Below are 72,089 nucleotides of genomic sequence, written 5' to 3' on the forward strand. Positions count from 1 at the left end.
GCACACTTTTCCCATTTTGCTGGACAAAATGGAGAAAGTGTGCTTCTTCTGAACCTTTTTGTCCACCATTCAAAGTAGATCAAGAAACAGACATCACAAGAACAACTCTATTGTTATCAGGTATAATAATGGAATCTCTATTGTTATAGAACCTACTCATCTAATCATTGGCAATTATTAATCAAGTGTCAAACACAAAAACAACCCAGTATTCAGTAAATGTTGTTCAGTACCCAAATACAGTACTACGAGCCTTGTATATAACAGGGTTACTTAAAGCAGAAGCTTTTCCAACAGAAATACATTAAGAGACCCTGGACAGGCTGAGAATCTGGCAGAATGTAAATAAGTAGAAAATGAAGTGTAGTTTTTCCTTTAATATTGCAAATATTACTATACAGCTACATTTTATAAGAAAAAACATTTTGGAAACATACAAATAACATTATAATTATCATAATGAATGTATAAGTTATGCAGAGAAGATGGAAAATATGCAAGGTATATACAATAGATTCTATATTCTTTTGTATCTATTGATAGGTTATAAATCTTTGAAGGGTGCTGAAACTTTGCATTGGCTTGCATTATTTTAAAAGAGCAATGATTTCCATTTTTTTTCTTTTTGTTTGTAATTAATTACATTTGTCTGCTTTGCAATGCCAAAGAAGCATAAGGAAATATAAACTTTGAGATGTTTCTGATTTATATGGATATCTGAGCATTTTGCTCCTGCGTAAACATTTCTGGTGACATGAATATGGATAGCTTCAAATCTTAGGCGAGTTCATTACGAAAGGTAGCATATGTTTTTGACTCCTGAACCAGGAGGGAAAATGAGAATACCCAGCTTTGCCAATACCCAATTTGCCAGTAAATTGTAAACAGTTGGTACCCCCGTAAGCAAAAGACTGAAATAATTACTGTAGCTGTGCCTTGAAGTAGCCAGCTCATTTTTATGTTTCCTCTCTGTTTGCTTGCCTTTCATTCTGCTGATTTAATGTTCTGCAAGTTTTGTAGACATAGGCTAAATATATGCTTTAGGCTTGCTTCTTTGCACTTTTCAATGTACTAATGTCACTCTGCTAGATTCCTAAAGCAAATATGGCTATGAAAGAACCATGCATGTAAAAAATACAATTACCCCTTGGTTAGTTTTTAGTCAATCCTTACTTCAATTCCCAAACCATCCACATACACTTAGCTTACTTAACAAAACAAAACCTTACCAAATGGACACTTACTTTCTGTGTTATATGTGTCTGCTTGGGAAGAGATATATCAATCTGATAACTGGATCAAATAAAATAGTTTAAATATATACTAAAATTGGGCAATAATAATGCCTAATGGTAATTCATAAGATACCTTCTGTGAAGTTGAGTTTGAAGGAAATTCTCAGGCATCATCTCAGAAGAAACAACATTGGTAGTAGATATTTTCTTTCCATACAATGAATAATTGGTCTGTCTATCTGTTTCTCTGTCTGTCTTCCTGTCTGTCTCTGTCTCTCTCTCTATCTCTCTCTCACTTTGTGTGTATGTGTGAGATTATATATATATATATATAGTAGGTATGTATATGCGAGTGTGTGTTTTTGTGTGTGCATTTGTCAAGAAAATTGTCAAGATCCAGAAAAGTCAGGTTTCTTCATGTTCTTGTTATACATATAACAAGAAGGAATACACATATGTGTGAGCTACAGAGCACACAGTCCAGATCTAAAGGAAAATAATAAAACTATTGAGGGAATGAAATTACTTTAGATCCTGCTTGTTATCCTACATCATAGGACAAACAAAATATTTCAAAGCTAATAGTGGTATGCTCTCTAAACAAAATATGTGCATGATATTACAGCACTAGAAATACTATGACTGTAATACTGCATGATTATTTATGGATATAATAAGACTATCAGATCACTGCTGTAGAAATCCAGACAGCAAAGAAATATAGAAAACTAAGACTGTGGGTTTTAGCAGTTCAGGTCTAGTAGCCCTAAGATATAAAAGACCAAACACAGAAATACAATACAGTACATATGTGTGTAAATACTCAGCACAAATACTCAGCACATTTAAAGTAAGCAACATAATGCACTGTAGAAAAGATAAAGAAACAGTAAGCCAAATAAATTAAAATCATAAGATTTAAAAAGAAAAAGAAAAGGGAGCATACATAAAACTAGTTTATGCCAATATGATTCACCATACTGAAGGGTACTTGGTACTCTCTGAATTTGCTTGTTTTCTTGCAGACATTTAATTACCCAAACTAGGTAACATCTTCAGTGCTAGTAAAGAGTGTTGTTTCCTGTCACTTTACATTCTGGTGGCTTTCCCTATTAGTGTTGGTAGGGGTGATACAAGAAAACAAGCAAGTTCAAAGACCACCAGGGACCCCTCAATTCAACCCTTAGCTACAAATATTCTCCTTTATTGGTATAACCATTCTTGTCTATAATTTTCTGTCCATATAAATATCCATTGCTTCCACACATCTACATACTACTATATACATTGCTTTTTGTTCTTTAATCTTACCTCTCTCTTGGAAGATCTCATCAGTTGTGTTGAAACACATGTCATTTTTCTTATCCTCTTGATTCATTTACTTTTTCTTCATATATTTATTTTGCAATATTCATTTTCTCTGCCTGATCATACTAATTCAATGTATCTCTTTCATATTTTTGACTTACGTTTATAGTGGTAGTCATCATCCATTATTATTGGCTATATTTGTCATGTGTTCCATTCTCACAAGTTAAATATCATTTTCACATTTTCTTTTTTTTATTTTTGTCTCTATTGAGGTACTCAACTCTCACTTCTTTATCAGAAAATGGGCAGGAACATATACTTATGCATGAAAATATTGTAACTCTTACAATACATATGAAGATTCAAACAAACCAGTTGTTGTCCAACAGCTGGATTGGACCCCTGGCCCATCTAATCCAGGAATCTGTATTCAGAGTGGTCAACCAACTGCACAACAAAGACTATTAGTGTTGTAACAGATGGCAATCACACTGCTATCAAGTCAAATAGCTACAGTATTGATCTCCATGACATCAGTGAACCAGTCCAACCCTTTAAAAACTATAAGTAATTTGTATTCAAAACATAGTTGGAAATGCAGGATCATGTTTTCATACTTGGTAGCAATGTCATAAAGTTCAACGTTTTTGGAAGGTGATTCACATAGAATTTATCAAATCTTAAATATCCAGTTTTCTTTTCTGCCAGTTGTTTTTCTGCTAATAATTCTTTATATTTCTAAACTGCTACATGGAGTTGAGTCTGTAGTTGTGGGTTGTTATAATATTTTGTTATAATAAGGATACATTTTAAAAAGAAATTACAGGAAACTGTATTTATTAAGATTGATTATTTTTATTATATTAAATGTTACTTATTATTACATGTTAATTATTATTGATTTGCTTTCAATTATAATTTAAATGATATTTAATAATCATCTGTTAGCTTTGAAAGTTTTTGCTCAAATTAATACTCTTTTTTTGCTATTTTTTATTTCTTTTTTCTTGACAGAGCTAAATAAATGATGAAATAATAGAATAGAATAAAAATATAAAAAATAGTCTCTGGGTTATTGATTCTAGCATGCATAAAATAACACCAACGTGCTTCAGATAAAACCAGATTGTAGATGTACTTGTAGCATATTGTCAAAATATGTCCAAACTGATCAGTACTACTTTCACCATTAGAAAGTATTGTTGTTTATTCTAGTAACTAATTCTATACCTTCTGTATATTATTATAAAGTATTATGTAAAAGCCTAACTCAGGATAAACAGGCATTGTCATTTTATACAACTTATTATACAACTTATTCAGCAGGAACTATTAATGTTTCATTTAAAAAAATAAAAACTTGGTTCCCCAAATATTAAGTATCTAGGTATTGATCTGTTGAGGAAAAGCCAGGTATAGTGAATGAGACTCAGAAAGATGAATAAGATAACTGATTTTGTTTCCCTCCCAAATAATTCAAAATGTTCTTTTTATCGTACACTTTAATCATGACTATATCCATGGTCATTGTATTTGGAATTCAGTATATTTAGAAATATATTCAAACATATAAAACCACTGGAGCATATCCTATTTACAAAATAAATCAGAAATCCTGATATATTATAATTCTGCTTCAGGCCTTTCTATGCTTGTAAGTGCAATAAAAAGTGCAATTGTTGTTAAATAATTGTGCAATATTCAAAGATCTTTCCATTAGCTATCACATCTGTTGTAATATCACATCAAGAAACAGCATTTTCACAGTACCTAAGCAGCAATATTTTGTTAGTGGGAAATGTATAGTTAGTTATCCATATTCATGAGATGTCCATTCAATTAAACTACCCTTCGGAGCTCTCTACCAAGCATAGCAGTGGTGTTATAACCCCTAGTAAGATGTACATAATGTTTGAGGCTGCCCCTTACAGGCACCTAGCTAATAAGGAAATAAGCTGTTGACCTCTTTTATTCCTATACCATATTCTTCTTTGCTGGAGGTATCTATTGGAAATATTTAATAGAAATTTTAATCTATGATATACAGTATCTTAGAACAATCAATGGGCATTCCTCACTGAATGGAAATAGTTTCTGGCCCAATTGAATTGAATTGAATTTTATTATTTGTATGCCGCCCTTCTCCGGGGGGGACTCAGGGCGGCAAACAACTCAAAAGGGGGGAAAGGGGAACATAGAACAGAATACAAGTAATTAAAATAGGCAAAAATCACACAAGCACACAAGTCGAGAGGGGAGGGGAACTCATCAACCCCAGGCCTGCCGGCAAAGCCAGGTTTTGATGGCTTTTCGGAAGGCCTGGAGAGAGGTGAGGGTCCGAATCCCTGCGGGGAGTTCGTTCCAGAGGGCCAGAGCTGCCACAGAGAAGGCCTTCCCCCGGGTAGTAGCCAGGTGGCATTGGCTGGTAGACGGAACCCGGAGGAGGCCAACCCTGTGTGATCTAATGGGTCTTTGGGAGGTAATTGGCAGCAGGCGGTCTCTCAAGTACCCAGATCCAATACCAATGACAGATGTACTATCAAAGAGTGGGTTTCCTGATGAACTAAACATAGTTTCTGAAAGCAGTCATTTGTTAAAATAAAGTAAGTCTTAAGGTAGGAGGTTACTTTGTTATTTAAATGTGTAGCATACAATAACTTTTCCAAGACTGGTAAAATTAATCCATCTATATTTAGCAGGGACTTTGATTTTCTCCTTCCAATTTTCACTCTTGGTTTTGACATCTAGCTTTCTTCTGTTTCTTAGCTTTGGCGGTCTCTTTTCTCATTCATTCTGGAGAACTATTATTCCATTCCATAATGATTCCCTATTCATGAAGTTCAAGTCATCAAAACAATTCCCAATGTTCTGCTTGAAAGCTGATGGACCTTGATCTTCTGCTTTAGTTTGAACTATGTATTTGCATATGAGCAGATTGTGGTTTGTTCTACAGTTAACTCTTCACCATGTCTTTGCTATTATAGATGGGCTTTTCCACATCCTTTCATCAATAGTAGGATCAATTTGATTTCTGTTAATTCTATCTCATGATGTCCATATATGTAGACATTGTTTTGGTTACTGGAAGACTTTGTTAGCAAATAAAAACATTACTTTTTTCAGAAATTGATCTGTTCTTCTCCTTCATTTCTGTTTCCTAGGACATGTAGTCCAACTAATTTTCTTCTTTCCCAAGTATGGCATTCTTTGTTGATTTCAGATTAAAATTTAAACATAAAATATCAACTTAAAAAATTCATTTCATTTTTTACTAGGTTGAGCTTTCCCATGTTCATTTTTTTTATAATACATGTTCCCGCTGTCCTTTTTTTTGCATCTTTAGATTTTTTTTTTCCTTCATGGCAATATCAGAAACTGGTCATTCTCAACATTTTAATTTAGCCATATCATAAACTCCTTTAATATTCTGAAAGATTCTGCGTCTTTTTGACCAGCATGTTGAATGCCATCTGCTGAGGCTCATTGTCAATTACATCTTAGTAAAATACAGTCCTGTATTTTATACTTTGGCATCCTTCACCTATCCCTTTGAGGAACATCTTCCAATACAGCACCATAAGGAGGCAGCATAGTAAGATTAGGAAGGTAGGTGCAGGTATAGCTGTAGACAAACACATACACCAATCTGATGTTGTGGTTAAGTGTTGGACTTAATCTGATCTACAATCTACTATACAAGTACACTGACTGATGATAGCCTAATTTTTCATAAAGTTGCTGGTATTGAAAAAAAAAGGGTCAGAGAAGAACATAGTCTCAAAAGGCAAGATACCAGTGTAATGAAAAAAACACATTTTGATTGGAAATGTGATTAATAGTTTAAGGGATATCCAGAATTTTACAGATGTCAGAGCTACTATTAATTTATTAGATTTTTTTAAAAAATGAATTGAGATCTAGAATCCTTCAAACACAGAATAGCATCTCACTTTAAACATCATTCTGCCTACCATACACAGACTCTTATATATTCATATATTTGTTTCAGGAAATCCTGTATTTTCATATACTTCTAAAAGTGAAACCACAAGTATCAATGTTAATTTAAAAGGATGCTCAATATTAGTAATCAGGAGCCAAATCAAAGTTAAAAGAAAATACAAAAACTTGTAGCAAACTTGACCTGAGATTAGAATTTTCAATGACACACAACATTGTGTACATACCTCAAAGTGAATCATGCATCTACACACAAAAAAGGTTTCATTGTTTCTAAGATAAATATTAGTAGAGTCCAGTATGTGGAAGACAAATGGTGATTCCTTTATTAACTGTTTAAATCTGCAGGTTGTCAGGGTTGAAGCAGTGAACAGAACCTTGAACTATAATATAACTTGCTTCTTTCAAAAAAGAAGGAAATCAACAAAATAAAAGATCAAACAGCAACAAGGCCATTGTTCAGACAGCAAAGAGTATAACATGGTCTCTTTGTTCCTCATTAGTTCCATGCAGTTCTCAAGTAGAATTTGTTCCGGTTTTATTCAAATATTATTGTGTGAACTTACTAAAAGAATGAGAACACAATGATAGCCAAGAAACAATTGAAGCTTTTGTCTCTTTCTTTTCTCTCTCTCTCTCTCAGTCTTCCAAGTAGAAGCAGATACCAAAGAAACATACAATCTTTATTCAATCTAGTATTTTGTTGTAAAGGACAACAGCAGGTTATTAGAAAACAAAAAAGGATCTAATATAAGAATTAATGCAAAATATTTTTTTAAAAAAACACTGTGGGTGCTTCAGGCATATTCTCCAGTATATATCTTCATAAGTTTTCACAGCAAAGAGCAGATTAACTATTTAAAATGCAACTTCTTATATTTTATGCATATTATGATTATGAGCATATATTAAGTTTGTATACACAGGGCTTTGCTGTTGAGTTTTTTTTCTGAGCAGAAGAGGGATCCATCATTCATTGCCTGAAAATAGAAAACAGGGATTAACAACGTAGCAAATCCTTGCTCTAGTTAAGAGACCTAGCAATCAAGATTTAGGAAAATATCATATCCAATAGACCAGTCAATGTTGCTTCTAGAAGTATTTACTCAAAATGTTGGTGGATTTAAACGCTCTCTCTAGCCTTCCTTCTCTTTACCCAGTTCTCAAGGTTTACATCTTCTTTCTATTCTTCACTCCATCAATTCATGCCTTACTTTCAAGCAAAGTTCATGCAAGTTGTAAATGAAACTGTCACATTGGTTTTCATTTTCAACAGCAGACGTTCTGTTAACTTTGGCGGGAGGGGATCCTTACTGAGGATTTTTATTAGAGATTACAAAGAAGCTGCAAATTTGCCAGATAAATATGGGGTTAACATACAGGAACTGCAACAGTCTGGAAGACCACAGAATGGCAACTAACATTTTTTTGTATCTTTCCTGCCAAGTACTAGTCATCTAGATTTTGCAACCATGATACATGAGCTGCAAAATATTTTTATTTTATTTATTATATTTATTTTCTCCCCATCTCATTTTGAAGCAATTCTGGGCAGCTTACAATGTTAAGAAATCTTAGAAATTCAAAATCTGCAAGTGATGTTTTAACCACCTATCAAGTCAGGATCTGGGATGGGCAGATGTGGATGTTTGATGGTGTTACCAGTATCACTGCAGGATGTACGCTGTTCCAAGTAAAGCTGTCTTTTGCAACTGACTGATGATGATTTTTGTAACGATGACGATGTTCAAGTAGTGATTCAGATGTTTTAGAATTACCCAAGGGGCCTACTACTTGTAATAATACTATTACTATTATTTTTGTATTTTTACTCTGCTTTTGGGGAGAAGGCAGGAGGTCAATTCAAGGCATAAAACATTAATATTCCTGCCTCCTATGCAGTGAGTTGGGCTGAGAGAAAATGGCTGGCCCAAACCCTCCCAACCATTCTCATGCTTATAGAAGACCTAGAGTTCACTTCTGGTTTCTAGGCCAGTGCCTTAACTACCATCCAAACGGGTGGTACACAATGCAAAAATTACATTTTAAATATTCCAGATAATTTGTAGCATTTCCTCAAGTGTTGTTTCCTGATTATTACAAATTCTATTTCTTTTTCCCACATCTATAAATAGTGGACTAGATGACATGGGAACCTTTTCATGTGTATAATCAATGGATTGTATTTGTTTAGATATATACATACTGAGAACACACACACAGTGTGTGTGTTTGTGTGTGTGTGTGTGTCTGTGTGTATGTATGTATGCAATAATTACATAAATACCAATGGAGGTAAAGAAGGCAGTTGTAGTTTCAAATACTAATGATAAAAACTGGAATGTAACATTGCAGATTGTTCAGTATTTTCTTCTATGAATTATAGAATACACATATTGGAACTGGTGAAACTGAGCTTCATCTTATAGTAATTAAAATTGCTTGACTGATTGATTAGATATAAGACAAATTACATTGCAGCAAATTGAAAATAAAACAAAATGAAGCATATAAATATATGAAAAGGGTATTGCATTAGTTCTTAATTATTATATAAGACCATTTATAAATAATCTGTTATAGAAGTGGGATGATTTCATAGTACTACACATGCCCATTTTTTATACTGTACTTATAAGTAACATAGATATTTGCTTATAACATATCACAAGTATGGAAAACCAAAGCTCCAGTTTTGAAGGTGCATTCTAAGATCCATAAACTTAGGTCAAATGTAACATGAGGTCCAATCTCGTGCAAAAAGTTTGTAGACTTTTTAATATTTATGATAATATGGCAAGTGAAATAATTAAGACACATTTTCAATTTAAAAAATCTTTAAAAAATGATAAAATCAATGGCAAAAAATTATAACTAAGAAATAAAGTTAAACCAGAGAAGAGAATAATATATGGATGGAATTCTCACTATGCCAACGAGTTGCAGCTTTACTTGAAACACCTAATATCTTGCAATGAAACCTTTAACATCATCATACAACATCTGCCTAATGCAGATCTTTGGGAAAGACTTAAAAGGTGGATAAAAATGCCAAATCCAGTCTACATGTAGTGCTTGATAACAACCATGAACTGTTGAAAAAGACATGAGATGTGCATTTGCTTAATAATAAATTATACTTGCAAAATTTAAATAATATTCATGACTATGACAGCTAATTACTTAATATTTTAGCTGTAGTCAAGCAGATTACTAGGTTATATTTTTAAGACAAATTAGTCCTGAATGAAAAGGTAATCAAACTCTGTCACAGTAATCTTTCTTCAGCTTAATTCATAAGACAGATAAATAGGTGTGTATGTGTAAGGGGGGAGGGAGGGAGGGAGAGAACAAACAATTGTTAATAAATAGTTCAGCTACAGCAGCTTTCATTTATGTCTTAAGAGCTTGCAATGACAATGTGCTAGGGATGAAGGAAACACAAATAGATCAATCACTCTGGAAGGGCAGGCTCCTGCCTTCCATGGGTAGCTTAGACAGTGAGTAGCAATGGCAATGAAGCTCAGCTGTATCTTCAATAATCCCCACCCCATCTCTAGCTATTGACCTCTCTTTCTGTAGGACAGAATTGTTCTACATAACTGACCTGGGTATTCCTCCAAAGCATGCTGGAGATGTTACCTCACCATCACCACTAAAGCCATTTTAATAATTAGTCTGCCAATCATGTCCGTAACTCTGAGTTTTTGTGGGCTGCAACCTTAAGCTGCTGGACTTCCAAATGTAAAGCAACTGGAAAGAAGAAATTATTTTCCAAATTTCAATTATTTTGCCACTTTGTTCCTAAAGGGGTCTTGATCTTCTGTTTGGTCACATTGGTTGACAGATTCCTCTTCTTTTCAACTGGTTGAAGACTGAGAAGAGAAATAAAAGAAAAACATCACAATTCTGCCATTTTTCCCCTCCTTTCAGTCTGGTTTCACTTGGTTAAAGAAAAAGACAGGATTGTCTTCTTTTCCTGTCCAATGATTTCATTTCATTTCATTTTTTTCATTTGATTTTATTTGTAGGCCGCCCTTTTCCCTGAGGGGACTCAGGGCGGCTCACAGAAAACCAGGGAGGGGGGAATACAACACTAAGACGACAACACATAATAAAATAATAAGCAACATGCATACAACATTCGGGCGGGGTAATGGTCCTTATCCCCAGGCCCAGATCACTTAAAAAGTCTATTGTTTGATTGTTCCATCAATTGTAATTTCCAATTCATAATTCTACTGGTGAACTTTGAAAGAAAAATGGTGGTGAATGCCAGTGATTGCAGGACAAGGAGTATTCTGCCTACTGGATTCAATAACCAAATTAGGATGAAGTTTTGCCCCACAAAAAAATGAAGAACAGCATGAATTGGACATCACTATTTGAGTTAATCCATCCAATTCACCTACAATGAATGTGTCTTTGTCTGATGTTGCCTTTCCAGTGGGTTGGGTACTGGTAGAACATGATATTATAAATTCTTGTTCTTGTGAAATAGCCAGTGACTTATGCTCACCCTGATGCAAGCTGGTCAGGCAGCATGCTATTTTTTCTGATGTCCTCAGAGCATAAACTTTTGTTCATAGAAACAAAATCCACATACCAAAAACTATTACAATTGTCCATCCAATTATCATATTATTAGAATTGTAGAAAAAAATGATTGTGATTAGCAGCACCATCTTCAATTTTAATAGAAATAGAGTAAAATAGAGTAATGATTGTCAGAAAATCTGTATTTAAATGACTGAGCTTGCAATTCTGTACACCCCTAAGAAGGGTTAATTGCACAGAGTTCAGTGGATCTTATGTGCATGGGACTATCCTTGCCGTCAGCAGTTTTTATCCCAGCATCATCTAAATTCTCATGTAATCTTTTAGTTTTAATCTTTAAATTAGTACATCAGTTTCACTGGTGTATTTTGGAAATATTAAAATATTGATATAGAGATGCTTTGTATTTACTGATTATATTATACACATTTATACATTCATAAGTACAGATATCTGCAGAAGTTCACTATGTTTCATACACAATAATAAAACATAACTAACATGTGTTTTTGTCAATCTTCAAGTTTCTAGAGTTACCAGTCTATAAAATCTTCTTGAATGATTAGACTGTCATATTCTCAGAACCTATGCATTTTTAAACAGTTATGGCTGGTGATCTTAAAACTGACTTCATGTAAAAACAATTTGCCAAAGTATATTTAGATCCACTTTTGTCTATTTGCCAAGCTGAGCAGAGAATGTGAAATGGAGAATCAGAATGAATTATAACTGGCTAATAATTTTAAAAGTGTGAATGGATACATAGAGATAACTGACATATGGTTAGCAAATGAAGACTTTACCAGTCTGTGTTTCTGAAATTGTAGAATGCCTACATACAATTCCTTAATCTCTTTCATCTGGTTCCTGATTCTGATACTAAACTTCAGTTAAGATTTTATTTAAGTTTTGCTTTTGTTTCTAAAGAAAAAAAATCCCTACAAGTCTACAAAGTAGACGTGAAATGCACTAAAATGCACACATGTATTTTTTTTTTCAAATAATACATCATACTGGAAAAGTTTTGTTAGAAAGGCAGCCAATAAATTGTCTAGGTTGCTTAAACATCATTACTAATTCAAAGTTATTATATACTAATACTAGTTAGAATTTTAAGGAAAAAGTTTTATTATTAAGAATTAGCCAAGAATATTTGATCCTGGATGGACCAGAGAGAATGATCTCAGTGAATAATGATGGATCTGAAGGCATTGTGGACTTTCTGTGAGTTAATTACAATAACAGATTGTTTAACTAAGGGCTTTGAAGTTTAGTTTTGTTGGTGGGCTTACCTGTATTCAACTAGGGAAGGACAATATATGTATGTGTATTTCTTTTCCTTTAATACACATTTATTTTGTTTTTCCTCTTAGTTTTCTTGTTAGTTTTGGTTCTCTTCGGAGTGGGGAGTTTCTATTTTAACTTCTGGATAAAATAAGACAAAATTTGACAAAAAAAATGTCATTACTAATTCATAAATGTGCAGAACAACTTTACAGCAACCTAAACACATCTGGATTCTGGAGAATAGAATATAGCCAAGTATTTACCTCTGTTTACCCTTGCTAAAACGTTTTCTCATAGAGCTTCAGTGAGCTACAGGCATAACTGTCTCTGTTTCCAGGGACATTAATAATTTATGGTTCAGTATTACATGCCAGTGTGCCAATTGAAAACTCATTGAGACGGTGCCCTACAAAATCACACAATCCTCATGAGTGAGGTCAATATCATTATGGCAGATCATTACCCAATGTCTTTCTGATAATGTGCTGTCCTTGGCATCCATGTGCCCAAGAATCTTCCCTTGGTACCTGCCAGAACCCAAGGCCCAAATGTTTAACTTCTTTTTAGATTCTATTTTTTCCCAAAAAAGTGGCATAGTGAAAAACAAAGAGCCAGTCTAATGCCTCATCTTTACTTTTATCCATATCTTTGGGGTATAGATTCTATAATGTTTCATAGAAAATAAGAAATGGCAGGTGGTTTTCTCTCAAAGGAGTTTTGCAGGTGTTCTACCTGCTTAGAGGGTAAAGAAACAGATGAAATGTGAAGCAGTAGAAAGCAATACAGGGGAACAGGGAAGAGGGAATTTTCAATAAATTTAATTTAACTAATCTAGATATAAAATTGAATAAATTTTAATAAATAGGAATTTTGGGATAAACCATAGCTACCATGGCAGCCATTTTATGGGTAGGCAAACTTTCCTATGGTGGCCATTTCATGACAGCACTCACAAACTGTAGGTTAAAAATTTTTTTTGCAAAATAAAGGTTAACAGAGTATACAAATGTGGAGAATGAGCATGGCCAAGAAGATTGTCATGAAAACAGTTCAGCCCCCACCAGGCTACCAACATAAGCACATTTCACTAGTATTGTAATGCTTTTGTTTCATGGAAATCTAAGTTCATTTGTGGTTATGGAGTCAAGAATATGACCATACACCTGAAGGAATTTTCTGTGAAAGAAACTGATGGGTTGCTGTATATATTACTATGCAAAATAATGAAAATGTGTATAGTTGTGAATTTGTGATACAAAGAAATGTATCAGGAGGCGACAATGTTTCCTTGGCAAAATAGTCACATCACATTCTTATATCTTACAGAAATAATAAATTCAATAATATTCAATGAAATATAAATTCAGTTATTATTTAATGAATTTTTTGAATAATTGCAGTAATTAAATTACTAGTAATTAAGCACAATCTATAAGTGTCATAAATAAGTGTCAGTGTTACATCCAAATAAAAGAAATTATAATTGGGCTGCCTTATTTCTTTTCAATACTGTCTAAACTATTTCACTGATATCTATAAAAACAAATTCCAGAACAATTTGAAAATGTGATGGGCAATAGAAACGCCATGCAAATAAACTAATTCCTTTTCTTAAATCCAAAAGACTTTAATCTTTCATTAAGATTCCCTCTAGGTAAATAGATTTGTTGAAATTACAATGACCTTAAAAACTATCATGAACATTTTTGACCTTCCTTGTTCATGGTGCTATTTTAACAAAAAACAGAGCAATGTTGATAGAGAGAAGGAATGCTGATGAGAGCATCTAATAAAAACAATTCATCCTGATGAAAAAACAAAAATAAGCCCATATTTATTGGACTGTTAGTTCTAACTGAGCCCTTAGATATAACACCTGCACATAAATGTAATCATACTTGGACTCTTTTAAGAAATATGTATTAATTGCACCTGTGATTTAAAAATAAAAAAATGCTAATTATTTACTTGCATTCAATTGTTGTTTCAAAATGATTAGGTCACTCAGAGAGAGATGTTAATAAAGTTTTATAATATGTCAGAAATGGCAAGTATTTTGAGCCCAGGAACCGCCCTATGTATTCTAGTCCTTGATGGCTACAGAAAGGTGTCTGCAAACTGGTATTGCTAGAGAGGAAAGCAGGAGGTTCACTCCTGATTCTATTGTTCTATTCTCTCTGAATCAGGAAATGCCCTGCTGCAGTCACCTTGACAACTTGCCATGGCCAAATTGCTATGGGACATCTCATCATAAGATAAGAGTTACACTAATATAGAAGAAATGGTGGAATAAAATCATTAAAGAAAGGATGTAAAAGGATGCAAAAATAAAATAAAATGTGAGTGACAAAAATTATAATATTTGAAAAAGTATTTTAAATAATTAAATTGAATTGTTTGAATTGTTTCGTTGCAACTTTTCCCATGGCAAATTAGCCATAGCAAGTTGTCCCCCAATGAGTTGGCCAGGGCAAGTAGACAGTGGTGGGTTGGCTGCAGTGAGTTGTCCCATTCTTACCATAAACAGTCTTTATTTTCTGGAATGCCACTGTGTACACAATCTAATTCCTTAGATATAGCGGACAGTTGGTAGAACTTCATTATCATAAAGAGGAAGAAGAATGTATTCATTTCAAAGACCCTGAACAAGTTAGGTCCAAAATGCCAAGGAACTTTTTTTTAACAAATAAATTGATCTACCAACCACTGTGCTCATCATCAGAGATTGTTATAGTTAGGGAAGAGGTACATCTCTAGAAATAAATCATGTGTGTACTTGTTTTGAATGAAATACAAGCTGAAGGCATTTTTATTAACCTTGATGTTTGATATCTCAACATTACATCTTGTTATTCATTAGTTTTCATATACAGTAATGATTAGCACTGATTACATTACTTTGTTTGATAATGAAATGTCTGCAAGGGAAAGAGAGAGAGAGAACCCAGAAAGTTCGTAGAACACCACAGATCCTTTATTTCAACCCTGAGCTGTATCTTTATTGGTATCTTATTTATGTATTATGTATGATTTTAATCCATTACATTTATACCATGCGTAATATTATATTCTCCCAAAATGTGTAGCATGAGGGAGGGGAGATACTGTATTTTTAAGGCTGAAGGTTATGCAAAGAAAACATTTTCTTGCATAGATTTTGCCATTCATTTTGAAGCAATGGGAACCTACCTTCCTTCCTTCCTTCCTTCCTTCCTTCCTTCCTTCCTTCGCAGCATACTAAATATGGCAGATTTACATTCCTCTGTAGAAAGTGAGAATCTTCTGTGGATATAATTGAAATTTGCTATTATGAGCACAACAGAATTTAACATAGGAGGGAAGATAACATAATCTCCTCTTGTATTAATATATGTACGAGGAGAGACATTATAAACAATGTAGGCTCTGTTTCTTTTCTCTAAATGTTTTAATTCAATAATGTAAAGGTTTTTAATCTGCTTGGAAAGAAATGGTACATAAATGTATTGCACTAGAGTGAGAATTAATGTAATTTAATTAATCCCATTAATCAGAGGGATTTAAATTAGTCCTCAAAATATGACTCAAGGTTCCTCCAAATGTAGCATTTGCACTACTCCAGGGTGGGCTCTGCATTTGTATAATCTCATTCTATCTTCACCATTGAGCCATAGAGACGATTAATTTCTGGTTCATCAGCACTGCAGAAAACATAGCTGTAAACAAGAATTCTACAGCTGAAACACTGATCCTCAGCAGCCTGCACTGACCCATTGAGAGAAGCTCTCAGTTCACCCTACTTCTAGATTCTTCATCTTTCCTCTTTCCATGCAGGGATAAGGCTCTGAGCCATATGATCATGCCCACTTTAGTGTTTTTAAAAGGAGTAAGGCTATGACTTTGCAGCCCCTTTTCACAATGGCAAGTCTTTTTTAAAGATCCTATAAAAACAACTTTAGGATATTTAGGACAAGGGCGGAATACAACTTGGTTGCTGATTTTTGTGCTGCTCTCCTGATTAGCTCAAAAAAGCCCATGACATGTGATGAGGAGAGAACAATCATGGGGTGCCATTCATTGGTTTGTGAGATTTTGGAAGTGAAAATGAATGGCTAAAATCCAGGATATAATCTAGATTTATGAGATAGTCTTGTACCTGGATTCATTAGCTATTGCTAATAAACTCACTAAGATTTAAATCCATTTTCTCTTTGCTTGTAACCATAAAGGAACCTTTTTCCACAATTTCCTAATATAAGGACATTTTATTTGATATGTTTGTTTTTAAATAATATCATCCGTGTGTGTGCGTGTGTGTGTGTGTGTGTGTGTGTGTGTGTGTGCATACATACATACATACAGAGAGAGAGGGAGGGAGGGAGATGGAGATAGGAGGGAGAGGGAGAGTGGGGGAGGGAGAGAGGCTCATTGGTTTAGAGTTGTTTTTTTAAGAAAATCATAAAACACTTTTAAAGGTTTCTTTTGTTTTTTCCTTTTTAGCTTCAAGGACAAAATGTCTCAAACAAGGTCAGAACAATTTGTTGATTCCTGCTTGTTGACTAATTTAATCTTAACTTACCCATTTAGCTATATGATTTCCCAAAGAAGGCAGTATCAGAAAAGCAGCAATGTGAAAATAAACCATCCAGGAATGATTAGAACTCCTACAGCTACAGTTATTCTTTAAGGGCAAAGCTGGCAATCATGCATTTAAGGCCCATCAAATCAAGTATAGAGAAAGCAATGTTGTAAAGTTACAGAGATTTTGGCAAAATTGTTTCTTGAATATTTTAAGTCTTTTGAAAAACTTCAAACAATATAAATAATACATCTCTATTATTAATTATTATTATGAAGATGATTCTAAGTAGACGATCGGCCTACCTTTAATGTAATATTACAATTTATATGCCATTTTTACCAGTGGAAAGGTTTTGGAACCTTTTCTGTAGGTGTGGCCTGCTTTCCGGGTCCACTGGAGGAACGACTTCTAACCAGTTCGGTAGATTTGATGAACCGGTTCTACCGAATAGGTGCGAACTGGTAGGAACCCACCTCTGATTTTTACCCTTGCATAGTTTGTTGATTTTGACCACATGCCATATTCATGACTCTTACTTTCTCCTTCTTTTCTCATAATAGAAAAACAGTGTTAAGTGTGTAGTATAATTGCAGGTATCTTATCTGATAACAATTTCTATGTGATCTCATTCTCAATCTTCCCTTAATATTAAATATGTACAACAGCATATATGTAGTCTCTGATTTCTCATATTCTTGTACCATTCCTAGGCTGGCTATTATAATGTTTCATTATAATTTTAGTTAGTTCTGCTTAATTTTAATAGCAGCAGTAGCAGTAGCAGCAGCAAAAAGAATAATATTTTTAAAATATAGCATTAGCAGTAGCTACTCTTTCCAGTAATAGTGGGCAAAATGTAAATTTATTGGACAACTTTTTTATCATATTAGAACCTGAGCTGTTTCATTTCAGGGATATAATTTCAAGATCATTGATCACAGGTGGTATTCAGCAGGTTCTGACCAGTTCTGGAGAAGCAGTAGCAGAAATTTTGAGTAGTTTGGAAAACCGGTAAATACCACCTATGACTGGCCCCGCCTCCATCTATCCTCTGCCGCCTGAGTCCTAGCTGATTGGGAGGGAATGAAGATTTTGCAGTAACATTCCCTTCCACACCCACCAAGTCACACCCATCAAATCAAACCACGCCCACAGAACCAGTAGTAAAAAAAATTTGAATTAACTGATTAATTGTTCTGTCAGGAAATTTCTCTTTAATTCTAGGTTGGATCTCTCCTTGATTAGTTTCCACCCATTGCTACCTGTCCTGCCTTTAGGTCCTTTATATTTTCTCCCTCTTCTTTATGGCAGCTTAGATATTGGAACATTGCTATCATGTCACCCCTAGTCCTTCTTTTAATTAAATTAGACATACCCAATTCCTGCAACTATTCTTCATATAATTTAGCTTCCAGTCCCATAATCATCTTTGATGATTAATGTAAAATAATTCATAATCCATATTTAATTAAAGTTATAAATGTGGATATATGTTCTGTAAGTATTGAGAAGTATGTAAGTGTTGACATCAAATGTGTTTCATATTTCATAGGCTTTGTATTTAATGTTCTCATTCTTTTAGTACATCTTTGTTTGGATTGTTCATCCTACCATTTTCTAACATGTAGATGATATTAATATGTACATTTGTGACATTTATGTATGTATTTTTTTAAACGCATAACTTGCTTGTCATTGTAATTTGATGGTTATATTCTCAACAAGTCTGTAAAAAGAAGTTGCAAAAACTGGGCAATTCTCTCCTAAAATTAATATTTAGGATAACATGAAGGTATAACATGAATGTTATACTTTCCCTGCGCATTTGTAGAGATGAAACTAAAGCATTTTTAATAGGCAAAGCCTAGTGAAAAGTAAGGCATTTCTATCCCCTTTCATTTTAACCAAAAGTCCATATAATCTTTCTGTACCTTTCAGAGTCAGTTTAGGGGATGCAATATAGGGTTATACAGGTAGTCCTTGAGTTAGGACTAATAGTTTGTTGTCTGTTCAAATTTACAATGAAACCCTGCCTCCCCAAAAAGCTACCGATGTCCTGGTTCTAGAGTTATGATGACTGCACACAAACACATGACCATATTTCCTGATCGAATAGCAAGTTAATATCTGTTGGCCTAGTTCATAATCATCATGGCATATAAAAGATTTGTTGCAAGAAGATTAAATAGTAAAAAGAATGAAATAATTAATTAAGAAGAAGAACAAAATTCAGTTTATGAATCTAATCAAGGAGAGATCCAACCTACAACTATGGAGAAATTTCCTAACAATTAAGGAGTGGAATGACTTGCCTTAAGATGTTGTGAGTGCTCCAACACTGGAGGTTTTTAAGGAGAGATTGGACAACCATACGGTTTGTCTGAAACCATATACAGTTTCCTGCTTGATTATGGAGTTGGACTAGAAGACCTCCAAAATTCCTTCCAACTCTGTTATTCTGTTATCTATGTGTTGATATGGCTACAAGAAGGATGGACTGCAAAGCCAGAAAAGAGTGGACAATTTTGAAGTAAATTAGATTTTAAATAATGGCATCTTTATTTGATAATCTTTATTACAATCAGTCAAGTATGGTAAAATACCTCTTCCCAGAATTGCTATGTATTATTTCTTATAATTAGCTAATGTTACACAGTGGGATGGTTATGGGTCGATCAACTTTCTGGCTAGAAATAGAAATCAGAAACATACCTAGCATAATTTTTAGAATATGTCCAATATGTAAAATATGTTTCTGGCTTTAATAATGTCAAAATATGTAAATGCATCTACTCAATTATTACTCAAAGTTTTAAGTAGTGTTCTCTAATAGTTTGACTTTCTTATCAAACTCTTCTAGTCAATTAAGTAGTCAAAAATAGGATTGGACAGTATGGTTGAATGTAATATGCCAGCCTTCCATAACTTAGAGAAGTTTATCCAAACTCAGTTCTATTTGTATCCAACTCTAAGAAAGATCATTCTAGAAAGGACAAAAATTTAGAATCCATGTGCTAATAACTGTAGATGATAGTCTTATCCTTACCATTCCTAAGGAGTCCAAAATATGGTTCGTGTGAATGTGACTTTCCTTGCTTATTTTAAGCAATGCTAATATAATTATATGATGCATTTATTGGTAAGAAAGCCTCACGCAGAAAATGTATTCTGAGTCCATTTATATGAAATACGTCTAAAATCCCTGATCTTTTTCAGCAAATTTTCTTGTATCAAGAATATTACTTTGACCTCATGTTGTAAATTACTACTGAATGTTTGGCAGTTAATTATTATAGTTTTATATGGATTGTTAGTACATATTTAATAAAATTTGGATATTATTATAAGCAGTAAAATTAACTCATTCAGATCATTTTTCAAAGAGGTGATTAATATAATCAACATATAATGTGTTAAATAGAAATTTATTTCTTACTTTGTAGAATGCATATTTTCATAAGAATACTGTGAAATACCTAGAATGTAAGTAAAAAAAGAGATCACTTTTTAAATTTGGAATATTTGGATATGAAACCAAGTATTTTTTAGATAGAATTCAATTGATAATAATACAAATTATGCAAAATATTAAAAATGTATTAACTATACTTTTCTAGTAAATTACATGGACATGCACCTGCCTCTACTTGCTGATTTGCTTTTCAGGATATTAAAGATATTATATATGCTCTGGAATAAGCAGTATTTTTAAGTAGCTGAATGCTCTATAAAATAATTCAGAATGGAATTAAATATCCTTTAGAACTGTAAATTCACATCATTAGTGTGGAGGGATTTCTGCCTACATACTAAAATTGCAATTACAAATATGTATTGCATGAACATAATATTAATGTTAACTGAATGTACATCATTTTGTTTCATGTATTGATTTCACCTTTTTACTTCCAAGTTTATAGGTCAATATCTAATATTATTTATTCAAGTTTGCATAGCTGCACTAATGATCTATGTTTGGGAAACCATAAAACAGCCTTAAAATGCTTTAGGTTATTTACTTATTTGGTTAAGTAATATAGCTGAGTTAACAAATAAGGATTATAGCAATAGCAACTGCAATAAAATTCAGGATGGAAAAACACTATTCTAGAGAATGATTAGCCAGAGAATTATCTTTCTGGTAGGTTTTATTTTTAATTTTTCATGGTTCATATACCATGTATACCATCCAGAGTCACTTGTATAAGATGAACAACCAGATGACTAAATAAATAAATAAAATAGATTGTGCCTGTAGTTTTGGCCAAATACTTAAAAAAACATTTTGCAAGGGGTAGGGTGAACTCCACCCAACAGGGTGGTGAGAACAAGTTAACAAGGTCAACAAATTGATCACTATTGAGCACTATTAAAAGTTTGTAATGTAGCGCGATTAAAATGTTTATGTTATGCATGATACAATTAAGGAACAGAGGGAAATTTTCATTCATCTTACAATATTAGAACTCAGAGTTATCCAGTACAGGTCACTAGTGAGAGGCTGAGGGCAGACAAAAAAGATAGTGCTTCTTTAATAGCACTTCGTTAAGCAATGTAGTGATGAGCAGAAACCAAAATGGATTCAAAAGAATAGGAATAATGCGCCATAGAACAAGTGTTGTGACTGAAAAGACATGCCTCCTGAGTTCTGCCAAGAGATAGTATCTCATACAAGGGACCAAAAACATGCTCATCCTACTAGATTTCATTGGATAAGCAGGAACAGTTCAAGACAGATGGTTTTTTAAACAATCCAGCCTTATGCCAAGAAATGCTTTATGGACAATAACCAGTATCTTGAATTGCATCCAGAATTCTATAGGGAACCAGTGAAGCTCATAAAGTACTGGCATGGGCATACCAAGGTTCACCACTAGAGCCATGCTGGCGCAGTGGTTAGAAGACAGAACTACAGGGCTAACTCACAGCTTACTCCAGGAGTTCAATTCTGAGCAGTAAAATGAGGACCCAGATTGTTGGGGGCAATATGCTAACTCTGTAAACTGCTTATAGAGAACTGTAAAGCACTATGAAGCAGTATATAAGTCTAAGTGCTATGGCTACTGCTTAATCTCTTACTTTAAGCCATCAATGAAGAGGATGGCATGATGACTTGAACCAGAACACTCTTTATTAACCTCTAACTTGTATTACAGAATGAACTGATGGGCCGCCTGACAGCTATTTATACTATAGCTGTCAGGCGGACAGCCAATCAGGGGGCTGCGACCCCCCCCCTGTAGGTAGATGCATTGCAGCCAATAGGAACAGCCCTGGCATCTCTTGCCCATAACTCCGAGAACTTGACAGCTACTTATTCACATTGCTTTATTTTGGACCAATTAAGGAGCAGTCCCATGCAAAACATGTTGCAATACCAAACTGGAAATAACCATGGCATGAGCAGGCTGATTAAGTAAGAGACACAATTGGCACACCGGATGGATCTGTACAAAGGCTTTCCTAGACATGACCGTTCCCTTGTTGTACGAGGAGCCAAGAGTCCAAGAGGAGCCCTAAGTAATAGACCAGTTCTGCCAGAACAACTGTAACCCCTTTGTATTACTCTTCAGCCACCTGATGCTGAGATACCAGAGCACGTATCCTGCTTCCAATATCCACCTAATAGGGAACACAGTTTACCTATGTAGACCTTTGATCTGATGCAGTAGAAAATCAACATATTTATTTTTCTTGTGGCTATATGTTTTTATTCAAGAATGTTCTGAAGCTGATCTGACATAGTTTAAAGGAGAATTATACTATCAACATTCTTATGTAAAAAATGATGTGTTCTATGTGACATGTCCTTGATCTACTTTTTTGCCATAGATACAGTGTGAAAAGAGCAGAAATCTATCATTATCAGAGATCTGACTCTCAGTGCTGCCTGTGACACTGAAGTTTAAAATACAAGTAGTCCTCAACTTACAACAGTTCATTTAGTGAGCATTCAAAGTTACAACAGCACTGAAAAAAGTGACTTGTGACCATTTTTCACACTTATGACCATTGCAATGTCATGATTGATTCATACTTATTACAGTTGCAGCATGTTGGGGACATGTGGTCACCTTTTATGATCTTCTAACAAGCAAAGTCAATGGGTAATCCAGACACATTTAATAACCATGTTACTAACTTAACAACTGCTGTGATTCAGTTAACAACTATGGCAAGAAAAGTCATAAAATGGGGCAAAATTCACTTAACAACTGTCTCGCTTACCAACACAAATTTTGGGCTCATTTGTGGTTGTAAATTGAGGACTACCTGTAGTTGGCAAGTGTGTAGGGCCATTTTTACGCTGGAGGTTACACTAAAAAAATTAGGGATAGAAGTTTTTTAATTTCATATTAAAAATTAAGGCACTGCTTTCAACACTCATGAGATTGTATGTGTGGAATAAGACTGTGTAAATATAGAGGTAGTACTTTGTTCTGAATCTAGTTGTCATCCACTGTTTATTGTGAAGAAGAAAACCCATGACTATTCTTATGTAAGACAAATTTCATATGAAATATAAAAACTGAGACTGGTAATTATATTCCCATGTTATTATTTCAAATCAAATGACACTAATTTCCACATACTGCAATCCATGGCATATTTCTATGGCTTCATTTTTAAAAACTACTACAAAAATGTATTAGGTGTGCCTAAATATTTCAATATCAATGCAATTTTGTTCCTGGGTCAAAAGGGATATAGGATTGCAGCCATTTTAATAACAATTAGTTGCCAGCTTTATGGATAATGTATTATATATATTCATCTTTTTTGCCATGAAATATGTAGCTCTCTGTAATACAGTCTAATTTTTAACTGCATAAGGTAATATCCTTCTTAATTGCTTCACAAAACTTGCAATATACTAAGTCAGTCTTAAAGCTGCTCTGCATAATATGGTGAATAAATATGTGAGCTTTTATTAATTTCCATGAATGATTTAAATGCTGGTTTTCCCCTCTTTATATCTAGCTGGAATTATGTCATAGAAAGAACCATTAAAAAAAACCTAGAGTGGTATCAGGAGAGGAGATCATTCTCTGTCTAATAGTAACATTTTTCTAATGGTTTGCTGGAGGAAGAATAATAATAATAACAATAAAGGAGACTGTGGTTAGTGCTTTAAAAATGGGAGATTTTTAGTTACGCAAATCATACCAGTGACTAAAGTCTACTGGATTAACTTCTAACATATGGTAAGTATTGGCTATATGGCGTGCAGCCTTGCATTTCATTGTTGGAAAAGCATAGAAAACTGATTTTAGTATGCCTTTGCTCATAGCAGCAGGGTATAATCATTTTTTTAAAAAAAAATATGGAATCAAGGATTAGCATACTGTGTAAGTTTAGGATTTATGGAAGGATGTCATATATCACATATGTGCATTGCTGTTGGATATAATAAGAAATCTTCAGTGCCACATGTCACTCTTTTATAATTTTTTCTGTGAATGTTAACAGTAATTTGAACAGACGTTTTCTGGAGATTTATTTAAAAAAAAACATTTAGAATTTCTTCACTATCTAACCATATTATTTATTTTATATTATTTTACTTTATGAATTAATTCTACTCCTTTCTTATTTCAGTTCATCCTAAAATGCAATTCTATTTATCTATTCCAATGTTGCTTAAATCAAGGGCAGGCAGCATTTCTGCAGGGCTGAAGGAGAATTAATTTTTGTTTATAAGTTGTCCTCTGAGATCATCAGTGCAAAAATAGGATATGGTGCATAGCATCTTGTGTTGCATTAGCTCACTTCTCAAGCATCACAAAGTCAATATGTATGTACGTATGCATGAGTCGTGGGATACAACTGGTACACCCCAATACGAGCATACCAATGCCTGCTGCAAGCACCAGGTACTGGTCCGGTATGGTGCTACAGAGGGCCCACCCACCTGCCCATGCGCCTTACCTGAATTTGAGCCGATCAGGGCTTCTGCGCACAGATCATATGATATCTGCACAATGCTCCGCTGAGTAGCTGGAGCGTTGCGGAGTGTCGCAGGCAGTAAGTACGCATGCACGTGCTGCACGCATGCATGAGGTGGACACCCAGCCCTATTGCATTGTACCGGTTGCAACAGGATCTGGAACCCACCAGTGGTATGTATGTACAGTATGAATGTATGTATGTATGTATGTATGTATGTATGTATGTATGTATGTATGTGTATGTATTTATTTGTTCATTCATTCGTTCGTTCATTCATTCATACATTTATTCATTCATTCATTTATTTGAGTTGTGTGCCACCCATCTCTAGAAGTGAACATGATGCTCAGTGCCTCTCTGGGAAAAGGAAACCAATCCTTGGAAGTTCTTTCAGATCTACAATTACATTATATTAATAGTGCTACTCAATGCTTATCTACTCAGAGGTAAGCTTTCTTAAACTGAATGAAACAAATTAAACCTTGTGAGAATTCTGAGTAAACAAGGATCTGAAATATTTTGGTTACATCAGAGTGTGGCCTTTTTTATGAGATATAGTTACAATGAAATAGATTTAGAGTGCAAGACATATAAACAATGTTTCATGAAGAAATATAAGTTTCCTAAAAAGGATATGGTGAACACCTGACAAGGTCTTCCAGGTAGCTGAAAAGCAGCTAGAGCCCCATGTATATTCAAACTGGTCGTTTCATAAACAGATTCTCTTGTTCCGATTCCTTCCACTGATGTTGTTTACTCTGTGTCCTTGACAGCATTATGACTCCAATTTTATACTCATGTTTGTAGCATTATGCACCATTATCATCCCATTGTAATAGATCACCTTGGAATGTAAGTTAGACCATTTTAAACTGGTGAAAAAAATATAATGAAGTTTATGTGGGTCCTTCTATGTTCCCATCCTGTCAACCTGTTACAATCTGTTTCCATTTTTCTGTGACAAATTCCTATCTATCTATAATATATATGGGTAAGACAATGTGATTTCCCCAAACTCAGTCTTGTTCACTGGTTCCCAAATTTTTCTCAAATAATTTATGGCCAACTAATAGACCATGAATAGTGCTTTCCCTGCCAAAATCTCATTTCGAGCTGCATTTATTGTCCTTTGTGTTTTCTACCATTTGAAACTTAAACTAAAAACTATCTTAAAGCTGAAATTCCTTAATCCATCCAAGCCAGTTTGCTATTTCCTCTACTCTACAGCTATTCCAAACTGTTTAGAGGAAATATATAAAAACAGAGAAAAGGTAGAACTCTGTTATATGGTCCCACCAGGAACTTGTTTAGTAAAGCATTTGTGAACAATCCAAATCACAAAAACAAATGTGAATGTGAAGTTGAACCATGCCTGGTATCAGTATTTTGGAGTGCAATATTATTTTTAAGCATTATGATCCTTTTATTACTATTACCCTAGACTTATTCTAATAGGGTCCTAAGTTTTTTTCACAAGTGGAATGTTTTTTCCTATGGAATAAGGGCATGTAAAATTTCACTCATGTAGTATAGGATTTTTAAGTATCATTGCTTTAAAACATCTTGTCTTCTACTTTTCCTAGATTTGTCCTAATGATTCTTGCTAATGGGATCCAAAAAACCAAGCAGCTAATTCATTACACTCAAGGTAAGCTCTGAGATTGTATTGAAAAGAGTGCTCAAACATTCACTTCACAGAAATTATCGAGAAGTTAGGGGGCAAATAAATGATAAATATGTATCACAATCAGAAGTGGGTTGCTGCCGATTCGGCCCAGATCAGCCGAACTGGTAGTAGCAGCAGCAGGAGGCTCCACCCACCTGCCCAGACACTTCTGTGCAGAAGCATCACATGTGTGCAGGTGCACCCGAACCAGTAGTAAAAAATCAGCAATCCACCTCTGATCACAATATTGTGATGCAATCTCTGCCATTTTGTACTTGCATTGAGACATCATAAACAAATCTGTAACGGATAGAACTCAGGTCATAACATCTTAGTTCCAGATGCATAGGTCCTTTTGCATACAATATAACAATGTATTGCCCTATGTATTGCCATGGTGTCACAGTGGTTAGGATGCAGTATTGCATGCTAACTCACTGTTCACTGCCAGGAGTTCAATTCTGAGCAGTTCAAGTCAGCTTTCCATCCTTCCCAGGTTATAAAATGAGGGCCCATATTGTTGGGGACAATATGCTGATTCTATAAAACATTCAGAGTGGGCTGTAAAGCACTATGAACTAGTCTATAAGTCTAAGTGCTATTGCTATTTTTAATGTGGAATTTAATATAAATAGCATTGTTCAATAAAACTCCTGAGAAATAACTCACTACCAATTTCACAGAGGATATGACCATGAGAGTTCAATAAAAGTTTTTCAAATGATGCTCTGATATTTATTTTATGTCCAAGTTATACTTTTTATTTTAAAGAAATGGTTCAGAAGGCTCCTTAACATTTTGGAAAATCCTGATTGTTCAAAGTAGGAATTACATTGCTTGTTTTATCTTAAATAAATAATATCACATGCCTGACTTGGGAAATCTTCTATTTCTCTTATATTATCTAACTTTATGATATAAAATAATTATGCATGAACATACGTATTGCTAAAAAGGAAAACAGAATGTTGATTTTTGCACTAGCATTAGTTGCAAAACTTTTATTGACCACATCCATAATATTTACTGTATTTTCCTCATTGCTGAGCTTTTCAAAAGACTGGTTGATTTCTTCAGATCTTGTGATCCTAAAATCAGACTTGTCATTATAATGTGCATTAATCTATAGTCTAAAGTACACAAGTAGGGGAAACACATTAGACAAAAAAAGAAGGACATCTCCTGAACCTTTTTATAATTGTTTTGTCTGAATAAAGATCTTGCTGAGTTTCAAACTTGGCTGTAGTTCTGTGTTTATATAAAAGATGTAATTTCATTTATGCACAAAATTTCAGAGCCCTGGGTGAAATTGCAATTATTTGAAACAAAGGAAATGTAAGAAGTAGTAACTCAAAGGATAAAATATCCTGATTATATAGCATTATATAAATTCGCTCTATTGAAGAAATGTTTAGCATCCTAGTGGTTGCCTAGAGAGAAAGTGTTTTATGAATTATGTAATTGCAAAGGTCAAGTATAAGCAATGCAGACAACCTGCTGATAGGTGTAGGATGGCAGGGAACAAAATGGTTCAATAGTTGAAGAGGAAAGTTACAGGGAGAAATTGGAGTAGAGCCAATGTGTAACAATCATTTTTAAATATATTTATTGTCCTTGTCTTGTTTTCTATGTGACTTATACCTACTGAGTTTCACATTCCTGCCCATAGAACCCCCTTCAGGTCACATAGTTCTAAATCTATTTCTTGTTTCGGTTCTCCAGTTTAATTTTTGCATTTGTAGAAAAAATATGTGATCATGCAAATTTAACGCAATATATATCCATGTACAGGTATTATCATTTACACACTAAATTAGTACATGATAAGTCATACAGCTAGTGGAGAAACAGAGGCAGTTCAGATTTAAATTAGATCTGTTCTTGCCCCTTTTTTACTTGATTGAAAAGTCATTAATATTATTATATTATTATTTTGCATATTTTCCTAAAGTACCAGTGACTGGTTTGCTACAAAGCAACTATATAAATAAAACAAATGGTGGGCCAATAACGCTATGAACCCTGATATATTTGTCTATAGATGAAGATAATGTTGATGATGAGTATGATGATATTTCATTCCCTTTGAAAACTCCTACAATTAAAGAAAAAAAATTGCCAAAGGAATGTGGTGGCACTACTCCAGACACAGCCAGTGTGCAATCTAGATTCTTTCTAGACTCACATAGTCAGGGAATAGATGGTAATCATTGCTAGGAGGGTCTTTGCACAGCTTCATGTTGTTAGCCAGTTGTACCCTTTTGACAGAATTCAGTTTCCATTTCAAATAATCATGTCGAATAAATACTACCTTAGTCCTTATTTTATCTAAAGGTGTAAAGCACAAGAAAATAGCAAATAATTATTAGAAGTTGATCCATTTCAAATATGACAATTGCTTTTTCAATGTATTTATCGTGTTTCCCCGAAAATATGACATGTCCTGAAACTAAGGCCATGCCAGATTTTCGGGGTGGGCAAAAATATACGCCCTTCCCCAAAAATAAGCCCTAGTGAAGGGGTGGGTATAGCCAGAACTGGGAGCAGCCCTTCCCTTCCCCGGTCACTCAGGGCTTCTTGGCCCCTTAATCGGATCAGCTGGGCTGCTCCGTTCACAAAATCAAAACACCTGGGACATTGGAAGAAGCCATGCGAGGAGATGCCACTGCCAAAGTGCAGGAAATCTCCCCCCCCCCCCCACCTGCAGATCGTCCTTTCAAAGAGGAGTTTCACAAGGATGAAGGCGACACAAATGCCGCCTTCAGCCATCTCTTCGTCCTGGTGAAACTTCTCTTTGAAAGAATGATCTGCAGGTTGGGGGGGAGATTTCCTGCACTTCAGCAGCAGCATCTCCTCACAGGGCTTCTTCTGATGTCCCAAGTGTATGGATTTTCATGCCTACAGGAGGTCGCTTCTCACCTGCATATTCACATTGAAGGATCGAAATGGGACGCTTTTGCAAATGGCTTGAAAATGGGGAGGGGAGATTTTCCTTACTCTTACCCTGTTCTGAAGCATAGACTCAGAACAGGATAAGAGGCAAAATCCCCCCCCCTTTTTCCTGGCAATCATTCTTTCCTTGGGATCTCAGCGCAGACGCACATCCCCCAAAAGCTCTATCCGAAGCCTTCTCTGCGTCTGTGCAGAGCTCCCAAGGAAAGGATAGTGTGTATGTGTGTGAGAGAAAGAGATCCCTAACCCCCACTCCCCAAGGCAGCCACATACCTCCAGTAACCTGCTTTCCTGCTCCATTCTCCACTGTCACATGCAGGCAAGAAAAGTAGTTTGTGGGACTACTACTTCCAACTTCGCGAGATTTTTTTTTTTTTTTTTTGCGAGAACTTGGAAGGTATTTTCTGGTATTTTTTTTACCATAGGCATACAGTCCACTTTTCTTGCCTTGCACATGGAGCGGAGAATGGAGATGGAAAGCAAGTTAGTGAAGGGATGTGGCTGCCTTGGAGGGGGAGTGTGTGTGTGTGTGTGTGTGTGTATGTGTGTGTGTGTTCGTTCATTCTGCCAGGAAGAGCCTTCCCCTCCGCAAGGCCAGAGCAGCACAGTCAGCTGTTCCGCAGCCAGGAACCAGGGTAGGCGAAGGCCAGGATGCAAGGAGAACTTGGGTCATTGTGGCCACAGGCAAGCAGATGGTGGGACTGAGAGGGTGGGGTTGGTGGGCTTGCTGCTTCCTGCACCTGAGAAATAATAAGCCCTGCCCCCTTAATAAGCCCAAGGCCATATTTCATGGGTCAAAAAAATATAAGACCCTGTCTTATTTTCGGGGAAACACGGTATACTTTTCCTCTAGTTTCTGCTGAAATTGGGACTAATAGTATAGGCATAACACATACATCTTGAAGAGACTAACAGTTAATCAAATCATGAGTTACTGAGTACATCCACACTTAAAATATGTGAAATAAAAGAATGAGTTGTTGAGTGCTTCAAGATTTAATAAGCATTTTTGAAACCTATGAACATCTCTACAAAACACAAAACAGAAATGTGTTTCCTTAACATTTTGAGCTTTACATTTCATTGACTTTTCCTCAAACATATTAGAGTCACATAGCATTTCTTTGGCCATGACAAGGAATTCTATCTGCATTCAAGCGCTTACTGATTTGTGGTATTTCAATAATGAAACAGCAGGATTGAAAGCTCATGATGAGAAATATAGTTAATTACCTGTTAGATGATAGATGGTTATAACTTGGCAGTGCCAGTCACTGAAAACAAAACACTTTTAGATATCAATCATCTTCTTGACAAATTTCATTTTCAATTTACCTCTATAAGTTATGAAGGTGCATTTTATTTGGGAAACTGCATAATACTGACTTGTAGCTTTCAAATATGTGTGATGAGGTATTAATAAAGTAGAGGGTTTTTAAAAAGTAAATTACTTTTCAAATATCTGATGAATTCAAATTTGAACTCTAGGCTGAAAATATTACTTAGAAAATATCATTTTTGGCCTCTACAGTTAAACTGGTAAAGCACAGTTTGGTTTAATTGAAATAAAATTGGTCATAACAATTTTCAGGATTCAGCCTAGTTCTTTATTTTCTTTTATAGGTTCATGTCTTCCATACAGTTCAAAATGCAAAATATTAAAGCAATACTAAAACATTAGTAAGTCTATGAAATTAAAATAGAAAGAAAACATTGATGCCCATCTGCCTGCCAATTTGAATTATAATATAGTCTCCACTCTCAATGATCAACAGTTATTATGTGGCATTTTTTAATGTTTCCCTGAAATCTGTTCAAGAATATTTTCCGGAAAATGAATGTGAGACTGTATTTTGGTTTTTTTGCACTTCCGTGATTGGAGTGGGAGACTGAAGGCAGCAAATAGAGGAAATGGTGAATGTGGATCTGCTCCTTGGAACTCCTCTCCATAGGAAGGAAATGACAAGGATCACACATAGGTTTGTTTGATATAGAATCTCCCTGTGAAGCGACTGTAAAATAGCAATTTCTAGTGGGTTTGAGGGTTCTGGAAACCATAAGGGAAAAACATCTTGCCTAACCCACAGTTTGGCACTTTTAAAGAGATACTGGGTTCACTCACTTCCCCTCTTAACTAGTTTAGGAAGTTGTCCATTATAGAATTATTAGAAGTTAAGACCCTTCTGAAAGACAAGTCTTATTATGCCAGGTGAATCTCCTTTTACCCTGGATGAAAGAAGCTTTATGTAAGTTTAAGACTTAAAAAGAAAAGCTTTACTTTTTGGAAAATAGTAAAAGAAGACCAGAATGTGGAATTTAGAAAGTTAAGGATCTAGATGGTATTGAAAGAATATTTCCTGTGAGGTATTTAAATTTTTATTTAAAACTATATGAAGACTTTGAAATTAATTGTAAGAAATCCTCCTGTGAGAAAGTTTTAGTGATTGGTAAATAAATATAAGAAGGGACATTGAAGGATGACTAGAGAAAATCAGAAATATATAATTAAAGAAGCAGGCCATTAACACAATGGAACAATACTATTAGACTTTTGCAGAAATTAAGGCTGTTCAGTAACAATCAGAAATTACTTAAAAGATTGATATTATAATAGATGATTTAGAACAATAGATTTTATTGGAAAATATAGAGACTGAAGCTGATCTGAATGTGGATTTGGCCTTTAAACAAATATGAGTTTATAAGAGTGATATGGAAGAAGAAGTTGTGGATCCAAAAATGGAGTTAAAAATTCCAAAATACGAGAGTGACATGGAAAAAGATGACATAATTGATTTACAAATGAAATCTTAATAATTAAGAGAATATACAAATAACAAATCAAAAGCATGATCTGGAAAGCTTTCTTATCTTGGATTCACAAAATCCCTGTATGATAATAAAAGATAATGATAATTTAGAGGGCAAAAAGCCTACTTTTTAAAAAGTATATAAAAATATTGAAAGTGTTCTTTTTTTCTTTCATTTCCTTCTTGCTGAAAACAATGAAGAACCAAACACTAATCTGTACACTTGGTGAGTTGAATATCTCTCAGCAACTAGACAGAACCCACTGTTAATAATTTCAGAAACCTTTCTTGTCATTAAAAAAATATGTTTGGGACACCTTCAAAGCAGTTTTTAAGTACTATCAGATATAGAAAGGCTTATTGCAGAATAAAAGGAAAGCAGAAAGCAACATAGAAGTCAGGCCAAAACTTTCTTAACTTTACCTGGTTACTAGGCAACACAAATACAAAAAACATGAATACCAAATACAAAAAATCATTTTTGCACCCAAAAATGATTCCGTGCCATCATTAGTTTAAAAAGCTGCACATTAGGTGGTTGAATTTTCAGCAGGATGTAAATTCTATGGAATTTGTTTTTATTGTGGAGGTATGCAAGATTGATGTGAGCTCTTGGCGGTAGTTTAGACAAGAAGCACAAACCGTGAGTGTTAACACCACCTTTGTTGCAAGGTTACATTAACAGACTCTTGCAAGTCTGAAAACAGTTCTCTTGCTTTTACTTTCCAGAAAACTAGAGAAGATCCCATCTATGTTGTTTCCTACCCTCTTTTCCTTCCATGGGTTGAAATACTTTTTTCATGGCCATTGCCTATGCTGTGTTTTTATTTATGTTCCCCAAGGTATGTGTTGTCTTCAAAGAAAATGAAAAGAGTAAAGCCATGCTAACAAAATGTTTTCTGTTAGAATAATTAATCCATTAATATAAGATGTGCATATATTGCCAATTTGCATTTCTAAAAATGGTTTATATTAACTTGTAATAGAAAGATTGAAGAGTGAGAGCACAAGAGTACAGGGAGTCCTTACGTTATGACCACAATTGAGCCCAAAATTTAAGTTGCTAAGTGAAACATTTGTTAAGTGAGTTTGCCCCATTTTATGACTTTTCTTGCCATCATTGTTAAGTGACTCATTCCATTTGTTAAGCCGGTAACATGGTTGTTAAGTGAATTTGGATTCCGCGTTGATTTTGCTTGTCAGAAGGTGACAAAAGCTCATCACGTGACCAAGGAGCCCTACGACCATCATAAATATGAACCACTTGCCAAGCAACAGAATTTTGATTACGTGAGCATGGGGATGCTGCAATGGTCATATGTGTGAGCAATTTTCATAAAGCACTTTTTGTAACTTGGAATGGTCACTAAATGAACTGTTATAAGTCAAGGACTACCTGTACTACAGAATCAATACACAGAAGACATCTCTCAAATGCAAGAGAATGAACCATTTATGCTCCCTCAAGTAAATGGGAGAATTCTACCATTAAAGGAAGGAAAGAAGGTCTGATTAGCTTGGGGGCTTGTTGGCTGCTGGTTTTTTAACTAGAAATTAGTGGGTCATTTCTTGACTAGGCTCAAAAAAAGGCACAAGATAAATATTTAAAAACTTTTAAAATTTTAATTAATGATTAAATTATACTTTCACATTAAATAAATAAATGACACCAGCATGAATAAACCAAGTTAAATATATTGCATTGTGCATTCATACAATGTTAGATCTCAAAAGGTTTGCATCATTATTAGTGGATATACTTTATTCTCTCCAAATTTCTAGTGTTTTCTACTTCCAAAATAGACTCCCCCCCCAGTTTTAATATTTCTGGATATTTTACACTTTTCCTTATAATCTTCCTTGTGCCCCCTCCCCATATTAGTCAGCATTTGTTGGTGGCATTTCTTATCAATTGGCTTCTTAATTTTCTTCTCATTTATGACTTTTTTTTTAATTCCCTTTATTGCTTAGCACCAAATTACCCCCAAGACCATGTTTTCCCATTAGAGATACTCAACCCATTTCATCTTGCTAGGAAATACTACTTTTGGGAACTGAAAGAAGTTGAGGTTTGTAGATGATTTTCAATAATAGCACCAGGCCTTTGGAATAGCCCCTGCCTCCATAAAAATTAGATGGAGCCCTACTTTGGCTCAGTAGTGGGATTCAATTTTTTTTACTACTGGTTCTGTGGGCATGGCTTAGTGGGTGTGGCATGGCTTGGTGGGTGTGGCAGAAGAAGGATACTGTAAAATCTCTATTCCTTCCCCACTCCAAGGGAAGTTTACTGCAAAATCCCCATTCCCTCCCGATAAGCTGGAACTCAGGAGGCAAAGAAAATATGGGCTGGGGCCAGTCAAAGGTGGTATTTATTGGTTCTCCAAATTACTCAAAATTCCTGCTACCGGTTCTCCAGAACTGGTCAGAACCTGCTGAATACCACCTCTGATTTGGTTACCTCCTGGAATCAACTAAATACAGAGCTTTTATGGAGAACATTTGTCACATAATGTTATCTCTGCTGTACATTGAAGGCTGATAAATTATTGAAAGGTTGAGATGTTGCACAATTTAAAAAAAAATCTTAATTTTTGTGAATGTTTAAACACCAAAAATCCTTCAGAATTATGGCAGGATGGATGCATAGATGCATGCATGCCATGTTGTGTATTGTATATGAAATAAAGGATGTCCTATTTCTAATTCTAAAAGGTATCTTAATCTCAGGTTCAATGCAAGCAACCCTGGGTTATATTATCAAACCAGTGCAGGTAATGGCAATAACCTTTAAAAGAAGTTCAGCTAGCAAACCCAGATTCAATATCTGATGTCTTTTATTAAATGAACAGGTAACAGAAAACCATCAGCTGTCGGAAGAGAAAATAATCCAGATCACAGATGGTTAGCATGATGGTCAGCACACCACATGCAGAAAAACAACTCCAGAAAACCTTGGTCATTTCCCCTATTGCCCAACTGATCTCTCTTCCTGAATTGCTTTTCACAGCAGAAAACATAACAAATTTGGATCAGTTTTCTAGGGAAGAAAACTGGCTATGTTCCACAACATTGATGTCCAAAAATATAATCACTTTACTGTACAAATGAAACTGTGTAGGTGATTTATGCTTAATGTGTCAAAAGAACACAGAAAAATTAGATAAATTGAAGAAGCTGTGATTGTATTAATCTTGGGTTCAATGTTGTATGAATAGAATATCTATAAGATCAGTATCACATAATCTAGCCATCATCAGTTGCATATGGATACTTGGGTGCAATGATTGAGTCCTACTTTTCATAGCGGTACAGGAGAAGAAACTTTGCCAGATTCAATATCTCTAAACCTTATGCCTAACACTATACAGACTAGATTTATGCTCACTTTAAAAAAAAAAAAAAAAAAAAAGCCCACAAGCCTCTTTCTAACAACTATGCCAGATGTTGATTTTCTATCTTTTTGAAGCAGTATAATTACTTCCAAATTTAATGGAAGGGAGGGAGGGAGAAGAGGGAGGGAGGGAGGGAGGGAGGGAGGGAGGGAGGGAGGAAGGAAGGAAGGAAGGAAGGAAGGAAGGAAGGAAGGAAGGAAGGAAGGAAGGAAGGAAGGAAGGATTATCATCCCAGTTTGTTTATTTATTTATTTATTTATTTATTTGCTTGATTTTTATCTTTTTATCTTTTTGCTTTTATTACTATATAAGTAACTCTAGGAAATTAACATATCTAATACTCTTTCTTCCTCCTATTTTCCTCACAACAACCACCTCCTGAGGTAGGTTGGTCTGAGAGAGAGTGACTGGCCCAATGTCAACCAGCTGACTTTTGTGCCTGGTTTCTAGGTCAGCTTCCCTACACCAGTGATTCAGCTCCATCCATCCATCTTACCCCCTGCTGTGCTTTGCAATTAGAACCATATCTTATTGAAAGATACCTCGATTATGACCTCACATTTGAAATGAGACTTAAGCATATAGATGAGTTACCAAAATATGGGTCACAACTAGATGGCTGAAAAGAAGTAGAGAAAAGTTTTAATGCTTTGTTGAAAGCATTAAACAGTCATTCAGAATTTGCATCCCACATCAGATAACTCTGCAAATACCATGTAACTCTTCGTAAAGGTATTGCCTCAATGTGCATGTTTTTCTTGTGATCATCCTACCTTCTTTATTAGTTATTAGATCCCTGTGCCAAGCTGTACAAGAAGTACCTGCAGTGAAGAAGTACCTGCAGAACGTATTAAAATTCCTCCAATAAGAAATTTGCAGAGAATTGTTTATTAAGACTTTCAGCATTGCTAATGGCAAAATCTTAAATAAAAAATATTAAAAGGCTATTTTGTGACTCAAGTGGAACATGTCATCAGGGTGAACTTAAACAAGTTAGGATATCCTTTAAATCTTTCAGAATCTGAGTTGAAAATACTTTTTTCCCACTTTGTACAATACATTTTGCCATCTATGATGTGAATTTCTCTTGTAAGGTCAAGGAGGCCAAGAAACTCTCAAAGAAAATGAGTTTCAACCCAAATTTCAAGCAGCAAAGCTACATATGAGTCTCTGTGGAAGTGAAACTGAATTTCTGTCTTAGCAAGGGGTTGAGAACACACTGGGAACTCACAGCAAGGTCCTTAAACATTTACATTTGATAGCTTACAGAACAGCCAAATTATGGTAATTATATATCTGGGTGCCATAAGCCAAAAGGCTCGTGACCTTTGCTCTATAGATTTTTATTGCATCTGGGTACATGATTATTACCATTATGATTTGCATAACACAGAATAGTATTTGCAACATTATATGTGCAAGCCCTTCTAGTAGTTGCAACATTATATGAACATCCCTTAATTGTTCATTCTTAATGGCAATGCTCCACTCTTTGAATATGTTGGACTGATCATTGCCGAGATCATCAATTTTCCACAGTGGTGGCAGGCTTCAGGTCTTTTGGAGAACCTAAAAGTTTTTGATTTTGATTTTGCCATGTTTTGACAACTAGACTTTTCTTTCTACAGGGTGCTTGTAGAAAATATCTGAAGTCCACTTGAGATGTAGAGTAGAACGCTATTGTTTATGCATGGAAAAGAATTGAAATAGGTTAATTGGATAACATTGGGATTGAAATTCCACTTCAGACAAACCAGGGAATCTACTGGAGTTGAAAAGGATAGATGACAAGGTACATTCTTGTTTCATTCCTTTCCACTTAGAAATGAGAGAGAGAGAGCAGGATGCTCTGGAGAACTACAACAGAGTTGCATAGAATTATTTTCATGAGATTTTACAACCAAGGTGAGGCAACCCTAATTGATGAAGATGGCAGGCAATTTCCCCTGTAGCCTGTTTCTAAGAATCAGTCTGAAACTTGCCGTTAAATCAATAAAGCACACATAACATTTGACCTAAGAGGAAGAAATGCCTTTTTTGTTATCTGATGATGAAACAGACATTGATGAAGTGTGAACAGTTCTCTAAATCTGGCTTGCTCCTTTGCCAAAACAATTTACTAGGAAGATACCTAGCATATCGTTTACTTACTGTGCTTGACAAGCATATTTGGCAGCATTCAGATGGGACACTCTCATCTCCTTCCTTACAAAACAAGACAGTGATGCATCTGCTCTGATCTTCCAGATCTGAAATGAGACCATTTTGTATGAACAAAAACTGCATGATGGAAAGAAACCCAGATACAGTCCTGATGCTGTTGAGCTGTGTAAATGGGAAAAGCTATATCTGCAGTTCTACTTTTAGAAATCCAACATCCAAGGGTTTGAGGGCCCTGATATTTTTTAAAAAGGGGGAGGGAGACCCTGAGCTGTGGGCCCTAAAGAATAATGTGACTCTATGTCAATAGTTGAAACTTAGTTTGTCAAGTCAGTAGCAAGATGAAAAAGGAAAAGGATGCTTATATTTACATGACATGTGAACTGTTAACTTAGCCAATTAGATTAAATCTGGTGAGTTGCATGAGCCCAGTCTATGCAGTTAATTTATGATTAAGTATCTTCTGCCAGCCCCAGCAATTGAGTTCATTGAATAAAACATAATTAGGTAACAATGGAGAGTTAATTCTATTATTTGGGCGATAGATTCGGAAGAGTGAACCTTCTTCAAAACTGAGAATGACAAATGTCAGCAAGCCATTTTCCCCTTTCACTCTGTGAGAAGGAATTGTGCTAGCCATGACTCTAGCACAAAAGGAAGCAATGCTGATTTTCCAGATCCTATAAATCCTGTACCAGAGGTTGTAAACCACATAAAGACATACATGCAAAAGTATACACACATACACACATGCATGCATACCCAAACAAACACACTGGTTGTTTTTTTTAACTTTGCCTGCTGTGCAATATTAGCTAAAGACATAATCACTTTTATGCAAAAGTTCCTAAGGGCTAAAAATTATTAATTTTTTACAATGATTTTATTAACGTTTACAAATACAATGAAAATCTAATAGTCTCTAAAGAAAATATTAAAACTGAAAAAGAAATGGGGAAAAAAGAAAAGAAAAATATATAAAAATGACTCTCTCCCACCCTCCTTCCAGACATTGTATAAGCAATTTGGATGACATAACACCTTTTCTCATTCTTTAATTTTTTTAAAAAAAAATCTCCTCTTCTCCTATTTCATTGCTTAACAATAATCATGCTGCAAAAAAAAAGATCAGTCCTAATCAACAAAAATCTATTAAAAATTATATCAAGGCTTCTTCCTAAGTTAAAAAAAAAGTTGAGAAAGGCTGCTCTGGATCTTGAGTACTGACCAAAGGCAGTGGCAAAAATGAACTGCAGCATGTCAGCTTCTGTGTATTTATTTGCCTTTAGATTTGCATCAGGGATGATCAGTTTTTTAGGAAATAAAGTATAGGTAATCATCAACTTATGCCATCAATTGAACTCAGAATTTCTGTTGCTAAGTGAGACATTTGTTAAGTGAATTTTGCCCCATTTTATGACCTTCGTTTCCACAGTTTTTAAGTGAGTCACTGCAGTTGTTAAGTTAGTAACATGGTTGATAACTGACTCTGACTTTCCCATTGACTTGCTTGTCATAACAGAAGATCACATGACCCCAGGACATTGCAACCATCCACAAATGTGAGTCAGTGGCCAAGCATCTGAATTTTGATTTTGATCACGTGATCATGGAGATATTGCAAGGGTCGTAATTATGAAAAATGGTCATGGGTCACTTTTTTCCAGCGTTGTTGTAATTTTGAATGGTCATTAAATGAACTGCTATAAATCAAGGACTACCTCTAAATACATTGGCAAGAAGTTCCTGTAAGCCATAGGCTTTGGGATCTGACACAAAGTGTAGAACTTCCTCTTACCCTTGGACAGAGGAAGGACTTTCTGGAAGGGTTGGAATGATTTGAGCAGGTTCTTGTTACCAAAATGCTATGTATTGTGGTGATGCATTTCTTCGACATGGTGAAACAAGATTCAAGGACTGCGAAAAGAAAAAAGAAAAAGCGGGACGCAGAGATGCACAACCTGATTTAAATTATGTGGGGTCAGGATTTGAGGCGACAGGGGTTAACTGTCACATTAATTTTATGGATTATTCCATAAAGCAGTGACAACTTTATTCAGACTCATATGGAGCCAGAAAAATCAGGTTTCTGTAATTAATAGCTGTGAAGTGTACGTTGATGCAAAGTGCAAAACATTTTTCCAGAGTCATTTTTGAAATATGCACAATGCTAGGATTTGCAGATACTCTAAAATAAACAATAAATATTGTACAAGCAAATGCTGTTTCTTCAAAATAAATCCTGTTAATTTCAGTGGAGTTTTCTTACATATAAATGTACATACCAGTGTAGACTCTGTTTAGTTCACTGGGGATGAGCTGCAGATAATATTGTTATCAGATAATTTTATATCTCATAACAAAAGAGATCTGATTCCAACTGTTCAAATTATGAAAATTTGCAGAATGTAAAGGGAGCAATCCAATTTATCTGAATCCAATGAGACCTAGTCCTAACTAAATGTACAGAAGACTTCAGCCTGTTTTAAAATGTGTTCCATCAAAAATAATAGGACTTGCTTTCAAACCAATATTGATGTGTCGCGTATCAACCTGTTTCTTATAAACATAATAAAAATAGCTTGTAGGTCTGTCTTGGATTGCTTTCCAGGATGGGTCTTCTCTGCCTTTGTGAAGAATTGATTCTGCTGCAAAGTAATAAGCCAATCCAGATATGTAAGCAATGCTATTGTATCCTGCCATTCTGCCATGTCAAGGTAGCAACTACTTAGTTATATTTTACTGGAGCAATAAATAAAAGTTAAATGCTCTTCTCTCCAAATATCAAGAGGCATGTATACATCTGTATAAATAATATGTCATTTCCAATTTATTTCCATGTAATAGGATTGCAAGTGTCCAATTTGTAGCCTCAGTGCACAACTGCGATAAGGTCAGGCCCTGAAAAATTGTCATCGTATTAGCCCCGTTTCCATACAACCTTGTAAAAATGACTCTTAACTCAACATGTGCTCTATCATGCAAGAAGTATGGCCGGCCAAATGATTTAATTCAGTTGAAGTTTATATAAAAATGTCTCACTTGTGGCACTGAAATGTCTCCATCTTCTTTTGTGGGTATTTTTTAAACCTAGTGCTGGGTTTGTTTTTAATGAAGATAAAAATATACATTGAAAACTTTTATGTTCTCTCTGGAGTTCAAAAGAGGCAGTATAGACAATGTGCTGTTGTAACTAAATAGCAGTGGAGAAGATGAGTAATTTCTTAGGATGGTGTTTGGAAAACAAGCCAATAATCCTGAAGTGTGTTAGCTTCTGTCTTTCCTTGTAGAAATGTTTGGTGTTTGGGTTTTCCAGTAATTAATTGAGCTGAATGTTTTGGGAGCAACTTGTAAAAATAAGCTTGTTGGGTTATAAAGAGGGGTGATTGAACACTTACTAAGTAGTGGCTATTAATTCTGAAAAATAATGGGCTTTAAACATTCTGCTTTTACAAGTTTTGTCTTAAGTATAACAATTCACCACTTATTATCCAGCCTTTACAGAGCATATACTATAATAACGGCTTCATAGAAAAAAGAGATTATAATAAATACTGTGTAGCTGGAAAAAAAAGTAACAAATGGTATCCCATAAAACAGGGGTGTCAAACTGGCAGCCAATGAGCCACTCCCACCCCAGCTCCGTGAAGGGAAAAACGTTGTGAAATATCATGGGACAGCAAAATGATGCCAAGAGTTTGACACCCGTGCCATAGAATCTATTTTTTAAAAAATAAAATAACATGCTTCATTTTTACATAGGATTGAGCCCTGGGGATTGGAATCAAGTATTATATGTGAAATTGGTCCTAAAAGAAAATAAAAGTGAAAGGTAGTATGAATTACACTTATTTAATGTAGGGCAGAATAGTCTTTCTCAATCTCGGCAACCTTGAGCTGTATGGTCGTTACCTCAGCAATGTTGCCTGTGGAATTCTGGGAGTTGAAGTCCACACAGCTTATAGTTGCTGAGGTTGAGAAATACTTGTGTATCAATAATCTATTTGCTGTGATTTCCTGTTGAGTCTGATTTGGTGTGCTGGTTTTGCTACATAATTTTACATTGCTTAGTTTTTTTAAAAACTACAGCATATTATTACACCTTATTATAACTATTCCAAACAATCAAGTGGGTTTTTCCCCCCAGTGGCTCTATTATTGTATATTTGAATAGCAAGCGAATGAGAACAAATGTTCTGATCTACCATTTTAAAATTTTCTCAGTTGAACCCTGGATTTTGGTTGTATTGGCTGGAAATGCTAAGACTTATATTCCCAACCCATACAGAGAATGCTAGGTAGGGAACTACTGTTTTTAAGAACCATCAAAGCCTGTATAAAGCTTCTTTCTTCATCACAGATCCCCCATTATTATTTTTAATAGCAGGAACTTAAGGAGCTATTGTAATATACTAGAAACATGTTGTGTGGAATTCATACATTAATTATTTCATATAATTATATTAATTAGTTTTAATAATTTGGTGCCTATAAATCTGTATCTCTCAACAAAATTATATAATAGAGAAAAGTAATTGTTTTTTCAGAACTGGTGGAATTTCTATATAAACAAAAATATATTTATGTTTTTAAGTAATTTTTAAATTAAGCAGTTTGTCAGTCACCTTCAGGAGCACTGAAAACTAAGAATCAGTTGAGAGGGGGATAAGATATGACCATTTAACCTTGTTGAGATTTTAGCAGCTTACGTTGACTTAGAAGTATGACCAGAATTAAGGAAAAATACATGATGAAATTAAAAAAACATCTTGTCCCTTTTCTATATCTGTTTTATTTATTTACTAGAATCATTCTGACAGCAATATATAGAATTCATATTCAAATTCTTGAAAATTTAACCATTATATGAAAAAAATTAAGGTATATTTTTATAATGACCATATTTACACAACTGATCATGTTGGATCTGTTTGTCACTTGCTACTTAGTTTTTACCCTAGGGTCCAATGTTAACAGTATTATAGGATATAGCAAGATAGGTGAATTGCTTTCAGAGCTTCCATATAAAGCAGTCAAATATCTTAGTTGCAATCTGTCCCATATATAGCAAACCGAACACTCCTGGGAAAAAATGAACCAATGCAGCAAGATCTGTGATGTCTAGAAGAAGAAAAGGATCTTATATTAATCTAAAATGAATGAAGTGTGCTCAGTAACAATTTATCTGCATCTCAACAAACAACACCAATTTCAGGAAACTTAAAAATGTTTTCTCTGATGATAAGGAAGGGGGATAGAAAGGGACAGGGAGAAGGAGTTCATTTTATCATTTCCACTCTTTCTGGATTCAGATGTACTTGTTTCTCCTTCTGCTCACAAGCTCCAAAGGTTCATTCATATGCTTTAGAAGTTATTCCTTACTCGTTCACACAATAGCATAAGTTTACAAAAAGGGCATGTGATCTGCTTGAAACAAATAATTTCTATCCACTCGTTTCCCATCTCTCTAACAAGCTTGCTCAAAGACATTCTTTAGAGACAGGGATTAATTAGATGTAAAAAAAAAAATGTAGTCTATCGCTACAGTGGATATAAAAAGCCTGTTAAAATGTCTGGTTTTTGAGATGTAAAACAATCAGACCAAGAAAAATTATTTCAATTTTTCCCCACCATTAATATAATATATAAGCAGTAAATTCAATTGAAAAACAGATTGAAATCTTTGTGAGGAAGAATAAAAATTTAAAAAAACATACAATAAAGTGGTTGTGAAAGTGTGCACACCCTCTTATAAGTAAGGATATTCCTATGTTCAGAATTAACCAATCACATTCAAATTGAGGCTAAAGAGCAGTCAGTACATGCCTGCCACCAATTCAAGTGACTTTGATCAAGCCCACATAAAGTTCAGCGGTTCTACTAGGATTTTTTTCCTGACATTTACTCAGTTGCCTCTTACAGCAAAAGCCATGGTCTGAAAAGAGCTTATAAAGCAAAAAAGGGATTTCATTGTTGAAAGATATCCATCAGGAGAAGGGTACAATAACATTTCCAAAGCATTGGACATACCATGGAACACAGCAAAGACAGTCATGAACAAGTGGAAAAATATGGCACAACCGTGACATTACCAAAAACTAGGGGTCCCTCCAAAGTTGATGGGAGACTAGTCTGAGAGGCTGCCAAGAGGCCTACAGCAACATTAAAGGAGCTGCAGGAATTTCTGGCAAATGCTGGGTTGTGTACTACATTTGACAACAACCTCTCATATTCTTCATATGTCTGAGCTGTGTAGTAGGGTGGCAAGGTGAAAGTCTTTTCTTACAAAGAAAATAGCCTGGCTACATTTTTGCAAAAATCTACATCAAGTCTGACAGAAGGACTGGAAAAATGTGTTATGGTCTGATGAGACCAAAGCTGAACTTTTTGGCCATCATTCAAACATTATTTTTTGTGCGAAAACAACACTATGTATTACCGAAAGTAACCATACCCACAGTGAAGCATGTGTGATGGCAGCATTACGCTTTGGGACCGCTTTTCTTCAGCTGGAATTGTTGTTTTAGTCAAGGTGCACGGAATTATGAACAGTTCCAAATATCAGTCAATGTTGGCAAAATCAGATATCTGCAAAAATGCTGAATTTGGAAAAGAATTTGCCCTTTCAACACAACAATGGTCGAAAGCATATCTTCAAATCGAGAAAAGAATGGTTTTGTCAGAAGAATACCAAAGTTTTGGAATGGCCCAGCTGGAGCCCAAATCTGAATCCAACTGAAAATCTGTGGGGTGACTGAAGAAGGCTGTATATAGATGTCCTCACAATCTAACAGATTCAGACCACTTTTCCAAGGAAGAGTGGACAATGATGTGTCATGCTGACTCCTACTCCAAAAGACAAAGGATTAGTCTAAGCATGTGCTCACTTATGCAACCACATTAATGTACTTTTTTAAAAATTGTCCCCACCCTACAAGATTTAAATTTGTTTTCCAATTGAATTACACAGCTTATAAGTATATTAAAGGCAGAAAAAAATCTGCCTTTAATATAACTTATAAGTGATTTATCTTGGCCTGATTTTTTTTATATATCTCAAAAACCTGGCATCTTAACAGATGTGTGTAGATTTTTTATATCCACTGAATTCCAAATAAATGATTCCTTTAAAAATATAGGCCAGACTTTCAGGATTTTTTAAAATTAAATGTTTGTTTCTGATGTTTTTAAAATTGTAAGAACTTTGGTGGCACAGTGATTAGAATGCAGTATTTCAAGCTAACTCTGCCCAGTGCCCACAGTCTGCAGTTCAATCCTAATAGGCTCAAGATTGACTCAGCCTTTCATCCTTATGCGGTTGATAAAACAAGGACTCAGTTTGTTGGGGTCAATATGCTGACTCTGTAAGCTGCTCAAAGAATGCTGTAAAGCACTGTGGAGCAGTATATAAGTCTAAGTGTTATTGCTATTAAAATTGTAATCACAGAAATGGTCTTTTTTTTAAAATTGCATATCTCTGTGTGTGTGTGGGTGGGTGGGTGGGTCTGTGGGGGGGGGTATAGTAATATGATCCCTCACTTAACAATACAAAGACAATATATGAAACATTGTGGGGCACAATCCCTAAGCTAAAAGCCCATCTAAGATTTGCAGTGATACAAGATTTCCCCCCATTATAATTTCTTATATGTGGCTATCAAAAAATTCTGGTTATCTGTTTTAAAGAAATCAAACCTTTGCATTATGAAGACATTTCAATTGCTTCAACATAACATGTTCATTTTTTTTAATCATTCTTGTTGTTTACTCTCCTTTTATATGTTGGGGTTAATATCTTAGTAGAAAATGTAGGCCGTCATAAATTAGAAAATACCTTTGCCAGTCTTTCAGTTCTTTGTTATTTATACACAATATGTTTCCATGTAGGAAATCATATATCACAATGGCTTGTTCATGTATTTAATGAAGCTATTGTTGTATAAATTGGAATTAGCCTGCATTTTTCTTGAGAAATAAGAATCTGCCCCTATGGAGTTACATAACAACCAGTAGCTTAAGTAGGGTTCAGCAATTAATCCTATTGAATGGAATCTAGCCAGAGGTACATAGTATACAAATATTTGTTTTTTAAAAAAAAAAAAACTAGCAAAATCAATTGAAAATTAATCATGTTATGCATAGATTATTGTAAAATTCATTTTGACGGTATTTAATTTCCTGTAGTCTTAAAGATTAGCAAGGCTCCAATCATTCTTCCTTGGTTATTTTCATCACATAATAAGTAACTAGATATGGGAAAGTTTCCCTATCTTGTGCCAGAGGCAAAAATGAAACAATGTTGTATGCTTATGTAAAATTTCCACTAAGATTCAGAGAGCAAATTTTCATATTCCCTCAAAACATCGCTTTATTTTTTGCCCATCTTCAGAATTCTAGTATCATTCCAAAGTCTGGCAAAATAGGAAGAATTAAAGCACTAAATGAGTCAAACCCCCCCCCCCCGTCCCCCAATAATTTAAGAGGAGTTAGTTTTATTTCAGTTCAATGAACTGCAGTGAAATAAAGTAAGTTATGTCTTGAGCTTTCAGTGAAGAATTTAACTGCTTTATGTAGAACTTGGAAATAAGGATTTTAAATTCCGTGCTGGAAAACCAATCTGTTTTGTTTACTTGTTGTTTACTTATTACACTGCAATATTCCCCCCTGGGCCTTGTCTATACTGCTGCTTTTTCACCTCTGCCTGACTCCACGCTTGCTCATAGCTTTATAGAACATTTCTCCTGTATTTAAAGCATATCCTGCATCTGCCTACGTTGAGTGATTGAGTGACTGAGTTGTCACTCATTGCTTATGTGATTAGTTTGGCTTCTATCATCTCTGCTTGTTGTTATGATTGTGAGAATCACATAAATATACACGGTATTTATGCACCACAGTGGCACCTATTAATAAATGGAAGCTTTGTTTTTATTAACATTTTCAGCAGTCCTTTTTCTCATAAATTAGGATGAATCTGGGCAACTGCATAAAAATGGGATGAGACATGACCTCAAACATTGGGAGTTGTGTCTACAGAAGGGTTTTGTAGTACTTTTACTCCAAGCAAAACACTTTGCTTTGTTTCTGAGTAGGAAGATATAAGACTGAGGAAATGATATTGCTCTTTGGTACGTTGATGCATGATATTCCCCAGCTCTGTTTTTATTTTTATTTATATTATCAGCTTTTTGTCCTTTATAAGATCACTTTATAAGATGAGAAGGAAGAAAAAGAGGCACAAGCAATAAGGAAGCAAAGTGTGGAATGTACCGGCAGACAGAATCTTCTGGTCACAACATGGCAATCTAAATTCTCTAAACCTGTACGGTTTCCAAGATAATAATTTTATGTGAACGCTAAATATGTCACGGCAGAATATATTGCTAATCACAGACATATTGCATATACTCCAAATAACCACTTATTACCCAAAGCAAACTTTAAAGAACTATCTGTTGAGTCTTGAAAAAAAGAAAAAGCTTTTCCTGACAGCCCCAGAAAGAAGCATGTGTGTACCATCATGTAATCCAGGAGAATTGTCAAGCTCTCTTTTAAATTATTAGGAGGAAACATGGGCAAAACGCTGCACAAAGGTGTTACAGAAAGCATTTCAATCTTCTCCTAGATTTCCCTTTGAAGTGCCATAAATATTATTTTCAAAGCAAGAGACGAATGGGCTTTTGAACTGATTTGAGGATGAAGTAATAATAAGGGTGTTAGAAAAGGGACATTCCAAAACTTGGTGTGCAATCTGTGATTGTCAATGAAGTTCTGAGAAACTATTTTATTAAATCGGAGGATTAAATGGTGCTGTGCACAGCTGCACACCATGTTGTCACAACCCTTTTTGTAAATCTTCATACATTTACCATGCCATATGCTGAAGCAATAGAATCTAATAGTTATATTATTTCCCTATTTTTATTTTTCTTGGTACAAACTTCTTGGACCTCTCTAAAATGCAGCATGATATGTTAGAAATAACAGAAGATGTTTTTAGGATTTATAGTTTTACACCAAGCATAGATCCAGGGTAGCCATAATTGCAAGCTATCAAACAGCTTATACAGTCTTTATTTGAAAGATGGTATCATTTTGTACACCTATTTAAGAGAAATTGCACTGCATGTTTAAAAGTCATCATTGCAAGAAGAAAATAGATAAAAAAGAAAAACATATTGAAACACCTGCAAATATGCTATATACACCAGATTGTTTATATTCTTCCAATTCATTCCCATAAATTCTGCATACAACCTGCTTTCTAATGTAGAATTTACCTTCCTTAAACTCTGTTACTTTTCTTTTCTTTCTAATTACCCTTTTCATTATTTTATTTACATATATATTATACTGCTGCCCCTTAATAAAAAAATATTTGCTCTTTTACTCCTATACAAGCTTTTCAAAGGAAGAGAGAGTCCACATTCTGCATATCTCTAGAAAAATGACTTCTAACAGACTTCCAGCCTGTTAAATGTGTATGTGGGTATATACCTATTCAAGTATTGGGGAAAGTGGCAGCTATATATACAATGTGTATCTCTTCATTCCATAAATTTTTAGCAATCATTATGGCACCTATGGTTCAGACCATTGATTATAAAGCCTCTTATGTTAGTGTTCGCTGTGTAAAAGTACAATCCAGTCTAAATAACAATATTTAAGGATTATTAGTTTTATTTATCCTGATATGCCATTAATGTATCAATAATATCTATTAATAGTTACTGATTATAAGTAATAAATGGTCCTCCAAAGGGACATGATCCTGATTATGTTTAAGGAAGTGCAACTGATACTGATGCAGCTTACTTCAAACCAGAATAAATTGTGGTTTTCCTTTCTTTCCTGACATTGCACCCCATTTTTTCTATAATATTCTATAATAATCTACATAGATGATTTAATTTTTGCCATGACACAATACCAACTGACCATATTAAACTTGTTCCTGACAGTGGAGTTAAAGCACAGCAGATTCTGTATTGGACAAAGACCCATGAATAACGTCATAGAGATATCAATACACAGGATCTGAGATACAACTGTGTGTTTGTGCGTGTATCTAGACTGACAGATATGCAGACAGACAGAAGGATAGATATCTATAAATGTGTATATATAGAGAGAGGCTTAGACATATATTTTAAACTCACTATTGTTATTACAACAAGAAAGAAAATTGTGCCTGTCTTGTATGGAGAAAAGAATAAAATATTACTAGAAAACATACACACTAAGATACTAGTGAACTCTGATATTCCTTCCCAATACTTTATTCCTTTACCTATGCCCTTTGTCAAAAGCAATAGTGAGATGATCCATGGGTATGTATTTTTAAAATAAAACTACTATCGCCCTTAATATCCTTTTAGTGTCATTCTGAGAAAATGTTGTTGAAATCAGTGATACAAGGTATACTTTAAGATTGTAAGAAATGAAATCACCATAAATATTATCAAAGTAGTTTGAAATTAATTATATAATTTGACTTTATGACATTAAAAAGAAAATCATAAGTATTTTTGAATTGAAATGATTGCATCATAAATACATCAAATGCATGTTGTTAATTATTTGGTTTTGGCAACCCTTCATTCATTCTGTTAAAATTCTTTTTAAAAGAAGATAAGTAAATGAGTTTTCATTTGTTGATAATGGTAGTAAAACATTATTACAAAGCCTTTATGTTTGTTGATGCCTTAATTCTTTTATAACTGTGTTAGTGGGGTTTTTTTTTTAAATCAACAAAAATATTAATGCAAGTATTGGTTGTAGAATTGTTTTCACAATAATTATTTAAGGCTTACTTTGGTCTGTTAGAATCATAAAGATGCTGACTAAAGAGTACGAGTAGGATTTACTTCTGAGTAAACAACAATTCAATAGTTCTTCCAAGTTAGAATTAAGTACATTTGCTAATGGAGATATATTTAATACTCATTACAGTCACTTTCCATTTCCCATGCAGAGGAGACAATTATATTTCTTAATTGAAATGTTTGGAACTGAAAATCATCATCAACATCATCATTATAAAGTACATAAATTTATTCCAGGACAATTCTCCCTCTCCCTCTCTCCCTCCCTCCCTCCCTCCCTCCCTCTCTCTCTCTCTCTCTCTCTCTCTCTCTCTCTCCCCATTATATTACACACACACACACACACACACACACACACAAGTTAGGTTTGTTGGTACATTACCAATGACTGCCGAATTGCAGTTTAAATGCTCAATTCAAAGAAAATATAGAACCATCAAAAGCATTTCTGTATTCCTGAATTCATTTTACCAGCATCTGTGATTTATTATTTGATCTGGAGCCCATAAAGCAACAGGAATCTCCCAACTGAGGATAAGAAAGATGGATGGAGGTATCCTATGCATGGAACCCCATTACAAATAATATGTTAATACTTTGTGTGTGAGAGGAGGGAAAAGGACGTCTGCTGCTCCTCTTAGCTATCCCTTTTCCATGAACCAGTTGATTCAAAGGATATACAAGGGATTTCCCTAAGTCTATGGAAACACACCTTCAAATATATCTACCATTCGGCCTTTTATGCGTTGCAGTCAGGAACATTCAATGATAAGTACAAGAGCAAAGAAAAGCCAGGAAAACTGATTAAATAGGGAGAATGCTGGTTCAGACAGGCTAAGCTGACTGTTCTAACATTTCGTGGGGACAGTGACATCAATGTTGCATCAGATCCATAACTTCGCACAATACTTTCTTCCAGTTTCCAGATATAAACAATAGAATTAACTAATAGGATTAGTTCTGAATTATAGGATGACCAGTGTTCATTATAATGGTTGTCTCCAATAAAAGGAGAAAGAGAAAGAGAAGCAGAAAGAAAGGAAGTTGATCTTCCAATAAATACGCAAGCCCCCCCTTTTTTTTGCCCGATCCTAATTTTAATAGGCAAAAGAAATTCTGTTGTAATCGATATGGACTTCTTTCAGAAGCTAATACAATCGACATTAAATTTGTCAATGAATATGAAGTTAGAAGACATTGCTCATATCCACAAAGAGACACACACTCATTTTTCCAGTTCCCACCCATTTAATGATCCTTTTTGCTCTAAATCTGGACATAGCATACCAATAGGGTGATAGTTCTGCCTTAGGATACCAGCTTCTGCCTTACACCAAACATGCTAAAACAGTGATAAGGAGTGGGAGGGGGGAAGAGAGAGAGAGAGAGACGTAAACAGCCTTTTTAAAGAGCATTTTATGCTGAACGATTTTGCTTTCCATAAACTGTGTGTTCCAGACAAGAAAAGAAAAATGTAGGCATGATTAATTAACTAAATGTTCTAGAGATAACAAAGCAGCCTAAAAAATGACAGACTGCAGAATGCAGATAGGACAGGAAGGATTTATAATCTGCTTTTATGTGAAATTTGGCAATTAAAACCTGGTTGGAAACAGTTTAACTTATTTAAACAGTTTAATTTATTTACAGCCTATGCCTCTTTGCCGGATATTATCAGTTGAAACCCACTTTTTGCAACAGAAGTTGCCCTGTTAACACTTTTGAAACTTGCCACGATTTCTTCCATTCTGAAACGTTGGTATGTTTACCTTTTTCTTGTAAAAGTAACACACTGGTTTATTAAGGTGGGAGGTGTTTTGTCTGCTAAATTTAGCTCTGATCAAACTGTATGATCTTTTGAATCAAGTCTTTGTATTTGGCAAATTTCAGACAAGAAAAGGGATGTGAGAAGGACTGATAGCACCGACAGCCTAGCCAGATATTTGGGGTTTGTTCTCAAAACAATACAAATGTTTCTGGAAGATCTATATCTCCATCCGAAATCCACGCCCGCGGAGTACAGTACAGTTTCTAATTGCCCCCCCCCCCAAAAAAAAAGAATTCAGTCTCATTGATGGCAATGGGATTCGAACTCTTGCAGAGGGCCACGCACAGTTTCGATTCAGACTGATATCCTATCGATTCCAAGCCTATTTAAAACTACCTACGGGGTCTCATTGAAAACAAGATTGGGGGCATCGAGCTAATAGCTTAAGCACTATTTCCTGATAGGACTAGCCAGCCTTGACACGCTTTTCCCCCAACACCTCCAGGCTAAATTAGGCTTTTTTTGGAAGCAAGTTGATCTGACCCGTGTTGGGAATTAAATGCCAAGTGAGTCATCGGAATGCAGCCCACCGGGACCAAATCTCCATGGAGCAAAGGAAAGCCAAGGTCTGCGGAAAGCAAACCCGCTGTTGTCAAGATTGCACTTCTCGCTTGTCTCTTTAAATATATATTTCTTGGACCTGCCTTTTCATTCGCGTTTCCTTTGGAATGCCCGTCTAAAACAATGTAACGAAGGAACGGAAGGGATCAATAAAAAACAGACTTTCCAAAACTTCCACGGGAGGCACTTCTCTCATTTCACAGAGCACAGAAAAAAATCCAAAACTGCTTTAGAGGAGATTCTCGGGAAAGGGCGCTAGGTGTGTAGGGTCACCCTTCACCTTTCTGTGAATCCTCTTAGGGTCACGAGACCCTCCATACCCAAAGTTCTTGGGGTATAAGCAGCTCGTGAAGGACTTGGGTAAAACGGATCGACACCATCCCTGTATTCTCGGGAAGAATGGTTGGATAATATGTATTAGACGGCTGATATTTCTTTCCAAATAGGAAGTTGTATTCATTTAAGAAGTCTGAGTTTAGTCAAGGGGGGAGAGACTTTTGGCATCCCACAAATTGCCTGGTCCTCGTAGATAGTCCGCCCGCCTCCGCCTTCCTTACCTACCGAAGAGCCTTTATTCCCAATTCCAGGAGACCTGCGCCTTCTGCAACATTGCTTAAAGGCCTGAGTCTCACCGACGTGAGCCTGGGAGGAAAAGGACTGCCCAATCAATGTGAGGAAAGCATAGAAATCCCATAGATGGAATAGAATTTCCATCATTCGTGGAATAGACATTCCACAAATGATGGAAATTCGTGTTTCTGGCCCCAGAGAGAAACTTCACTATGGGAACCGGAGAAACGATGAAGTGAATACCACTTAGTCAAAATGCTGGTGGGGGAGAGAGTGGGGGCTCCTATTGAAAGCAACAGTGCATGGACCGACCTATTGTAGAACTTGTCAGTGCTGGCCCGATTTCATTAAATAACTTCCTAGGGTTGAACAAGGGTAGGGGGCAGGTGTGCGTGAAGACATGGGGGGAGGCGTCCTCCGCAGCCCCCACTGCCATATTCTAGCCTTATGTCCAGCCTTCACCCTTTAGACCGTGGGAAGTCTGGTATCACCGCATCGCTTTCAACAGCTTCATATTTTACATAATACCCCTCCCGCGTAACAGGCATGCGTACCAGGACTTTGGTTAAACTTATAAGGACCGTCTCGCAAACGCCGCCGGTAAAGTTTTAGAAACTCCTTCTCCCCCCCCCCCCCCAACCAATCAGAAGGAGAAAGGAGCCGGAGTTGGTTTGGGCATTTGCTTTGAAAGCGAAATGTCACCTTTTCCTCTCATCTCAGCGTTCCCTTTCTTAGCCAAGCTCTTTGGTTATCACCCTGGGCGCTGCAGATTCAGATCCACACTCGAAAAAAGTTTTCGAGGAATGCGTAAGGTTGTCACTTTCTCCCCCCACACACACAAGAAAGTCGCACCGCTTGTTAGCACCCGCTTCCACGCGCTTGTTTTCGTGCTTCGAAAACCACCGCGCCACAAGCAACTGTGAACGTAACTTCACTCTCCCCACCCCCACCCCCTCACCCCAAAAGTGAGAATAAAGCTAAAGCTTTCGAAGAACGGGAAGTGCCGCTGAACTTGAAGGCGCCACGGCTGCTGTTCGCGCCCTGTAGCCCGGAGGAATCATCTTTCTCCCCCTTGTGACTATCAGGGAGATCCCGAGGAAGCTGTTCCGATTCCCTTGAACTTTGCTGGAACTTCCAGACCAGGAGAGCTGAGCCTCGGGCGAATGTCGTGGGACTTCGTCGAACGCCACCAAAATTCAGCTTAATTTTAATTCCTCCACCCCTCATTTGCAAAGCGCCTTCCACCCAGGGGTGTCAGCCAAAGGTCAATTCTACGCAGCGGTTGGGTTCACTTCCCCATACTTCCTAGAAGGGGCGGCGGGGGTGGGGTGGGGTGGGGTGGTAGACAAGGTGAAATTCAAATCAGGCTTACCCTTAAATGCCTATAAATTTCAATCAGTCTTAGAGTTTAATATCAGCTCTGCGCTCGGAAACCATTTATGACAATAATGTAAAACGGCGCCTCGGGCTGCGAAACGCTAGGTGAAGACTGTGCTGTAAATGCTTGTTTTTTTAAAAAAAAGTTGTAAGGGTTTGTTTTTCCGCCATAACAATTATTAAATCTATGGGTTGTCTTCGAGGGAACATTTGACATGAGATTTCAAATCACCCCGCAATGCTAACCCAATGATATCTCAGAGCCTCCCGTGGCTGGCAGCTGCCTGTTTTATATAACGACGAGCCGTTGCAAACAGCAAATATGAAGGTAAGGCAAAACAAGCGCTCGGCTCTCCTCGATTCGGACGTTAACAGCCGCCGCGATCGCAACAACGAGCTGCGCCCGAGTTGCCAACCGGCTCCGGGGTTGCGTGTCCCCGAAGTCCGTCTCAGCCAGCGAACAGTGACGGTGCTGGTTTCTATTGAGATTTCAGACGCCACCATAAGTTTAACTCGGGGCTGCTTGACGCGAAAGGACACGGGTGTTGGGCAGACTCTGTTTGGTATCAAAACACGCGCGCACGCACGCACACAAACCACCCACACTTCTACGAGGTACACGCACGCAGCCAGCTCGGCGGCACCATCTTTGCAACGGACCGACGTCCCACTTACCAAAACTGGAGTGTAGTAGGTTTTCGGCAATAGCCTGCCAGTGAGATTGAGGAGAGAATAACTGAAGGAAAAGTTGGACGAGGCATGTTCTCCCCCCCCCCTTTTTTTTTTTTTAAAGAAGCTAGGAGGAAGTGAGAGCACAGCGCTGCCTTGCTCTTTCTGGCCGCCGCCACCGGAACAATGATCTGAGAGTTAAGAGAGCAAGACCGTGCCAGATCTATAGGCAGAGAGAGGGAGAGAGAGAGCGCGGGGAGCTGAGGAGAGATGGGGGAGATTAAACTCAGGGCCAAATCTCAGTTTCACATTCCCTCCAGCTAACCAAAGGGGTTAATGCGGACGGGGGGGGGGGTGTTGGTTGGTTTAGAGGGCAAGCGAGCGAAGGAAAGACGGAAATAACCCCTTACAATAAAATAGCATTTTGTAAACAAAATCTTTCCTAGCTCTCCGATATGTTGGGTGTATTTGTGGCGAGCTGGGTGGATTTTATTTTGCAGTGTTTTTTTTAACTTATAATTTATTCCCTAAGAAAACGAGAGAGACGCTTATTCGAATAATACGCTGACCAACGGGGCGCAGAGGGGGAGTGTGCAAAACCTCTAAGAGGCATGTGGGGTGGCTTTCCCGCATTTGTAAGTGCGTGGATCAACCTGTTGCCCAGGCTTGTTTTTTTTAAATGTTTTCTTCTCAAGGAAAAGATCTCTAAACCGCTTTCTTTTGGAAAAAAAATTCACCTGGGAAAGTGGAAGGGAGGGTAAACAATAGCTTAGTAAGTGCAAATAAAGGATGCGGGCTGGCAGTAGTATTTAGAGAGCAGGCAGGGATTGTAAACAAAGTCGGAAAGGAAAGAGGATCAACAATGGTGGAGCCGGATGTTTTTCTCGCCCACCTTTTGAACGAAATAAATCTGTCGGCGGCTGACCGGTCACGTGATCAAGGAGGGGGGGAGAGAATGTGAAAGCGCGCGCGCGCCTCTGCGTTTCATTCCGCTTTTCAAAAGTCACCAATCTTCTTCGCCTTCTCGGCGAAATAATATATTATATGCTGGCCAGATTGTAGGGCTATAATCAAACTGTTAGGAGATGCACTTTAAAAAAGGGGAAAGGGGGTGGGGGAACCCACGCCATTTTTCCCCCTCATTTCTTCAACACGCTATTTAAAGAAGAGAAAGTGGTCTTTTAAGTTGAGATCCAATAATCATGGAAATATTTTTATGTGCAAACCTGGCTTTAGCGTCTCTTTACGTTTAGGAGGCAAGGGGGGAAAGTTTCTAGGACGCCAAACGGAAAGCGAGTGGTCAAGAAAGGAGTGTGTGTGTTGGGTTTATTTGAGAGGGGGGAAATAATATAGAATTTCTACATAGTGTCTGAATATTTGCCATAAAAGAAGAGAAAGGGGGGAGGGAGAAAGACTGGGCATTCACCAGCCCTGGTGAAACCTTGTAAAGGAGAGGTGGGTCTCGCCTCAGGGCCCCATTCACAATGCTGAAGGCGAAGGACTAGTCGGGGTAGGATGAGCCGCTCCTGAGCCACTGGGGAACGGTTGGAGAAGGGCCGCTGAAGCCGAGAATGAACGGTGTTCGGAGGGTGAAGAAGTCAGCTACTGTCCTATAGTTGGCAGGACATCGCCCGCATCCGCATTAACCCACCACCCCCAACCGAGAACTACGAAAAACTCTGAGAAACAGCCCCTCCAGCCAGTGCCCTCCTATGACTTCAGTGGGTTGGTGTGGGCTGAAACCCAAGACCTTTGCCTGAGTTGTGAGGCTGCTAAAGATAGCCGTCCGAGGCGGGTAACCTGCAGGGCGACTTCCTGCTTCTAACAAAGACTAGAAAACAGGATTTGCATTTACAGGCGTACAATACACCGCACGTTAACCCGTCAGAAAGCACGCAACCTTTTTTCTGTCGTCATCATGGCATTTGTTGTTGTCAGTATTCCCTCTTTTTCTCTCTCTCTGAGGATTTCTAAAATCTCTTCGATCAAGAGATCTCTGGCTCCCTTCTAGAGTTCCCCATTCGGGAAGCCTGTCCTAGTTTGCCAAGCTTCTCTTGCCATTCAGACGAACCTGGGTCAGGAGACACCGGTGGGGGGGGGAGCAGGAGCTGGCCGCCTGCATGGGAGCAGTCGAGGCAAAGGAATGAAGGTTCGGGGACGCTTCAATTTCTCCTGCCATCTAATGTCTTTAGACGTTGCAGATCTAAAAAAAAAAAACCTTTGCTATGCTGAAGGGCCCGCGTTGAAAGATCGTTTCAACTCTATAGCAGGGTCGGGGGGAAAGAAGGTATGGGATCAAAACCTGTAGGCAGTCTGGCAGACAAACCAGAGCGAAGCCCCCGAAGAGATCCCTTCCGGGCCTGAGTGGATGGATCTTCCTTAATGCAATAGAAATCATTGGCTAACCGGAGGGAGGGGAACACGTGAAGCCCGAACCAGCGTCGTCCTAACGAGCTGCTTGAGAACCGCGCTGCTGCTGTCATCGTAGGGAGCCTCTCCCCCCCACACACACACACCTCCCCGCCACTTGGCGTTGTTTGCTAGGAGCCCGCAAGGTTTGCCGAACCTTCTGCTGAGCCTTGTTTGCCGTACGATCTCACTTAAACCACCGCCGATATCGGGAAAACAAGCACGTGCATATATTCTGTTCCTCCCAACACCCCCAACGACCCCCCAACCCAACTGTTTCGGGACCCACGCCAGCGGTTTCGCGATGATTTAGGCTCTGTGCGGTTACCTTCTCCAGACAGTTTAGGAAGTGCTGAGTTATAAATATTCAACAGCACGTGGAAGCTCTGCCCAGGGGTGGGAGGCGCGCATGCGCGGCGCGCTCGAACTCTAGCCCCGGGTAGTGTGTGCGCTTACTTAAAAGCGAGGAACCTGGCTCGCTCGGTGCCATTGGAGAAGTCTGGCAGATCCTCGGTGCGGCCAAAACAAAAAAAAAAGCAGAGCGGGGCTTCTGAGCATGCGGTCTTATTTTGTTTTTCCAAGAACGCTCCTTAGAACGGAGAAAGGGAAGCCTTCCTTGGCCTTCCCCAGATTTCTTTTGTTTTCCTTTCGCTTCCTTTATTGGCCAAAGACCCAATCTGGAAAAATCAGCAGACGCCTTTGCGAAAGGGAGAGTTGGGTTTTTGTTTTGTTTTGTTTCTTGTCCTTTCGTTTCAGGCGATTTATTTTTATTTTTCCCCTTCTTTACCCATCCCCTTCGGCTCCATAAACACGCACGAAAAGCGAGCCCTCTCTTTCCCGCAAACGCGCGCGCGTCCCCAGGAAACAAACGGAACGGGAGTGACTTGCGTTAAAAATTAAACAAGGGCTTCTAGAAATTGGATGAAAGAAAGAGGTTGTTTAAATGTAAACATTCGAGGTGGGCGTGCGGTACTGTCCTGCCTAACACGTACTGATGCAAATGTTTACTGCAGGCCCTAACATTGAATACACGTAAACGCCCGAAGAAATCCATAGCAAACACATGCTTAAGATTCTCACCGATACAAGTGCGGCTTCCAATGGGCTTAATTTTACTCATCCGTGCCTAGCAAACTTTCCATTTCCGTGGTTTTTCAGACCGGCTTGGGCGGTGCTGCTGCTTTACAAGTGAGAATTGCCATACACACAAAGATCTCGCTGCCTGGGCTGATTCTCCTAAGGTATCTGCATAAAATGCGTGTGTGTTTATACACCTACCTTGCAATTAACTTGATTTACTATTATTCCAAAGCCCCTGTCCAATAGGGCCGTCATCTGGAAACTTCATGCTATTTTACTTTAGCAATCTAAAACTGAAATAAATGTTACCAATTGATGACAGCTTCCAGCTGCATGGTAAAAATAGCCCTCTGGTTTCACATGGCCGTGTTTCTTATTAAGCAAAGATGCAGCAGATCTGAATTACAGAACCTAGGAGAAAGGGACAGACTTAACACTGATTTTATCATGTCAAAGGAGATAGATAGATAGATAGATAGATAGATAGATAGATAGATAGATAGATAGATAGATAGATAGATAGATAGATAGATAGATGATAGATAGATATGTGCACACGCATGCATATGTACATTCATCAATAAATAGAGAAGGCTCAAGTCTGATAATATATTTTACGTTGGTATCTTCAAGCATATACCTACAGTTAAGTTAAAATGGGTGTAAACTAAATAGCATCCATTGTGGCAAATGTCTGGGACAGACAGATTTGGAATGAGAAACAAAAATGGGAAGGGAAATGTATTTCATAGTTCATGGGAAATACCATGCACTATGAAATACACACACACACAATGTAAAAGCTTCTTAGAAAAAAAGAGGTAACCACAGAACTGAGTATTAATGTAACTTTGTGATCAATAATGTGCTGCTGACTCATTAAATGTTTGTATTATCTGCGTGTTAATTTTTTTAAAAAATGTACCCCACTCTATTGACCAAAAAAGCATATGTGTGTATGTGCACGCATTCACACACACAAAATAAGAGCATGAGGTAATATAGGAAATATATCTGAATAAATCATGACTTCTTATAATGGTTGCCTTCTTTAAAGCAGTGATCTTGTTCCCACACAAATCATTTCTCTATAACTGACCAGGATTGTTTTTGCTAGCCAGGCCTAATCCCACATTGTTTGGTGACTTCATTGTCTTATCTTCTGTTGTGCCCATCTTGAAGATGCTGGAGCTTTCTCTTTATTTTGCTTTCTCCTTTGCTGCCATAAAGGAATGTCTCCAGACCTTCACTTGTTACCTCCTCAATGCAGGTTATATCTATTCAAGTATGTATAAAAATACTGGGATGGTGGTGGGGGAGTTCATGAACATATACACAAACCCATTTGCATGGCTAAGTGCGAACAAATGTGCAAAATAAGTAGAATAATAATCCTGTATGCTGTGGATATATCAATAGATACGCTGAAATCAGTGAACAAGATGTGACAAAAAAAAAGTTCTGTTCCCTTGCATTAAAAATGCTTTACTTTCTTCTAAAAGGCACCAACTGTTGTACCAGTACTAGAAAGCACTCCTTAATTTGCATCGTTTGGTAATTTGTTTGAAAATGATGGTTCCTGTTTCGTTTCCATTCCCCGTGACCCTTCCCTTTTTCCTTTTCAATTAGGAATCAGAAAAGCCTCTGACATGAATTCTTTTATATCCAAATACTAAGCAGTTATTCAAGAATAAATTTCCTGAGATGCTGTGGGGAAAACAGCAAATATTCAGTGAAATGTCCATGAAAATTCAAAATGCAATTTCATTTTCCATCCAGGAGTGCAATCCTAACGGGAAGTCACGTTTTCACATTTTTAAAGATCCAGCTGTAAATGCTCACGAAGACAAAACAACATCTTATAAACTTGTTGTTAAATCTGCAAAAAAAAAAGTTAGCTACTCCCAATATGATAACATCTACAATTTTCAATATTCCCACATGTTTTAGCCACCAGATAAGTCTTTAGTGTTTTTTTTAAGTACAGCTAAACCTTAAAAGGATAATTTGAGATCTCCTCTTAAATCACATTAACTATGAATACTTTCTATGAGTTTCATCCGTTTTTAACCGATTTAGATATTTTTGACGTTACGTAATTGGTTTTGTATAGACAAAAGGTCCGGGTTTGTTTGTTTTTTTAAAGAGGAGGCTTGATAGAATTGAGGGAAATGTAATTCGGTACACAATTCGTCTCTGAACTGTTAGGATCCACGGCTGTTGTGGTCAGATGTTTGCGAAAGTAATACGGTCCGGGGCTGCGAAGTAAGCTTTCTAAACTCTGAGTGGTGATCCCACGCCCTTTTTTAAAAAGGAATTTTGCGCCCTGTTTGGGGATTGCCCAGAAAACCAACGCAGTTACGGCTGTATCCAGACCCCTTTGCAAGGAATCTGGGTAGTGGTCGAAGATCTCACCCTTGCTTGAAACCCCGTCCTGCCCTTCGCAGGGGGTAAAAAGACCATAGCAAAGCAGCAGCAGCAGCGGCGAAGGCGTCTGGGCTGCAGGCGACGGCCTTCGTAATCTAAAGGCGCGACTCCGCGCGCTCCAGCAGCTCGCTTGTGCATTGTCTGAGCCTCCCGCTAAACAGACGCTAGCAATTCATATTTCTCAACCAGCGTTTCCCGTCTTTCTAGACTTAATAGCCCATGAAGAAAAGTGTGAAAAATACATCTCACAAAAGCCATTAAAAGTACCGGCGCAATGACAGACGGTGCAGAAGTTTAAATGGCCGTTTAATGCAAACTCTCCATCCTTATACCGAGCCTTTAAAATAAGGGTGGGGAAGAAGAGGAAGGAGGAGGAAGAAAAAGATGTTTTTGAAAGTGATGATTTTAGCCAGGTACTGATTCCTTACATCAAGGCAAGGTTAGTTAAACATTCATATAACGAACAACAGTATCATTTTATACAATAGTGTGTGTGTGTGTGTTTGTGTGTGTGTTTGTAAACACAGATGCATGCTCGTATACGCACATGCCTCTATGCATAAATATAAAAACCTGTTCAGATCTAAAAACATAAAACTGCCATACAATTTTACACATGCTGTACTTTCTTCCCGGGTCTCTGGATTGTAGAGCAGGAGAAGAATGGCTAACTGCTGATTTTAAGAAGCCTGTTAATCCAGTTGATAAAAAATATTTAAACACACACACACACACCCTAAATAGAATGTAGGGGAAACCATGTTCTAATCCACTGGCTAAAATACTCTTATGAGTACTCATCAAATTCAGATAAAAACCCTGTTCCTGAACCCACACAACACGGAAGGGGAAAAAAAGGCTGAGAAGTGCCTAGGCAAAAAGGGGGGGGGGTGGAGTCGCATTCCTCTTTTAAATGTTATCTAACCACAAATCAATCAATCCTTTAAAAAATGTATGTGAGTATTCAGAGTGTGGGTAGGGAGGAGATTGCTATACCCACTGGCTCCTCTTATTTTTAATCATCATTATTTTCCCTTGAAAAAGAAAAGAACATCATCCCCAGTACAAAACGACTACATTTAAAACAAAGTTAAAAGGCCAAAATGCTAAATTTTGTCAGTAGGTTGCATTCCTTTAGGGTTCGGTTGATTCCCAATGTGTCTTTCGGGTGCTGTTCTCTGTGTTTTTGCCTCTACGGTAGGTTCTCTGCTCTCTGGAAGGAACTTAGTTCAGTTACTGTAGACTTTACAAGGTGGCGCTCTTCACGTTGAAAGACTAAATGTTGAAAGACTAAATGAGTTTATGGCTGGAATAGCATTTTCTAGAAAGCATAACTTAAAAACAGACAAGAGACAGACAGACAAGACAACCAACTTTGCCAGCTTGCTATATCTGATCTTTGCTATTGAAAAAAAATGACAAGGGTGTGTTTGTCTGCATTGAACACACACACACACACACACACACACACAGACACACATTTTCTCCTCTCTGCAATTAAATTGTTTATGCAGGCCTATCTTGGCTGAATGAAGAAAGCAAGGCCATTTCTGTTCAAAAGTAAACCTTATTGCATTTAGAAGAACTATTTTCAGGATACTGTATACAGGATTGCAACTGTAAACATTCAAGCAAGAGTAAACACAGCATCTCCTTCCCCTAATGACATTTATTTTCAAACAAGCACAATGAATACCCCCACTACAGCACTGTATTGCAAAATAGTTAACCGATAAAAGCATTAAACATTGGAAACAATGAATGAATCCATACCAAGTTGTTTGCCCATCCCAAATCTTTCTCACTCTAGAAGTTTGAACTGATTGATTGAATTTAAAAACACCTATCCTGGGGACGTGGGTGCACATACATGCATGCACACAAACAAACACATAAACACACACACACACACACCCCTCCTTGAACTATGAAGAGGTCACCAGATGTAATTCACTCTGTGACATGATAGCCGACACAGAGAGAGTTTTAGCCAAGCTTGTGATCTGTGTTGTCTTGTTGAAATGTTGTCTGCTTAATGGGGCGATCATGCAAGCTACATCTAGGAACAAAGCCTAGCAGTTTCTACAAGCATCACTAAGTTAAGAGAAGCACCACAGCTTGCAAATCTATCAAACTAAATTGCAAAGAGAAGCAATCTGATTTTTTTTAAAGAAAGGAATTGTGCCACAGTCATTATGCACGACTAATATTGATACACAAAGACATAATTTTTTTTACTGCATTACTGCCAGCCAGCAGAACAGATTTCTTAAGTAAAAGGAGGGGGGGGACACTCACAAAAGAGATAAAGTACATAAACTCCAGCCAGCCTTCTTTAGATCAGTTTGTTTTTTAGCATTTCTGTACGAAGCTTTTAAGGTTGGCATAAAGATAGAGAGAGGGGTTAAAAAAAAAGCTTTATATTTGGATGATTCCAAAATGTTGGTGTGGTTTGAGGGTTTAGAAATGGGGGAGGGGTGGATAAATCATTACAAAAGAAGGACAAGATGTCAATTGTGGCCATCTTTAAAGTTATTTTAAATAGATTGTAGTCAAAGCCTCTCCAGTGTTTTGCTTTGTTTTAATTTTAATCCTCATATAAATTATTTCAATCCTTACTGATTGCAGTAGTTTGGTACTATAATTCCCTTTTCAAGCATACATTCTGGTCATGATCTTTCTTTTCTTCCTTCTTTTCTCCAGATGATATTTCCTTTCTGTTAATATCGGTAGGACAAATTCAATCAATAATAACATACTCGATGCTTATGATGGCTCGTTGAATTATATTGCAAATGAAAACTTTTGCTCCGTAGGTTTTAATCTAATACTAATAAAACACTACTGTCATGCCAACGGAGACAACTATGCATGCATTTATCACATTTATATCAAAGTTGCTGCTTTCCTGGTGACAACATGGAAGAAAAGGGGGGACCAGGAGAAGGGGAGAGGGGTGACTCTCAAGTTAACTGCCTAAAAAATCTAAGTTTCAGCACCCCAACCAAAGCAATAAGGATGCCTACCACAAATTACAGGATTTCAGAATCTTTAATAATGTACGAAATGTTACCAAACAGTTCTGTAAACTAAATTGTACATACCAATTCTTCTAGCCATAAATATTGAATATCTGTAACATGTATAACCAGACCTTTACATGCGGATAAATATGGAATTCGGGAAATATATACAATATGTGGTTGTATTTGCCAAAAGCAATGGACAGATTATACCTTATAGCTTTTTTTTTTCCTTTCTTTCTTTTTTTTTAATATCACTTTACATACACAAATGTAACAGTTTGACACGCAGATCCAGGCTTGCACTATACGAATTATTTTGACAGGACATGTAACAACATTTTACTGCACTACTTAGACTGGACTTTGGAACGAAATGCTTGCACTTTATACAAAAGAAAAAGCACACCAATAATATTCTGTTAGGTTGACGTTTAGACTGTAATAATACAAAGTAATTCACATTTTGGTACACATTTACTAGAACATCCTTGCCATTCAGTACAAATAGTTGATCTTCTACCACCCCCCTTCCCCCTTTTCAGCCTCCTCCCTCTCCCTCCCCCCTCCCCCCACCCCCCAGTATATGCAAAGACCACCGTTTCACATATCCCCTTATTTCAACTTGTGGCAGAACTATTTACAAAATCAAACAGTACATTGTAAGCTAGTATTTCTGTATTTACAGAAAACAGGAGGCAGCTGCCCAGAGAAACATGCTCCAGTGAGAGCGCCAGTCAGTGGTTCCCATCGAAAAAGCCCTACACATGGACAAGATGGCACCACAAACCGGCCATTCTCTCATACATAACAGAACCCTTTGGGCTTTGCTCTCCTAGCCTTTGGCCCCGGAACCAAAGCAAACAGCAGAAGGGGGACCAGAGAGGGAAAGAAACCAGACCGGGCAGGGAGGGAAGGAGGGAGGGAGAGGCAAGGGGAAAGAGAGAGAGAGAGAGAATTCTTGATTTGGTTCACTCCTGGGTCTATGGCAGCATTTAGATAGATTGATAGATTTATTTATTTATTTATTTATATAAAAAACAAACAAACAAAACACACACCCCCAAAAAAGATTCAGCAATTTCAAAGTGTTCGTTATTTTTTTTTTGAGTCTTTTAAATAGGTCGTTTTGTTTTTTTTGCCCCCATTCGTTTGTTTGTTTAAACGTACCATTCGTTAAAATTTGACGTGAGCGTACTGTGGCTGGACGTGTGATGGACCGCTGAAGATGAGGGGGATAAGGAACTCGTGGTCTGGTTTTCTGTGGATGGAGAGACGATGGTTGGGGGAGTTGACGATTCATAACCCGAGCTGGCAGCGGGGGAAGGCTGGGATCCCTGGTTAGAGGATTCGTGGACCTGGAAAACAGAGAAAGAGATAACAAAGAGAAAAGCTTGACACTCTGTTTGAATAGGTCTCTACGTATATAGTCTCTCTCTCTGTGTGTACATACACACACCGCTTAAATATACACGTATACAAATATACACACATCGCCTAAATATACACATATACATATATACACGCCCTGCTTAACTATACACATACATACATACACAAATATACATATGCATGTACACGTACATACATGCATAAACACACGTACACACAGTGCATACTTTAGAGCTAAATAGTTGTGGATGCCTAACTGACACACCAATGTGCATGCGCACTATCTCGGCTGGTTGTCCCGCATGCTAAGCCCCTGAGCTCAGTTCACCGATTGAACTCTATATGCCAGCGAAGAGGGAGGGGGGGGGAGAGAAAACGCGAGAAGTTCGCAATCTTGCTTTGCTAATCAGGATGCGGGCTGATCCCAGAGCAAGGGGGAGTTCTGAAGTCTCCGCCAGCTCTGCTAATGTCGCGGGACGGGCCCGCCGTGTAAGAAAAAATATGGGCCTGGATCACACACACACACACACTCAAAACCTGAGTTGTTAAACTTAAACAAGAAAACGGGAGGTTTCCATGTCCATCTAGGTTCCATCAAAGCACCACCATCTAGATTTTGCTTTAAATCCTTTTTTTTCCCAAAGCGGCGCCTAACCCCAGGTGAATCCGGAGCGGGACCCATTGTTGAGGCCGTTTCTCAGTGCAAAAAAACCTTGGATTGTTGGGGGGGGGGGTTTAGCCTGGGAGCATTCCCTTTATCTACCCCGTCTAGAGTGGCTATATCGTTGGGGACAAACTCACTGTAGATCGAAACACTCTGGGCAAAGAAATAACCTGGCGGCTCTCCACTCTTTTCTCTCTCTCTCTCCTCCCTCCGAAAAAAGTAGCGGTGGGTTACAATCCAAGTCGGCGATGGGATAGGGGAGTCGAACGACAACGAGCGGAGGAGGCGAGGAGGTCCCAGCAAGGAGTAGCTCAGTAGCATGGAAAAAGCTGAAACGATCGTTTTTACCTTCATGTGTTTTCGTAGGGAGCTGGGATGCGTGTAGGATTTATCGCACATTTTGCAGAGATAAGGCTTGTCTGACGTGTGGACATGCATGTGCTTTTTGCGATCGCTGCTGTTGGCGAAGCGCCTGTCGCAGCCCTCGAATTCACACTTAAAGGGTTTTTCACCTATTGAAAAAAATGAACAGGAACCTTCTGGTTACAAACCTGGGACTTTATGCCCGTTAATTTTGATATAATATCATATATACACAAAAACAAGATCTTTCCAACTCCAAGAAATATCGGGAGAGAAGAACTAAATAAAATGTTTACTGGATTTTCCTTCCACTTTAAGAACAAACCCCAGGATTTCACCAGACAGTGAACCTGCTGCAGCAAAACTGGCAGTCCAGCCTGGTAAGGGAAAATTCGCTGCCACTACCAAAGCTACTCCACGTCTTCGTTTACTTTCCCTTTTCCTTATTCAACCCTGCTCTATACATAATCTGATAGAACTTTATAGTTATCTCACTTCCTATGCATTATACGCTTTGATTAAACTTCCAAGTGGTTGAACAGTGCCTGTTTCCAATTCTCGTATAAACGTATATGATAGAATGTGGAAGGAAGGAAAGAAGGAAAGAAGGAAAGAAGGAAAAAAGGAAGGAAGGAAGGAAGGAAGGAAGGAAGGAAGGAAGGAAGGACAATATTTTTAAGGTGCTGTTGATTTACGATATATTACAATAGACGTTTTCCAAGGCTAGCATGTAATAACACAAACCCATACAGCTCATATTACTTAAATTGGCTCACGTAATTAAATATTTACAGAGAAATAAAAATGATAGCAAGAAAAACTGGAATGAACAAGCTATATATTTAGCCAGATTTCTCAAAGCAACGCTGTCAGACCAATTAATTAAAACCAATAAATTCAACCGCTGCCATTTCCCCCTCAACTTCTACTCCCGCCTCCCTTCCATCCCCAGCTGTTAGAACCTATATTTCCGAATTTCCTTATTTAAAAATATTTGTTTTTGATCAAAAATTAAAAACTCTAGAGAAAAATAATCTGATTTCTGTCTTGTTCGCTTAGCTGAACTTCAACCCGAAATTCAATCGCTTTCTTCGGCTAGGATTGCTCTGGCAACGGGCCCCTGACAGGATTCCCGAGGCCTCTTCCCTTCCCGAAAAGACACTGTTGCGAACGGCCCTCTTTAAACCCCGCAAGGAAAGTGAAGTTTGGGCTCTCTCTTTTTTGTTTGTTTGTTTATTTATTTCTTTGGAGACATACCTGTATGCGTCCTTTTGTGGATTTTGAGATTTTCCGACCGAGCGAAGACTTTGCCGCATCCCGGGAAAGGACAAGGGAAAGGCTTCTCCCCCGTGTGGACGCGGATGTGGTTGACCAGTTTATATTTGGCCTTGAAAGGCTTCCCTTCCCTGGGACACTCTTCCCAGAAGCAGATGTGGTTGGATTGCTCGGGCCCGCCAACGTGCTCCACGGTGACGTGAGTCACCAGCTCGTGCATGGTGCTGAAAGTTTTGTTGCAGGACTTTTTGGGGTTAGCCAACTGCTCGGGTTCGATCCACTTGCAGATGAGCTCCTGCTTGATGGGCTGCCTCATGTAACGAAAGAAGGCCCCCGCTCCGTGATGGGCTGCCATGTTCATATTCATGTGGCCGTAGCCGTGCAGTTGGGGGGATGCATAATGCTCGGAGCGCGGGCTGGTCACCTGCCCATACTGCTCCGGCCGGCCATACATGTCTCCGGAGAAACCGAGGCGCATCTGCCCGTTGACCACGTTGGGCGAAGCGTGGCTCGTGGCTTGCTCGTGGAGGCCCGGGAAGAGGAGATGCCCCGCCGCTTCGCCATGCCCGTGGGGCCCTCCGAAGCTGCCGGCCGCCGAGGCGAAGAGGCTGTGTTGCGCGCTGGCCGCCGCCGCCGCTTCGCCGAAGCCCCGGTTGCGAAAAAGAAAGTCCCGCGTGGAATTAAAGGCGGCCGCGCTGGAGTAGGAGCCGACGTGGCCCGGGTGGTGGTGGTGGTGTCCCAGCGCCGCCGCCGCCGCGTAGCCCGGGGCCTGCGAAGTGAAGGCGGTTTGGCCGGCCGAGGCCAGCTCGTGGCTGCTGGGGTTGAGCTTGAAGGCGCCCATGCCGGCGTCGGCGAAGGGGTTGATGCCCAGTCCCACCTCACGCTCCGTCACATCGCCCGTGGAGTGGTGGCGAGAGGAGCCGAAGGTCGTCACACCGATGGCTGGGTACTGAGGTCCAGCATCCAGGAGCATTTTCCCCCGCTTTGCGGGCAGCTGCGGCTGCAACCGCCGAAACAAAAGTGATTTATCGGGGGCAGGGAGGGCGGGGAAGATAAGAAGGAAGCAGCCGCCAACAAACGACAGGAAAAACGGGAAGGAAGAGCCGCTGCCGCCGCCGTTGCCGCCGCCGCCGCCGCCAATCCAACCAGCTTCGCCGTGCCTTTCTCTTGCCAAAGTCCGCGCGACGATCAGCCACTAAAGCGACCGCATCAGGAACTCCCCTTTCGGCATCCGCGCACCAAAAACACACACTCACACACACAGCAAAAGGAGAGGGTGGGCGAAAGGGTCGGGTGCAGGGGGGGGGGAGAGAGAAAGCTGGGGGGAGCGCCGAGGAAGCAGTCGAGAAGCTGCGAAAATAAAAGAAGAAGAGTAAAAAAAGACCTCGGCGCGCGCACAGGCAAAACCGATTGCGCCTCCCCCCTCCTCCTCCTTCCTCTCGGACTGCACTTTTTCGGGGGTCTTCGCGGGGAGGAGGGAGCGAATTCAAGAGATCCCGCTCTCAAATAACAATAGCCAAAAGAGAGGAGGAAGCAGAGTCTGGCTCGGAAAAAAAAAATCAAAACAAAAACGAAACTTCCTTTAGTTCTTTCCTTTTCTGGATTTTTAAAAAAACAGAAGCTAGAGGAATGTAGAGAAGTAGCGAACAATTTTCAATTCTCTTCCAGTTCTTTTCACTCTCTGCCCCCCCTCGTCTCTTTTTTCCCCCTCCTTTGGCTTTTTCCCCCCTTCGCTTTCCTTTTTCCCCCTGCTTTGTTTAAAAAAAAAAACGGCGCAAATCATGCACAATATTGTCTTTTGCGGTTTATCTTCCTGGGGAGAAACTTTCACCTCCTCAGCCGGGCGGTGAACGCGAGACTGATAGCGGCAATCATTCCTGCAGATAAATGAATTGAAAAGACGACACCGTCCCCCCCTCCCCCATGAATGGGAGAAGGGGAGGAGCTACGTGGAGAACGACGTCGCAGTTCATTGGTGCCTCGCCATTCCTACTTTCACTTGCAACTCCCTCCTTCCTCTCCAATTAAGGGTGCACAAAACCTCTGCTCTCTCCTGATTGGTTCTCTCCTCTCATCAATCCCAGGTATTGTGAAGCCGAGTGACATCGCGTTTAACAAACAGCTCGTACTGGAGTAGCAACTTTTTATACCACAAAACATATAAAATATATTATTTTTATGTTGGAAAATATTTCCAAAGCTTTTCCCCAGGTTTGTTCTGGAGATGTAGATGTTCCTTCTGTGCTACGTTTTACTTTTTTTTCTTTCCAAGGTGCTCATGGGTTGGCGCTCAAGACCTTTGAACAACACTCAACAACTTTTTAAGGGGCTTGACCATGAAAATCCTTTTGTGATCTGTTCCTTTCCCACTTGCGTTTCCTTTTTTTTTTTTTTACACCTCTAAGGCTCTCTCTTAAACAGTTTGTGCTGACTTGTTTAGATCTTGTTTTAAAACAAGTCTAATATCAGTGGGAAAATGGCAACGATACGTTTGATTTCCCCCCCCCTCCGAAAAAAAATATGTAGCACCCATCAAAAGGCAGGTGGGTGAGAGCACTTCAATTTGCTTTTGTTTTTGCTTTGGCTATTTTGTGTAGTGCTTGTGTTATCTCCTTTTTCATACTTACTTTGTGTGTTTTCCCTCTCCTTTCTACTTTTTTTAAAAAGCCCAACTCTTTAATTCAAGATTTTTTTTAAAAAAAACCTGTAAATTTTCCCAAAGTTGCTTTTGTCTCTTCTATGCTGCATGAAGTTCTTGGATCCTGGGGTTTTATAATGCATTTGAAATCCTCTCTAGATAGGAGCAGTATAAATTTTCTGACGCTCAACCGTTTCTAGTTCACAAATCAGTCACCCTTGTCACATTTATTGAAATTCCTCAACTTGCCACACCAGGACGGTGGAAAAAGCAGGCGGCGCCTTTGTTGCTGACCAAGCTTGTGATCGCCAGAGAAAATTTACTTACCTTCAGATGAGTGAGCAGAAAAAGAAATAACACTCCCTTTGATTTAGTTAGGAAAATGCAGACATTTGGATTCAGTGCAAACATACAACACTTGCTTGTTTTCTAGATGCAACCCCTCGATTAACCTGCCTTTTCCCCAACTAAAGTCTATTGAAGAACTGCGAATAGTTCGCCTTTGTCCCTGTTACAAAGGGCCATTGACTATATATTAAAATGATTGTCGAGATGGAGAAGTATGGTCTTTAAAAACAACCTTTGTGGCTCAATGATTTAAGAATGCAACTTCTAGATTTTCTTCCTTGCAGTTTTCCAAAACGTACTTAAAAAAAAACCGGCATTACTTGAGAACCTGTTTTGTTTTTAATTTGGACCTATTTTCCCCCAATATCCAGAAATTTAGACTTGAGGGTGGGTTGTTTTTTTTAAAACCAGCTAAAACTCAGAATCTTTCAGGTTTGTTGAACCAATGGGAGCTTTCCCACAAAAATGCATCCTTCCAATTGCCTGTTAGGCGCGATGAAGCAATTCCCCTGGCAGGTCTAGGTGCGTGATATAATATTCAATGTTTAAAGAATGGCAAGGGGACCGCATGGCAAACAGATTTTTTTAGAAACCTTTTGCTATGGTATGTAGTGCACATGAATGCTGCACGCCAGATATTCTTGCCGATTCAAAACAAGAGAAGGGAAGATTTTTCAGAGCACTCTGGTCTGTAGGTTTTCCCGGGTTTTCTCTCCCTTCTTAGCGCTGATATTTGGGTGAAAAGGAGTTTTGCAAACCAAACCCCTAAAGCAAGGCCTTCAGCAACAGGTTTCAAGCATCTCATCTGGGTGAGAAATGTGTCTCCCCTGAAAGTATTAGATTTGGCCTGAAAGGTGAAAGGTGACTGTACTTAGCATGGTTAATTCCAGGGCGACCAACAAGAGGAAAATCTGGGGAATATTTTGTCCTCGGGAGAAACCTGCGCACCTTTGCAGCTAGCAGAAGGGAGACCAAGAGAGTCCGGAACTCAGGGCACCCACTTAAAACCCACTCCAAGACTTTACCTTCAAGGAAGAGTGCCGCCTAAAAATGACGGCCTGATTGCTTTGTTTCTTCGCTTGTTTATTTCTCCAGGTTTGGGGGGGGGGGGTGAGCGGGAAGGCAGCTGAGCTAGAAACTCCATTTGTCCCTGTGTGCGTGTGCGCGCTGTATGTGTGCAAGCATTGTGGGTTGTAGAAGTGATCAAAAGTGGGATTTGTGGCATGTTCTCTGCAGGAAACCAGAGCTGCTCCAGTTCAAAGCCACATGCACCAACGTGACATATAAGCCATTAAAATACCGTCCCGACGTTTTATTTCTATTTCATCATGCATTTCCCAACTATTTTCAGAAAGCAAGAAAAGAAGAAACGAAGGGTGAACTTTCCGACGAAGCACCCAAGAGGACTTCTGGTTTGATCCACCCGCTGCCCACCGACCTAATTCTCTCCCCGCCCCAGCCTCTACCCCCCATCTCCCTGTTTTTTTTCGCTGTTATTATTAGATTCTCTTATTTGTGGTCAGTCCGGGCTTGGTAGAACAGAAATGAAGGGATCTCGCTTTCAACAGGTGGAGTGGGGTAAGTGATTAAGATGGAGGGGGAAGAATGGGAGATGGGGGAAATTGGGAAACGCGGATTCCAATCAGCTTCTGGCAGACCAAACTGGGGGTGGAATGGGAGCGATTTTCCCCCCACTTTTCAAAGTGTCTGCGTGGGAACACCTGAGTTTAGGAAGCTCCTCTTCCTCTCTCTGTTACACGCACACTAACACACACACACACACACACACACAAACACAC

General features: G+C 37.7%; 1 protein-coding gene and 1 long non-coding RNA gene across 4 annotated transcripts; both read right to left on the reverse strand.

Annotated features, from left to right (window-relative positions):
- Positions 1–6,809: 6,809 nt before the first annotated feature.
- Positions 6,810–54,816, reverse strand: LOC106538576 (uncharacterized). Of its 3 annotated transcripts, XR_015698015.1 has the most exons (5): positions 39,640–39,753; positions 37,833–37,930; positions 12,356–12,488; positions 10,114–10,381; positions 6,810–7,486 (listed from the first exon to the last, which is right to left on the reverse strand). It is a non-coding gene; the product is annotated as an uncharacterized LOC106538576 (long non-coding RNA). The 3 variants fall into 3 exon arrangements; XR_015698014.1 differs by lacking the exons at positions 6,810–7,486; positions 39,640–39,753 and adding an exon at positions 54,678–54,816 and having other exon boundaries at positions 7,497–10,381; XR_015698013.1 differs by lacking the exon at positions 6,810–7,486 and having other exon boundaries at positions 7,497–10,381.
- Positions 54,817–64,202: 9,386 nt separating this feature from the next.
- On the reverse strand, positions 64,203–68,953 carry ZIC1 (Zic family zinc finger 1). Its single transcript, XM_014053096.2, has 3 exons — positions 67,287–68,953; positions 66,015–66,178; positions 64,203–64,968 (listed from the first exon to the last, which is right to left on the reverse strand). Exons 1-3 carry the CDS (start codon positions 68,275–68,277, stop codon positions 64,771–64,773), a joined length of 1,353 nt encoding a protein of 450 aa, XP_013908571.1. The 5' UTR covers positions 68,278–68,953; the 3' UTR covers positions 64,203–64,770.
- Between the last annotated feature and the right edge of the window lie 3,136 nt (positions 68,954–72,089).

Source organism: Thamnophis sirtalis, unplaced genomic scaffold, assembly GCF_051295495.1.
Source record: "Thamnophis sirtalis isolate CommonGarterSnake01/CBP01778 unplaced genomic scaffold, rThaSir2_p1.2 scaffold_11, whole genome shotgun sequence".
NCBI classification, from domain to species: domain Eukaryota; kingdom Metazoa; phylum Chordata; class Lepidosauria; order Squamata; family Natricidae; genus Thamnophis; species Thamnophis sirtalis.

Excerpts from the sequence above, each read along its gene's own strand:
- ZIC1 (XM_014053096.2), bottom strand. The coding sequence starts at position 68,277 with ATGCTCCTGGATGCTGGACCTCAGTACCCAGCCATCGGTGTGACGACC. Across the intron at positions 66,179-67,286 it reads CCACAAAAGGACGCATACAG|GTGAAAAACCCTTTAAGTGT; the intron begins GTATGTCTCCAA and ends TTTTTTCAATAG. Across the intron at positions 64,969-66,014 it reads CCCTACGAAAACACATGAAG|GTCCACGAATCCTCTAACCA; the intron begins GTAAAAACGATC and ends TCTGTTTTCCAG.